Source organism: Hydra viridissima, unplaced genomic scaffold, assembly GCF_058129835.1.
Source record: "Hydra viridissima isolate aposymbiotic clone 2 unplaced genomic scaffold, HvirCarnegie_v1 scaffold_3, whole genome shotgun sequence".
In the NCBI taxonomy this organism is placed as follows: Eukaryota; Metazoa; Cnidaria; class Hydrozoa; order Anthoathecata; family Hydridae; genus Hydra; species Hydra viridissima.
Genome location: NW_028324302.1, coordinates 5,418,996 through 5,489,620, shown reverse-complemented (window position 1 = coordinate 5,489,620; position 70,625 = coordinate 5,418,996). Strand labels below are relative to the sequence as shown.

At 29.7% G+C, this 70,625-nt stretch overlaps 8 protein-coding genes and 1 long non-coding RNA gene across 15 annotated transcripts in view; 5 read left to right on the top strand and 4 right to left on the bottom strand.

The window, feature by feature from the left end:
* The window catches only part of LOC149890729 (transmembrane protein 135-like), an 11,895-nt gene extending 1,335 nt beyond the window's left edge, over positions 1–10,560 (top strand). For 2 of the 3 annotated variants that reach the window (XM_090081162.1, XM_090081163.1), the window contains exons 3-14: positions 1,360–1,486; positions 1,811–1,876; positions 2,656–2,702; positions 2,805–2,846; positions 3,080–3,160; positions 3,338–3,432; positions 4,581–4,660; positions 5,151–5,214; positions 5,470–5,546; positions 5,789–5,887; positions 6,153–6,220; positions 9,518–10,560. In XM_090081162.1, coding sequence (XP_089937288.1) covers positions 1,360–1,486; positions 1,811–1,876; positions 2,656–2,702; positions 2,805–2,846; positions 3,080–3,160; positions 3,338–3,432; positions 4,581–4,660; positions 5,151–5,214; positions 5,470–5,546; positions 5,789–5,887; positions 6,153–6,220; positions 9,518–9,614 — 943 coding nt within the window. In that variant the 3' untranslated portion in view covers positions 9,615–10,560. Of the gene's footprint in view, positions 1–1,358; positions 1,545–1,810; positions 1,877–2,655; positions 2,703–2,804; positions 2,847–3,079; positions 3,161–3,337; positions 3,433–4,580; positions 4,661–5,150; positions 5,215–5,469; positions 5,547–5,788; positions 5,888–6,152; positions 6,221–9,517 lie in introns of those variants that run through there. The other variant, XM_090081164.1, reaches the window with a different exon arrangement.
* A 2,705-nt stretch (positions 10,561–13,265) lies between these two features.
* Positions 13,266–20,631, top strand: LOC145200876 (serine/threonine-protein kinase 40-like). Its single transcript, XM_090081160.1, has 6 exons — positions 13,266–14,633; positions 18,850–18,902; positions 19,396–19,511; positions 19,688–19,832; positions 19,976–20,095; positions 20,173–20,631. Exons 1-6 carry the CDS (start codon positions 14,031–14,033, stop codon positions 20,411–20,413), a joined length of 1,278 nt encoding a protein of 425 aa, XP_089937286.1. The 5' UTR covers positions 13,266–14,030; the 3' UTR covers positions 20,414–20,631.
* Positions 20,632–23,433: 2,802 nt separating this feature from the next.
* On the bottom strand, positions 23,434–26,474 carry LOC149890728 (ornithine aminotransferase, mitochondrial-like). Its single transcript, XM_090081159.1, has 9 exons — positions 26,307–26,474; positions 25,390–26,027; positions 25,186–25,308; positions 25,034–25,083; positions 24,797–24,875; positions 24,644–24,697; positions 24,506–24,565; positions 24,236–24,383; positions 23,434–24,077 (listed from the first exon to the last, which is right to left on the bottom strand). The coding sequence occupies exons 2-9, from the start codon at positions 26,005–26,007 to the stop codon at positions 23,914–23,916; spliced, it is 1,296 nt and encodes a 431-aa protein (XP_089937285.1). The 5' UTR covers positions 26,008–26,027; positions 26,307–26,474; the 3' UTR covers positions 23,434–23,913.
* Positions 26,475–33,658: 7,184 nt separating this feature from the next.
* LOC149890727 (uncharacterized) lies at positions 33,659–36,224 on the top strand. The gene is made up of 2 exons (XM_090081959.1): positions 33,659–35,025; positions 35,101–36,224. The coding sequence occupies exons 1-2, from the start codon at positions 34,176–34,178 to the stop codon at positions 36,222–36,224; spliced, it is 1,974 nt and encodes a 657-aa protein (XP_089938085.1). The 5' UTR covers positions 33,659–34,175.
* A 2,536-nt stretch (positions 36,225–38,760) lies between these two features.
* On the bottom strand, positions 38,761–43,193 carry LOC149890726 (ornithine aminotransferase, mitochondrial-like). The gene is made up of 7 exons (XM_090081957.1): positions 42,837–43,193; positions 39,761–40,383; positions 39,608–39,686; positions 39,454–39,507; positions 39,317–39,376; positions 39,047–39,194; positions 38,761–38,903 (listed from the first exon to the last, which is right to left on the bottom strand). The coding sequence occupies exons 1-7, from the start codon at positions 43,191–43,193 to the stop codon at positions 38,761–38,763; spliced, it is 1,464 nt and encodes a 487-aa protein (XP_089938083.1).
* A 7,073-nt stretch (positions 43,194–50,266) lies between these two features.
* On the top strand, positions 50,267–52,515 carry LOC149890725 (hatching enzyme 1.2-like). Its single transcript, XM_090081175.1, has 7 exons — positions 50,267–50,423; positions 50,882–51,007; positions 51,189–51,306; positions 51,477–51,583; positions 51,877–51,951; positions 52,034–52,252; positions 52,378–52,515. Exons 1-7 carry the CDS (start codon positions 50,351–50,353, stop codon positions 52,497–52,499), a joined length of 840 nt encoding a protein of 279 aa, XP_089937301.1. The 5' UTR covers positions 50,267–50,350; the 3' UTR covers positions 52,500–52,515.
* Positions 52,516–52,757: 242 nt separating this feature from the next.
* LOC145201085 (uncharacterized) lies at positions 52,758–54,103 on the bottom strand. The gene is made up of 2 exons (XR_016450547.1): positions 53,695–54,103; positions 52,758–53,048 (listed from the first exon to the last, which is right to left on the bottom strand). It is a non-coding gene; the product is annotated as an uncharacterized LOC145201085 (long non-coding RNA).
* A 2,030-nt stretch (positions 54,104–56,133) lies between these two features.
* Positions 56,134–62,853, bottom strand: LOC149890724 (uncharacterized). 5 transcript variants are annotated; one of them, XM_090082619.1, is made up of 5 exons: positions 61,389–62,819; positions 58,377–58,622; positions 58,035–58,202; positions 57,400–57,690; positions 56,135–56,975 (listed from the first exon to the last, which is right to left on the bottom strand). In XM_090082619.1, the coding sequence occupies exons 1-5, from the start codon at positions 61,476–61,478 to the stop codon at positions 56,682–56,684; spliced, it is 1,089 nt and encodes a 362-aa protein (XP_089938745.1). In that variant the 5' UTR covers positions 61,479–62,819; the 3' UTR covers positions 56,135–56,681. The 5 variants fall into 5 exon arrangements, with proteins under 5 accessions (XP_089938747.1, XP_089938745.1, XP_089938746.1 ...); XM_090082621.1 differs by lacking the exon at positions 61,389–62,819 and having other exon boundaries at positions 56,134–56,975; positions 58,035–58,185; positions 58,377–58,501; XM_090082620.1 differs by lacking the exon at positions 61,389–62,819 and having other exon boundaries at positions 58,035–58,220; positions 58,377–59,230.
* Positions 62,854–65,206: 2,353 nt separating this feature from the next.
* On the top strand, positions 65,207–67,089 carry LOC145202094 (zinc metalloproteinase nas-4-like). The gene is made up of 7 exons (XM_090083108.1): positions 65,207–65,361; positions 65,436–65,561; positions 65,906–66,023; positions 66,098–66,204; positions 66,290–66,361; positions 66,537–66,755; positions 66,890–67,089. The coding sequence occupies exons 1-7, from the start codon at positions 65,286–65,288 to the stop codon at positions 67,009–67,011; spliced, it is 840 nt and encodes a 279-aa protein (XP_089939234.1). The 5' UTR covers positions 65,207–65,285; the 3' UTR covers positions 67,012–67,089.
* The last annotated feature ends 3,536 nt before the right edge of the window (positions 67,090–70,625 follow it).

The window sequence follows — 70,625 nt, the reverse complement described above, 5'->3', positions numbered from 1 at the left end:
TTTTTTTTCTAATTAAACATTTTGATTTCTATTGGATATTGTAGTTTCTGTAAGAAAACAATAAGACTAATTTGTACTTGGTTTTGTCTATCATGTGCTTAAACAGATTTAATCATCATTTAGATTCAGTTATGGATTTTTCTAAATCCATTACTGATGCACCTATGAATCTTATTATTATGTTTCAAAACATCACAGTATTTATCGGTTCAAAATAATCTAACAACTGTCTTAGTATTTAACTCTGAAACTTTCCATATTTTGTTCTTAAAATTGCTAATAAAAAAAACTATCAACCATAAATTTTCATTATGATTATAAGTAAGGTTGTTATCTTCTTAAGACTATTCTAATTTTGAAATGAAAATCTCTCACACATTTTCCAGCACAGCTAGCATTAGTTATTGTTCACTTGAATTTCCTGTTTACAAATGGCAATAGTCTAAAGTTTACCAGAAAGGGATAATTGTAATTATAGCCTGCTTTGTGTTGATGATGTAGATGTTCAACTTACAAAGATAAATCTTCAAAAAAAATTTATTTTATTTGTTATTAACAGAAAAACAAAACGCTAATGCTTAATATGGTTTGTTGCACCTCAGTCTATGAAGAATGATTATGTTCCTTTAGGAAAGTAAAGTAAAGTTAATTGCTTTTGTCAGCTGTTTTTTGAGCTTTTTCTCTGCAATATGCTGTTGTAAACATCCATGTGAGTTTTATTTACTTTAAATATGTTATCTCCTTCCTTTGTAAAGGTTGGAATGCAAAAGGTGTCACAAGTTAATAGAGTTTTTTTTTTTTTTTTTTTTTTAATTTTTAAGTTATTCATAACCATAGTATTTTACTCAATCTAATTAGTTTTGACTTATTCTGTTATTTGAGTTTCAAACTCTAGGAAGAATACTCTTTGGTAGCACCAAATAATGTAGCTTTTGTGTTGCCATTACCTCAAAAACATGATAGTACAGAAAGAATAAAAAATATAATTTTTTGAAAAAAGATTTGTTTCTTTTGATGAAGTAAACTAAATCAGTATAAATTTGGAGGAATTGGACTTTAACTTATGGAAAGTTTCAATGTTAAATGTAGCTTACAATTAATTATTGTGTTCTAACACTCTGTTAAAATGTTTCCCATTCTGCTTTGGCATACTTTTTAATCTTTATAATAGTCCCATTAAATTATCAGATGATGATAGTTGAGCTCTTACTTTTTATTCTTACTGAATCTTTTTAATAGCATGACAATTTCAATGCTATGATAGTTCTGTTATTAACATTTTTTTTTTTACCTTATCATTCATCTTCAACCAACTGATTTATTATTTTAAATGTCTACTGATTGTCTTTTTTAAATTAGGAAATTACTGGGTTCCTTTAACATACTCTCAATTGGGTTTCTGCCAGGAATTATTAGTTCATATGGTGCAATACTTATTGAAAGGAAATCTCGAAGAGGTGCACTAGCTATATATATGCTCAATCAGGTATATAGTGCCAGCATCTTTTGGTATAAGAAAATTACACTCACAGATGGTATAATGGGTATCTTTCTGCATAAGTTTTCAAACTTTTTTGACAAAATTTTTTTAAAAGTTTTATATTATTTGCTAACATCTTTTTTAAAGAGCTAAATTATAAAATTCTTCTATGTCTTAAGAGAGTGGCTGTGTGTTTTAACTTTTATTAATGCAACAACAAAAAATTTACTTCAAAGTACTCTTGGTTATGTAATAAAAAAATAAAAAAATAAATTTATTTAAGTTTTAAGTGAAAACATTTTCTTTAATAAGAGTTATATTTTGCTTCAGGCAGTGGAAACATGCTATAATATGCTTAAAAGTTCTGGATATGTAAGAGATCTTCCACTTGGAGAGGTTAGTTCAAAGAATTATAATTTTAGTCTATTATTAGATAATATTATAATAATATAATAATATAATAATATTATGATATAATAATAATGGTATTATGATAATATTAATTAATAATATTATTATATAATTATAATATTATGATAATATTATGATGATATTATAGTAATATAATAATATTATGTATTTTATGTAGAATAGTATTGTGCCCCATTTGCTTAATTCTTTTATTATCTTTTTTTTTTTTTTTAACTATTTTGTTTGAACATCAGTTCAGAAAATTTAATTTATCATTTTTGCTATTTTTGGAAGGCATCGTATATCTAAAATGTTTTTAAAATTTCACACAAAATACATTTAACTGAACCTTTTTAATGGCTTGAGCAACAGTGTTATTGCAATTTTTGTTCAGTGATATAAAAGATTCATTACTGTTTTTGCAAACAATATACACAGAAGAACTTTTCTAAATAAAAAACACAAATTTATTTTTACTTTCCAAAAAAATCCTTCAAAGGTATCAATATACACAGATGATCGAGTAACTAATAATATATAGTAATGCAAAATTTTAACACATTTTAATTTTGTCCAAAAGAGTTATTCAATTTTTATTACTTTGATAAAGAACACCATTAAAACACGAGTTTAATCATAGTTCTGTGATATATATTTTTACTTACACTCAACTGACTTTGAAATTATTTATTTTTTGATGCTCCGATTATTTCTATTTTTTTGCTGATATTTATGGAGTAATCAATTTTTATACCTTTGTTTAGGTATTTTTATTTGCTGGATCTCTTTCTGTTACTATGTATTTGTACAGGTTAGTCTTCTATATAATTTTTAATTTGTATAGGTTTTTTTTTTTTTTTTTAATTTTGGTTCCATATTAGTTGAATCTCTGATTAGCTTTACCATTTTTTAGATCAAATAACTTACCAGATGGCTTTGTCAAAGATATTTTGCAGTAGGATATTTTTGACTTTATTAATTTTTCAATTAAAAAATTTTGTAATAATTTCTAAACTTTTCCATTTTAGTAAAGACTGGGTTCATATAAGGATAACAATAAACTCTTACTTTATTAATCTCCTAAGAATGCCATTTTATGTTTTGATTGAATCTTTATTTTTTATTTTTTCATTTCTATAAAAATGGTATAATAACTAATGATGATACTTAAAACCAATTTTACTTTAGAAAACTTCTTGGTGAGAGGAAAACAGATTGTTCAATTATAAGCAGCTCTCCTAAAGCAAATGTTGCTTATATTAAAAAAAGGTTAGCATTTCTAATGTTAAAAAAAAGGTTAGCATTTCTAATGTTAAAAAAAAGGTTAGCATTTCTAATGTTATAAAAACTTTTTTTTGTAAAAGAACAATTTTTTAGTGACTCCATGTGATCAGAAGTCTCTTAAAGTCAATATATTTTTGATTTCTGATTACACACTTTTTTCAGCTGTGAATTGGCAGGTAAAGCTTTCCTTGCAGGATATGGTTTGCAAGCTTCATTTAATCTACTAATGGCTATAACTCAACTATTTAAGAACCCTAGTAAGTATTCTTGGTACTTTTTTTTATGTTTTAAAAACTTTTTGAAATTAGAGCCAAAGTTTTACAATTTTCAAAAGTAGCTTATGAGTAAATTCTTAAATTAGGTATTAATATATGTAACATATGTATTAATATATGTAACATAGTGTATTATAATTTGTAATAAAAATACACAAACTTCAAATTTTTACAAAGGTTTAAATAATTAACTTAAAAACAACCAAAAGACAACCAAAAGGCAACCAATTAATTATGTAAACCAAGATTAAAAAAGACAATAAATCAAATATGATGTGAAACAAGATTAATAAAAAAAAAAAACCAATCAGTTAATCAAAGTTATGCAGAAAGCATTCAGCCAACACTTAGCTAAAATCATCCAAGCAATAGATTTTTAGCATTTCAGTTTTACATCCAGGCTGTTGTTATCTGACTTAAAGTGACACAAAAAAAATGTCCGTGTGGTACCATTTTTTAATATTTATTTTGGTTTGAAAGTTTCCTGTAGTTTCTAACTCTAAAATTAATTAACAATTTAAAAATGTTTAAACATCCAATAACTTTCATAGTTTTCTTATTTTATGACCAAATGTTAAAAAAGTGCATCTAAGTTACAGCTTGCTAATCATTTCAAAGAAGAAATCCAACCCACATAGAACAAATTAGTTTATCTCTTTGACATTTTAACATTTTGTAGAAAGCATCCAAACATCAAAATTTGGCATAATATACATTGATAGATGAAAAGACTTATTTAAAATAATTAATGTAATGAAAAAAAATATTGATATACACATCACACCTCAATATGCTTTTGTAACATCATGTTTTCAAACAACATTTTCTCAGTTTCATTGCTTTGGGACTGGATACTTTGTTAATTTCTACATCCAGTTATGATGTAGATAACCAATCAATTATGATGTTAAATAAGATTAATAAAAAGGGGTAATTTAATTAGGCAAAATATTTTTTGGATGGGATCTGTTTTTTGGACAACAATTATCTCATAAAATAAATATACTTAAAAGTAACAAAAGAAAATGTTTTTCAGATTAGACAGATTTACATAAACAAAATTTTTGCCTAAAGCGGTGCTAAAACTATAGTTTTGACTGTATAAAATCCAATAATACTTCAATTTTTAGGTCGGTTAATCAAAATAATGTTATCTAAAGTAAATTTTCAAGCAGGAGCCTTCCTTGGCAGTTTAGTTGCCTTATACAAGGTTTGTAGTAGATTTTGTTTTGAATTTCATTTGCTGTAATTAACTCTTAAATAACTTCATTTCATATAATAGCTACTATTGTAATATTTACAAAAAAGTGCGTTCAGATTTAAGAAAAAGATAAAAAGACTAATAAAAGTCGTTTTTTTTTTAAAAAAAGATTTTTTGTTATTTTTAGCTACTTATGTTACAATCTGTTTTATTTTCAATTGATCAATTGATTTCATAAGTTGAAAAACCTAAATATCTCTAATTTTTAAGCATTTCAAATATGATTGGTTTAATAAATTTTGAATGAACTGAATTAAGTTTGTTCCAAAAATCTCATGGTTAAAAAAAATTTCGTGATTAAAACCTTTTTCTGTTACTTGTTTTATTTCTAATAAAAGATAATTGTAAATTAGAATATTTTTGCTCATAAAAATGGTTTACAGAAATATTGTTTTTTTTTTAAAGTAAATTTTGTTTATGCTCTTTTTCTCTCATAAAGTTTACAGAGAAAGCTTTGTCTCAATTACAATCAATCAGCACACCTGCTAAATCAGCAATTGCTGGTATAGTGAAACAAAAGTTTGTTTTTTTAACTTTATATTAACTTATATTAACTTTGTCTGTTTTGTAATTTATAGTAGATTTGGATATTTTGTTATTTCTAATAACTAATTTTATTTCTAATAACTAGTTTTATTTCTATTAACACTTTTTATTTCTATTAACTGGTCTTAATTTCTATTAACTGGTCTTAATTTCTATTAACTGTTTAGTTCTTTTTTTGTTTTGTTTTGTATTCCTTAGTAATTTTTTTTTAGGTGGTATAGCTGGGTTTGCTATGCTGTTTCAAAGAAGTTCTTACATAGCTTTATATTTGACAAGCAAGACCATTGAGGTTTGTGGCTTATTACAACAAGTATAGTGTGTTTTTTAAAAGTAGAATGATTTTAAATGTTTATATAAATGTTAATAGTTTTCATCAAAAACAAGTTTTTTTTAACCTCTACTTTGAGGAACAATCTTTGTTTACATTCTATAGTTAACTATAGAATCTAAACAAAGATTTTTTCTAATTTTTTTTGTAAAAGTTTTAAGTAAGTAAAATATAAAGTAAATCATGAATTGAATTATTTTTAGTCTTTCTATATGAATGGAATCAACAAAGGAATCTTTCCCTATATAGAACATTTTGATTCTATATTGTATGCATTAGCTACAGGGTTAATGTTTCATGCAGTATGTATATTATATAATTTTTAAATTGGTTTTTCAGTTAATCTTATCTCAGTCAGCTTTTATGTGAATCTAAGTTGTGTTTGCAGTGTCTATTCACAGTTTTTGTTAAAATTCAGCATACAGCATATTGGCATTCACACATATAGATGCATATGATAGTGTACTTCAAACGTCATAACTAAGTAATGAAAGATAACAGTTTACTAGATCTAATAAACGTGTTTTACACACACAAAAAATAAATTTACTTGTGGTTTTTTTTTAGGCACTTATTCAGCCTTTGTATCTCCGACTAACTTATTTCAAGTTTCTTGTTCGACTTACAAATAACAAGTGAGTGGTTTATTATTTGATAATATGTATAGATTTAATGATATTTCCAGAATCAAACAAATTTAAACAAAATAGTTATATAGATGAGCCACTTACTTGCTAAACCAAATAAAATCAAATAAAACAAAATGAGGAGGAAAATGTTTAAATGATGTGCATTGTTTTTAAAGGGAATTTCAAAAAAGCAAAGTCATTTAATGATATATTCACAATTAAAGGAATTTGAATATTAAATTATTTCAGAATTAAATAAATTTGAATATTAATTTTAAATATAAAAGTAATAAATTTAGCTCTGGCACCCATCCATTCTACTCCTGGTTTCAAAAAAAATTTGTAGAAAAATTCAAAAAGCCATTTTAATTAATTTTAATTAAAGGTCTTGAGCTTCATTTTTTATTTTAGAATTTTGCAACCAGTAAATGACATTTAACTATTTATTCAGACACATATCTTTGTAGTTTTAATGCTTAAGTTGATTACTCATTTGCATTGTTCGCATGATCAGCTTAATCATATCTATTCTAAAATTTCTATATGAGTAAAATTTTAAACCTCAGAAGTCAAAATGTCTTGTCACTACTCATGTCATGTCCAAGTATTGCATCATTGTTTCATGAAAACTTTCAAATGAACTAGTTTCACTTATTTATCACTGGAGCTGGTATGTGCTAGGTTTCATTTAGTATAGTCAGCAAATTGGAGTCAATGGTCATGAATAACCTAAATTCAAGTTGATCCTTGTCTTTTGTCAGCTTTTTGTTGAAATATGTGTATCTCAGTAGTTGTCCCATGAGTCTGAAGTCATTCAATGAGGCCTCAACAGCAAGTGATACAGTCATCCAAACTCTCAGATAAATGGTAACAGAAAAGGTTGCAAGATCACAAATTTCTTTTTCTTTTGAAGCAGTCATCTTGAATTGACTACATGACAACCGCATCTTGATTGCATAAATAATTTAGGACATCCATCATGCCTGGGGGCTTGAAATCTAGTTCCACAAGTAAACTGAAGCAAACTTTAGGATGTCAGAATAAAATGTTCTCACTAAAGTTCCATCAATTCATCTGGCGAAGCTACTAGGAAGCTGTCACAATTCATAAACTGATGGTGGTCTTTGAACCTTTTCAATTGCCAGTGCCAATTTAACTCTTTTCAAATGCACTCTCAATAACTAGCTCCATTCTATGTTGGCAACATGCCAAATAAAAATGTTTGTTCAGTTTTAGCTCAATCAATAAATCATCAGAAGGATGACTTGTATTAGAAGCTGTTTTATTGAAACACAATCCTCCTAATTGATCTTCTACATCCCATTCTTTCAAATACTGAACTAATGCAGATGCTTGTGCTTCACCTCTGATGAAGGTTTTGAAACACTCATCAACTGAATCCAAAACCTGATATAAGGACTGGGAGACAGTCTATATGTTAATCAGATGTCAAAACCTTCATCTGTTTACCATTCCAATCGATAGTTATAGACACATTTGTTGAAAGCTCTAATAATATATTGTGTGATCTGGTGGGTTGATAGCTTGCTCTAGCATGCTGTATTGGTTTCTGATTGATGTTCAACATTCTCACATTGTGTCTAAGGCCAAGGACGCCACTTCACTCATAACAAAGTTGCGTTTTTTTGATGAAGTCTTCAAAAGCAGATGTACATTAATTTTTTTCATTGTTTCTGCTGGGAGTTTTCTTTTCTTCATCTATACCATCTGTTTCACATGCATTACTTGAAACAGATAAAGAATCAGCTTCTAGAAAAACCTGGCTCAAACAAGCTTCCACTTTTTTATGAGATCGTTTGTGATGTTTTTCTGCTTCCTATTTGTCCAGTACTCCAATGGAATCTAGTTGACAATTTTGCCTCTTAAAAAGAAAAATACACTGTCCTCTGGCATTTTAGTCATTGTAAGTGCATCCCAATGGGAAATGTCAAACAAATTATGAAGCTGTTTCAGGAATTCATTCTCCATTTTAAGTCCTGGAGTTATTCTCCTTTTATGCTTCAAAAGGCTTTTCCATTCAGTAAATATTGCTTCCAGCTTCTTGATGCATTTTTTGGCTGTAATCAAAGCAAACACTGATTGGATTCCCTGTTGACTAGCATCTCGAACTGTCATTCTCTACTTTATGGAGATTCAGAAAGTGACCAAATGCTTGACAAATTGATGGTAGCTTCACACCCAGAATCTTATGCTGATATGAACTGATTATGTAAACATTTACTTCTCCTCTGGTTTCCATTTTAAACCTTGAAGCAAAAATATAACTAATCATTATGAACAACATTGATTAATTGATCAGCTCACTGAATATATATATCAGTACAAGTTACACAATTATTGACTAAAAGTTTTTTAATAGTTACTTAGGTAACAAAATTGCAAAATTTTTTAGTAAATTATAATGCTGATTATTACACTAAAGCACACCATTAAACAAATGAAACTAAAACAATCATATTACGTAAAGCGATGTATGGTATGGTATGGTATGGTATGGTATGGTATGGTATGGTATGGTATGGTATGGTATGGTATGGTATGGTATGGTATGTATGTATGTATTTATGTATGTATGTATGTATGTATGTATGTATGTATGTATGTATGTATGTATGTATGTATGTATGTATGTATGTATGTATGTATGTATGTATGTATGTATAAATGTATATGAATAAACCAATAAAGTTTAACTATCTCCTTTTAACTAAATTTTACAGCCATAATACTATTGTTTATAATATTAAAAAGCTTTAATCCGGTTAAACCAGAAAAATGGTACGAATTAAATAATACTTAGATGGCGTTATATGTAATCGAAAGTTTGGTTTTAGTTTTCAAGTAAATTAACTTTTAATCTGGCAAAATAAATTTAAGATAAGTTCTTTTATCGTTTGGGAAGTAATGTAGTGCCAAAGTATTTAACACACGATAATCGAAGCATCATTAAAGAATTTTTTAGGTCTTAATCACATAGCATGTTGAATGCTTGACGATGCTTGATGGTTTTACGCTTGTCTCAGTTGTTGATAAACTTACTCATTATAAAATACTCCATCTAAAAATCTCTGCTAAAATTAGCAGCACGTAGTTTGCATTTGAAAACGATCCTTAAATAACATTTATTAAACTTTGAAATGTCTTTAAAGAAGCTGCTTCCAAAAGCACTCTTATGTGCTGTGTGTGATTTTTAATGTGCTGCTTCTGTTTGTCAAATATTTTAAATTCCCTTTATTATTTCAATATAATTATATGCTTGACTGACTGCCAGAATTATTTTAGATTTGCTGGTATAAATCGTTTCAAAATGGAGCCATTTGGACTCGATAGTTCAAAAATCGATCGAATGGTTGCTGATGGTACCTTTAAATTTAGTTAACACTATTAATGTCGCTATCAATACCGTAAACTTGAGAAAAAGAAAAAATATTCTTCTGCATTTTTTAAAAATACTTTTACTTCGAAAATGAAGTTTTGGGGCTTTTAGCATTTTAAAAGTTTAACGGCTTTTTATAAATTTTCTTATGTTTTAACATTTTAATTTTTAAAATTTAACCTTTTAATTTTTTTTAAAAAGTTTTTTGTTTTTTTAAAAAAGTTTTCTTAAAGGGATTAAAATGAGATCCTACTGCACAACTCCATTATTAATCAACTATACTTCATAAAAGTGAAAGGCAGCTTTAATATTAGATCTTCACTCTCTGCTGAATGCAAACCCTCATCAGTGTCTAAAGTGATTTAGAGAATTTCTGTGGTTTGGGGCTAATAGCTTAGCTTTCTGCCCTTTCCGCAATTCTTACATGAGTGAATCAAAATTTATTATTAGTTTATATTTCTCAGTCATTCACGCTCCTGTTAACTAGGCACTAGATAATCGGTATCGTGTCAGTCGATACCGAGAGGGATGGTTTCGAATAGTGTGGTTTCGCTTACAGGAACAAGATGGTCGATAACGAATCTCGGTTCTCCTCTGGTATCGATACGATAACCAAAATCGAGGTCACGCAATACTGGTATCAAAGGTATCGTCTATATCGGTATCGTTTCGGTACTGATTATATCGTTTGGTATCGCTGTTCGGTTCTTCACGAGAGTTTATATTTTATTTTTATAAGCAATGAGTACTTTGAAATAGTAAGTTTATATAACCACTGAAAGTTATGTAACTCACTCATAGTGTAATTGAAATTCTCAATGATCGTGTAGTATCGTTTGACATACTAATCATTTCATGTTTTATATGGTATCGCAATTTTAATTTAAGGTATAAGACCTACTCGAAAATTTTTAAATTAAAATAACTGTTTTAACAAAACAAAAAAAAACTTTTTATTCTGAGAAAGAGCTTGATAATAACATTTTAAAAATAAAAAATAATTTTATTAGTCGTCATGGTTACCAATTAAAATGGTCAATGTTCAAAAATGTTTGTGCCACCCCGGCCATACTATTTCTTAAATAAAACATTCACAATTGTACCAAATATTTTCAGTAGAAATTTCAATTTAAAAACAGTTACTTATATGGGCGTGAACCAGGATCATATAGGTTACTTTTTTGGTCATCTGCATTTTTCTTTTCTTTTTTTTTTTTTTTTTTTTTTTTTTCATCCACAAATAACTTTTCGTTGCATTTTGATGCTGTCTGCTTTTAATATTCTGCAAAAATTAGATGCTTTTTGTTCACCCTTGGAAAGTATATATTCCAGGAATCATATTTATCTTTTCAAATAAAGGAACAGTTGCTTTTTTTTCCGATATTAAAATATGAAACTCCAACTATGTTCACGAAACATACTTTGTTTTGGTTATGCGCTGCCATATCATCTCATCAAAACTTTTATTTTGGTTCTGGGTCCATGAAAGCATTTTTTTAAAGAGTTCTTCTTGAGATCAATATATATTGGTTTTTAATTGAGTGAACTGAGAGTTGTACCTGATTTGTATGTAGAGGTTTTTTTAAGCTTTGTCCTGTTTATAACGACACCAGCTATTGATACCATCAGGGCAATAAGCATGCCAGCTATTTTCAACTGACTAGGCTACATGAAACAATGTTGCAAGGATGGCTTCACGCATTGAATAAATTATTCTATTATTTTAGAATTCCATTTTTGTGTTGCAGTTAGGGCACCAATTGCATAACATTGAGTTTAATCCTTTTTTTTTTAGAAAAACATTCTAAAAAGATTTAAATCAGATTGTAGACATTTTTTACAACATAATAAATCAATTTTTTCAATTTTTTTTTTTTTTTGAGGATAAATTTAAGAATTTATTAATGAAAAAAATAAATTTTGAGGATAAATTTAAGAAAGTGCTAGAAGAAAGACAGCACAAATAAAAGGAGCTACTGACAAAAATTGAAATATTTAGCAAATTTCTGGTAAAATCTATTTCCATGAAATTTTCTTGATTTTTTACTTTTAGTGCTTTGTTTTGCTCTGCATGATTTACCAACTGTTTAAAAATTTTATTAAATTTAAAATATTATAACGAAATAGCTTGGAATTCTTACTAAAAACTCGTTTCTAAGCGTATTGCTAAGCAGATCAAATTTACCCAGACGTAAGAAACGTTGGTTATCTTAAGAAATAAATTAAGCTTTTAAAAATGGTTTTCAAATTTCGTGTTCCGCGATAAATTTCGTGCCAGATATACATTTAAAAAAAAAAAAAATGTTTTTTAAGAATTTAAGGGGTCTTGCTATGGTATCGCTTCCTTAATTTAATTTCTCATCTAGTATCAATATCCTAGTTAAATCTCGCGTTTTATCGTAGTTCTCGTCTAATATCGTTTTCATTCCGTGTTAATAATCAAAGTAAAATGATGATTATTCATCATGCTTCACACAACATTTGGGATTATTTAAACAAATATATAGGTAAAGTATAGATTGAGTTTACAAAACATCCTAAAAACTTACTTGTATTTTGTTCATAACAAATTTATAGTTTCACATTTTCTTTTTTTCTTTCTTTCTTATTGATATCAAATGTGGATATGCAACCATTCGAAATCATACGGTTCTTTTTATTACCGGTATCGTATTGTATCAAATCGATACTGATGATATCGACATTAGTATATAAGCAATACCACACTATTCGAGACCATCCCTCTCAGTATCGACTTACACGATACTGATTATCTAGATTATTAACTGTAAATGAATCAATACCGATCAATGATATATTATATATACTATATGTCTAACTTCGATCCGAAAAGTGAAGCCGTGGAAGCCATTTCTAATTCGGGTAAAAACATGCATTTTTAACTTTTATTTCGCACTTCGGATATATAGCTTTTGCCCTTATTACAAATGGCGGATTCAATTTTTAAACAAAAAAAGCGGCTTCACTTTTCGTCCAATAAAATCCCGCAAGTTAGACATCTAGTATATATAATATATCATTGATACCGATATGACCGATACCTTTGATACCAGTATCGCGTGATCTCCATATTAATTCGATTACCGATTCGATACCGATTATCTAATACCTGCTGTAAATAGAAACATGGTAGGAACCTTATAATTTCCCTCAGAGCTCTTTTAAAAAAATTGAAGCCAAATAAAAAGAATTGAAAAAGAATAATACATTTTTCATCATTTTTTTCCCGTGAAACTATTTTTTTTGGATGATTCATAATTCTGACATAACTCTTTCATTTTTTAAAACATATTCTTTTATTTGATAAGTTTTTAATACAAAGCTTTTCTTTTCACAAAAAACTACGAAAACTGAGTTTGATGAGTCATGGTTTTATTGGAATATTACTGAAAGTTACTAAGAATTACTGGAATTATTTTTTTAAAAAAATGCTGATAATGCAAAACGAAACTATTCTTCGATGTTTCTTTATAAATTCAATTTTTTCAGACTGAACGAACTAAGTTTAATTAAGAGTGAAAGATAACAGTCAAATGCTCCTTTCAACTCCGTCGCGTTAAAAGTAAATTACTGTGCTGGTAAAAACCAGGATAAATAGTTTTAATAACAATAAAACCGCGTTTATATTCGTGTAAAACTACAGTTATTTTTTTAAGAAAATATGCAAAATACGTTGTTTTTTTTTACTTAGATGTGTACTTAAGAAAAGGAAACTTCATCAGAATAGTGGAGGGTTTTTTTTTTTTTTTAGAATTTTTGGCGGGGTTTTTAGAATCGCCGTATCATTAAAAAAACTATTTTGATTATTGAAATTTCTTCGGTCCACCGTCAAAAATTTGAATTTTAGAAATAAACTGAAGTTTCGTGTTTTTTATGAATGCAAAAAAATACTCAAAATTCGTTAGACCAAATTACTTTTAGTACGTTTACGAACGGTTCGGAAAATAAAAATGGCGGGTTATTCAAATAGAAAACCAGCGTGGTTGAGTTTGTTAAAATATGAAAGTAATTTTTAAGATTAAACACAAAATAGTTTACTTTCAGTAAAGTTTATCTTCTTTTTAAATACTTTTATTTACATTTGTTTCGAGCTGTTATGACATTTTTTTTTTTTTTACTGATGGCAATGAGCGCAACTAAGTTTCTAAGTTCAAATTAAATATTTTATTTAAAAAAAAAAACACCGCGGTGATAATGGCCTTTAACCTCAACAAAAAACGATTGAGTGGTGAAGTTCAAAAAGCTCAAAAGTATGAAACGCACAGGTGGCATTATTTTACAAGATAACGCGACATATTTTCATTGAGGTTACACACCACAATAGACCACAAACAAATAAGCTTTTACGCCAGCATGCTCTGTTTTTCTAACTTGTAACTGGAGTAAAGTGTAAAGAAAATGGAGAAAATCAGATTCAAAATAGAGACCAGTACGCAACCGAAAGAAATTGATTCCCTTAAAAAGGTATGTCAAAAATGTATCAAAAATCGTCGTTCTTTGAAGTGCGCCGGCCCTTATGTTTTAGGGCCTGTTATAGAAATGCAGACTCCAAAATGTATAACGAATTGTCTCGGTAGAAAAATGGGAACCAGCGAATTTTACCTTCTGAAACTATTAAATCTTTTAAACAATCGACACAAAGAAGATACAAATCAAGGGAAAATATTGATTCTTACGGAATTCACTATACTTACAATGCTTCGGGACGAAAAAGGTATACCTCGTGTTCACGGTTTTTTTGAAGAACTAGTAAAGGGAGACATGCCTTCAAAAGAATCGCAAAATTTCAAACTCGATAAATTAGTCGGAGATGTAACGTTTCAAACGCAGCCTATTAGAAGAGTGTGTTTGGTGTTAAATTGCTTTGTGTCGCACATTTATTCTGATAGAGATGATTATATTAATTTGCAAAACTACGTTATAAAATGTAACCGGTTATCGGAGAAAGAAGCCCTGATAATATTTATGGATATTGCTCAAATCGTGCAAAGTTTTCATTCTGTAAGTAATAGTTTGTAACCTGCGCGCATTTTGTCGTCATGCTTACAGCATTGCATCAACGCGCTCTTTAAGTATAGTTCCGATTTTGTAAAACAAGAATTACTGTGCGTGACGTATTACGCCATCATTGCACTGATTCGTTAAAACCAACTCACGATCGGTATAAAAGCTTTATTGGAAATTTACGGAATTTTACCCGATCAGTTTAATTTTCACCTTAAAACCACCTGAAGCGCTGCTTTATCGAGTATATCGTATTTATCGAAATTTCGAAATTTTAAAAATTTAAAACTTTAAAAACTTTTCACTTTCTCATAAATATTAAAAATTTAAGATTTAAAGACTTTGCATAATAACTTAGTTCTGCTAAGAAAGAAGAGTGAATGAAGAAATAATGACATTATTTTTAAAAAATGTTGTCTAGTCTCCAAGTGAAGATAAGTTTGTAACCTTTTCAATTTTCAGTATAAATTATTATAATTATTATAGTTAATACTGTAAAATGGAAAGAGTAACATCATCTAAGTAGATAAGTACATTTATAGAAATTAGTTTTTACTGATAATGTTATTTTTGTTCATTCACCGCTCTTTTTCTTAACGACAGCGTTGTTCGAATAAAATTAAAATATGCAGCATAATAAAAGTTAGCAGCTGTGACTATTAAAAAGAATGCAAAAAAGTCAACACAAAAATGTCAACACAAAGCAGCATTTGTTTTTTTGTTTTTTTTTTTTCTTCAGAGGACCGTTATTATATTTTTAAAATTATAGTTTGACTGATACCTCTGACAAAATAGTTAGAAAACTGATAGCGGGCATAATTACACATAAACGGCAGTTACGCATAATTTGCCGGCACTTAATTTAACATAATTGCTGGCGCCTAAATTAGTAAAGAGCGAATACCACCTGCCGAAATCTTGCACGAAATTTACTCTCGCAGACATTTTATCAGACACTTTCTGCAGACATTCCACCTAAACTCGATTTTTACGTAATTTTAATGAGTGAGGCGAAAAAAAACTCTAATGGACTGGCTGATGCGAAAAGAACTTTAGTAGACGCGCTTTGAATGCGGTAGAAAACAACGCTAAAAAATAAAAATAAATAAAATATTCCTTTCAAAGGTAAAAAACTTTCACCGAAAAATTTTCTTGCAATAAAACAACTTTTTATACCTTTTCTTTTTTAATTAAAAGTAAATTTGTATTTATGTGTATATTGTTTTTAAGTTTTATTTTATAATAATTAATATAACCATTTAAAATTACTAAAGATATTTTTATTCTCTTTCCAACATTAATCTAAAACTAATAAAGAAATGAAAATTCCCTAAGCCATGAAACTTAGGAAGTTCCTTCAAATTAAGTAGCGTTTTGGTGGAAAACAAATTCATAACGGAAAAGAAAAAGTTTATTCTGAAACAGCTGCAACAGTTGCATAGCATTTATTGGCGAGTAAAACGCAACAAGCTCACTTTAAAAAGGTCATTTAGACCATTCGTTAGAAGTTGCGCTTGTTTAACTACTAACGTTAAGTTTTGTCATTCGGCAATATTTTTTTTGTTAAATATATTTACAGAAACTTAACAAATCCGCTTATTTCATTAAACTTCATTTTCTTTAAATTAGAGTTATTTTAAAAATGTATTACCTCGAAACGCGCAAAGCTTGTGGTATTCACTCTTTTTTTTTTTTGAAGTGTCGTGGTGTGACCTAACAAAGTCCTATGCTTTAAGAAAGTTATAATTTAAGAAATGACAAATTTCGTATAAATAAAAAAAACGTTTGCGGAAAATAACTTTGTTTTAACTAGATATCTAGTTAGATAAAATAACTAAATTTTTTCTCTAAATGTTTGTTTTATTTATACGAAATTTGTCATTTTTTAAATTAGGACTTTCTTAAAGCATAGGACTTTGTTAGGTCACACCACGGTGCTTTAGTTTTTTTTTTTAAAAAAAAAAAAAAGTTAAAAACGTTCGTTTTTTAAATCAGTTTTTTAGATTTCAGTTTAAACAAACTGTAAAATAAAACGTTAAGCTCAACAAAAACAACTACATACTGACCTTAGAGAGTCACTAGTCAATCAGTTCTCGAGTATTTCTATATTACAGTGTTGTTGGATTCATCCTGTATACTTGTTGCACAAACTCTTTTGATTAAAATTAAAGCAGCCATTAAATAACAGTGTAGCGACAGCCATACTGCACGTAGGACTGAACTTCACTTTTCAGATTTAAATGTATTTACAGAAATCTTGCTTTAATTACCTAGAACTTGCTTTTATTACTAAAAACTCATTTTACTTAAACTTGAACGAAATACGTTTTGTCTCCGTAAGCCTCTTTTATTAAAAAAAAAAAGAAAAAAGAAAATGAATTAATAAACATCAAAGCCACTTTAAAGCTACAAAAAAAATGGTCAGAGTTGGAGAAGTACCAATACCAATATATTTTTAAAAAGTAATGCGTTTGAAAAAGTTTGAGTCTTTACAAGTTCCGATCTTATCATTTTCTGAAGAAAGCTTCGTCTTTTGAACTTTTGTTTTTCAAGAATAATTTTTCAATTTATTATTTAAATTCTATAAAAATGTAGTTTTTTGGTTCTTCAAAATTATTTTCATAAATGAAAGTTTTTGATATAAAAAGTGAAAGTTTTTCTAAAAATAACAAATTGGACTTTTTTTTAAAAAAACGAAGCTTTAAAAAGAAAACTTTTTAAAAGCGATATTGAGGCTTTTAAAAATTGGACTTTTTGAAAGTCTAAACATTTTGAAAGTCTAAAGAAGTTCGACTTTTTCCTAAAATTCAAAATATCGATTTTTTTTTTTTTAAGTTCTTTAAAAAATGCTCAGATATTCGTCCAAACTATATTTTATGTATTTTTATTTTAAAGTAGTTTCAACTTTTTTTCAACTCTCAAATAGACTTTTCTGCTTATCAAAAGATAAAAAATATCACATTTAGAAAAAGTTAATTTAAAAAAAAAAAACCAAACGCCCTTGCTTGTTTATTTTATTTTTTTTCAAACCTTTGCAAGTTCAAATGACTAATAACATGAGAAAATGTTATGCAAGTGTTTCTATTAATGCGGCTTCCTCAAAGTGGCTTACCATCAGCATAAAATTATATTTGCATTTGCAATAATTTTTTAACTTCAAATTCTACTATAACCCAAATTATGGTCGAATAAAATTTACAGCCTAAACTAAGTTTAGATCCTAAAACACTTATAAAGTTTTTAAAGTCTTTTAACAAAATCTATAAATTTATATTCAAAGATTTATAATACTATTTTTCATAAATATTATTTATCAGCTGACAGTTGCTATATTTATTCTTGTCCAAACTTTTACAACAATTACTTGAAAAAATGAATTCTAAACTCAAAGTTGGCGAAATTGCTCTGTGATTCCCCAAGTTTGTAGACTAATGTTTGAATACCAAAGAAAACGAATACAATTTTTGGACTCTTCGAGGTTCTTGACGATCGAGCTAAAAATAAAAAACGCAAAGCTAAAGGAATTTTAAATTGTGCTGTGATTATATCTTCAAATAAACTGATATGATGTCTGAAAAATTATTTGTAAATAAGTTGTTTTAGCGCTTGGTTGGTAATGCAACGCCAAATTATTCAAAACACGGGTTTCAATGCGTGCACAAAAACTCAGTTTTAGGTTTCGATGCTGCAGAATGCTGCAGCGCACTACGCTACTTATACACTCTTAAGATCTCAATTAATGTCCATGCGCGCAAATTTATAGCTTTTAATAACTTTCAATTACCAAATGCATTAAAAGTAACTTTTATGGTAGGGGACTAACCGAATCTCTTCATTCGCTGTTCTGCAAAAAATTTTATCCTTTTCAAAGGATTTGGACGAACCTGCTCATTTTGGACATTGAAAGTAGTGCAAGAAATGACGTAACGCGTTGCATATAAAACGGGGGAAAGTATTCAGAAAAAAAAGGATCAGAAAATCGTGTTCCATATAAAGAACGACATTTTCCTAATAAGAATTTTATACTTCACAACGCTTTTACTTAAGAAAACAATTAGGTTGACTCTGTTATTCCTGAATAAATAAAAACGCTACGGCAACAGATAGAAACTAATTAAAACATGAATTTTAAATTGTATTTAATTATATACGTTAATATTATTTTAATAAATATTTTTTGTTAACAATATATTAATTATTCTATTTCTTTCAGAAAAATATCGTCCATAGAGATTTGAAGCTATCTAATATTGTGTTGAATAGAAGGTTACTTTTTATACCGTTGCTCCAATAGATTTTCTCCTTCCAATGCTTTACGTTGTAATTTTTTTTATGTAGAAATGATTTATGCAGAGTTTTTCAATTTCACGTTTTTAATTTGTTTTTTTATTCGTTTTTGTTCATTAAAAAAAAATCGTAAGATTTTAGATAATTTGAATTCACCCAGTTACAATGTTTTTTTAGAAAAAACTATTGAAATACAAGCAACGCATACCAAATAAGCTATTGCACGTTGCTTCTTGGCTGGAATTTCACCATCGTGTTTAACGCCGGGTGAAATTCCAGGTCTCTCTCCTTTTTTTTTTTCTTTTTTTTGTCATTTGTGCATCATCTAAACAAGCATTCAGTGATGAATCAATAGTATTTGTGAAATAGACCTTGAAATCTTTAAATAATTGTAATCAGCTGATAATTATAATTAAGAAGGTTTGAAAGTTTCCTTTTTTTAAACAATAACAACGATGACTTTCTTGTTTAGTACTCGTAGGGTAACCATTACGAACTTTGGGTCAGGCAAAATTCTCAATGACGAGCATGAACTGATAACAGATAAAAGTGGCAGCCCTGCTTTTGTGAGTCCTGAAATTTTGAAAGGTATTCATTTTCGCCTTTCCTTTTTTTCTTTTAATTTTTTTTCCTGCGATCTGCTTCCATGAATGGTTTAGTTTACCGTTTCGTCGAAGTCATATGAAACCCTGTTTAAATGTAAACTGTTTTAGTAACTAACATCGCTGCACGTTTTTTTTTAACTTAAATAACTAATATTTCAGGCCAACCGTATTCCGGAAAAGCTGCCGATGTGTGGGCTTTAGGTGTAATTTTTTTCACAATGTTATATGGTCGATTCCCATTCTTCGATGCTGATCCTCAGTTATTATTTCGAAAAATCAAAATCGGTGATTATGTTGTTCCAGTGTATGGATTCTTACTTCGTATTCATTTTATTTCAATTTATCACATGTATTTTATACTTTATGTGCACTTGTAATTTTTAGTGTAAATTATGAGTTTTACATGATTTATCACAGTTAGTAAGTTAGTTTGAACGTTGGTTCTAGTGATGATCGTGTTGCTGACGAAACTGCGCTTATAATTCACAGTATTTTCACTTTGGATCCTATGAAGCGAGTCAATATGCCTCAACTTGTTCAGCAAATTAGATCCACCTATAACAATTGGTATGTAATAACTTGGTTGTTTTAAAATTTGCTGAAATAAACAGTCCTTTAATTTATAACTGGAAAATACGTTTTAGGTATTGCTTGCAAATTACAAATGATGACTTACAAGTTGTACCAAACGTAAACGAAGCAGATGAAAACAATGGGAATTTCAGTTACACCAAAAAAGGTATACTTGATCATTCTTTCCGCGAAGGACGTCGAATACCTATTAAACTGGCACGAAAAAAAGCAGTCCACTGGCGAACCGGTGCCCCGATTTCAGACGGAGCATCATTAAACGACATGAGAATGGAAAGGTCACGGAATGTTTAATAACTTGTTTATACCTCCTAAACTTATGAGTTCCACAAGAATCAGAAGATCCACTAGAGGCTGAATTGAGATAAAATCATAACAATTGCCTTCATTTCTTTTTTTTTCTATATAAATCTCACAGCAATAAACAACTTGTAAAGGAAGCAAGCATGCTTCCAAATGGATTTAAGGTAACAACGATTTCAAGTCACATAATAAATTTTTCGAAGCAGAAATTGTAAAGCAGTTCTATTAAAACTTTCTTTAACGTTTTATTCCGCAGGACTAAGTATTATTATTATTATTATTACTATTATTATTATTATTATTATTATTATTATTATTATTATTATTATTATTATTATTATTATTATTATTATTATTATTATTATTACTATTATTATTATTACTATTATTATTATTATTATTATTACTATTATTATTATTATTACTATTATTATTATTATTATTATTATTATTATTATTATTATTATTATTATTATTATTATTATTATTATTATTATTATTATTACTATTATTATTATTATTACTATTATTATTATTATTATTATTATTATTATTATTATTATTATTATTATTATTATTATTATTATTATTATTATTATTATTATTAACAAGGTGTAAAACTAATATAGTTACAGAAGAATAACAAATAAGAACAACAGATTGATGATATTGAAATGCCATCCTGCTTACCTATCACATAAGGCTGTTCTTGAATTGGAGAAAAATTTTTACTTTTAAGTTCTTGATTATTTTACAAGAGTTGAAGCATAAAAGATAATTATTAAAGTATGTCAATATGAAAAGATAATTATTAAATTATGTCAATATAAAAAGGATTATTTAGGATACAGATGATGACTTAACAGCCATTTTGTGATACTCTTGCGACAACCTGAAGATCTTTTGTAAAAGCATGAGTATGTAAAGCACTAACCAGATATACCTTACAATTTGCGTCCATTTCATCGTGCTCTGTTGCTTACCTGTTTCTTCTACTGACAAATTGATTAGTAAATAATCCAAAAAAAAAAAAATCGTGAAAAACCGCCGTTTATCAGGGATTATCGAGACTGATAAATGTTTAACATGAAAGGTTTGCTGAAATGCCAAAATCTGTTTTTCCTACTTTTTGACAAAATTTATTTTTATTTTTGTTCAAAAGTTTTTAAATAAAATCCTTAAATGTTTAAATTAAAAAAAAACGGAAATTTTTTTTTGTTACCTAAAAGTTTCATGAATTTATCAATTATTTTAATATGTAAGAGATATTAAAATATTTATCATTAAATATTAACTAGTAACTATCATACTAAATAGCATTTTAAATCAAAATTAATAGTACATCAATAAAATTTTCAGTAATGAATATGCCTTAAAAATAGCAGGATAAAACTAATTACTTTGGTTAACTTCAGAAGGCCAAAAAACTATAACATAAAATTTTGTTAGTTCTTCAAAGATCATGCCATTTAATTCTAAAGAATCTTGTCTGTAAATCTTGCTCGTATTCTGAAGTTATCATAGTTTTAAGATTGGTGCAGCACCAATTTTTCGGCGTTTGCCATTGGGTTGCATGCAGATCAAGAAGTACCAAGCTATCTGGGAAATTGATCTCTGCAACTTTGGTCTTTTAATACCTTAAATGAAAGCTCCAACTTAAACCTCAGCATTGCAAGGCGCAGAGAGCCAGGATTGATTTTTTACATATTCAAGTGTATAATGAAATGGATGAGAATAAATTAATGCATCAAGTAAGACTACTTCGTTGCTAATACAGCGTTCTTATGGCATTTTTTCCACTGAAATGAAAATGTTCTAATGGGCTATCTTAGACCATAGAACCAAGATCATAGAGAACATTAGTAGTCAAGGAGAGTTATGCAGAGCTTTTAAAAAACTAATGGAGTTCTCTTCACAATAGCGAGATTGCAAATCATCATTTTCACGGACTACGTTTATTCTAAACTTCAAGTAAATGATGGCTCTAAAACTTGTGATGATATTGAACTAGAGAGAAGAAAAGTTTTTTCCCCATGCAACACGTCGTTATCGCTAGAAACCTCACAAAATCGATCAGATGTTCCACTAAAAAAAGTCATTCTGAGTTTCTTTCTAACGCTTTTTATTTTTCTAGAATCTAAATGGAAAAAAGTTTAAAAAGACCAACTTTTCAACCTAAAGAACAACTGTCTGAGTCTGACATCAAAAAATTAAAAAGTTGTTATGAGAAGAGAGGAAACTTCTGTCTACTGTCAATTCATTTACTTTTCAAACATTACATTGTCTAAAATCGAAACGATCGTTTGAAGCACCATTTCTACATACATACATACATGCATACATGCATACATATATGCATACATATATGTATACATACATACATACATACATACATACATACATACATACATACATACATACATACATACATACATACATACATACATACATACATACATACATACATACATACATACATACATACATACATACATACATGCATGCATGCATGCATCTTGAGACTGACATCAAAAAAATTTAAACTTGAGTTTGGAATTTTTTCATTTTTTTTTCATAGTGATTTCATTTATAAAAGAACTGATCAGTGTTTCAAGAAAATTGTATGTTTAATAGGTATGTTGTTGTAATAGGTTTTTATGAGATGTGAGGAAATACTTGTTGATTTTGATGCGTTTTTGTTTTAGTTAAATCTATCTTTAATTTTATAAACTGATCGTTTATTTATTTATTTTTTTTTGGATTGGTGGATTGGTAAATAAGGAGGTAGGGGTTTTTGGTACATTTTTTCGAACGAGGAATAATTCCAAAAATGTGCATCAAGGCAGCCTTTTTGAGGATTTGAGTCCGATCTATTTGTTCATTTTAAATAATTTGCTCTGCCACAGTTCTACTTCCAACAAATATTTTCATTAAAAAATTACCGCATCTTTAACAAATGACTTGATTAAATTACAAGTTCTAAAAACAGTTTTATAAAAAACAAACTTTTTTTTTCTCCAGATTTCATCTTTTTAAATCAACATACAAAAATAAAACCAAAAAAAAGAAACAAATATTGACATATCATATAGAAACAGTGGTTTGTACATAGTATGTTTGCATACTTGACTTATGCATAAGTTCAAGTGAGGGTTTGCATATAGGTTTAAACTTGTCAACATTTACAAAGAAACACCTTGGCATGAACAAAAAATGTATAATATATATAAACATATATATATATATAATGTATAATAATTATTTTTCTACGAGTAGTAAAATTACATTTCTACAGCATCATAATAAATGATCATACAAATATATACAATAAAATAAATACAATGCGCAATATACACGGCATCCGATGCGAAATGGCAACTTAGATTAGTATTCTCAATTTAACTTGCAAGTGTTTATATAAAAATTGTTGAAAATATTATTAAATTATTTAAAAAAGAAAATTATCTAAAAACACTGTTGACTAAAAAAATTTACGCCAATGAATTAATAGTCTTCACAATAATATCTACTCCTTCTAGCATTTGGACCTCATCAATGATTAATGGAGGTGAGAAACGAATAATATCTCCCCGAGTATGCTTCGTGAGAAGCCCGTTGTCTCTTAACCGTAAACATGCGAAATAAGCATCATAATCTAAATTAAAACACTTGAAATATTAGACAACAGTTTTTGTCAGCTTTTTAGACGAAGTAATAAACCGACACAATTCACTTCGGAAAAATATTAAAGCTATCATTTTTAAAACAAGATATTGCAGATAATAGAACAATGCCCGAGAGTAAAAATATAACCTTCAGTTTTAGGAATAACCACGGCATTTAACAACCCTTTTCCTCTAACCACAGTGGCTATGTTTGGATTAAGTCTGGCCGACAACTCCTTTCTGAATAAATTTCCCATTTTCATTGAATTTTCAGCAAGCCCCTCTTCCATCAAAACCTAACGGTGAAAGTATTTGAAATTTACTCTCAAATATGGTTATAAAAGAAATGTATTAAAAGTATTAATGCGAGAGAAAAAAAGAGATCAACAACAAAATCAAAATAAAACTGAACCCTTACTTCAAGAGATGCAATTGCTATCTTAGAAGCAAGTGCGCTTCCACCAAAGGTCGACCCATGCTGTAACATAAACAGAGTAAATGTAAAATATTCCAAAATAACGAATGATAGTTCAGTTTTATAGTAATATATCTATACCTGTCCCGGGCGAATAGTTAACATGATCTCGTCATCAGCCAACACAGCAGATATCTAGAAACGAATAAACCGTGAAAGTTCGTTTAACATTAAATGCATATTTTGAGATAAGAATAAGTTTTTTTATTTGAGATTCGTTGATAATTAACTGACCGGCATGACCCCTCCAGAAAGCGCCTTTCCCAAAACAACCATATCGGGACGAACATTTTCATAATGAACACAAAGTAACCTAAAAAAAGATTTTTTTTTTTCACAAAATAAAAAACACTGGGTGTATTAACGGCACTAAGATAGTGGTATTGTGAGAAACTAAAAAAGATATTTTAAAAATGTGCGCATGTATATATATGTATGTCTGTAGGTTAAGGGTTAACTTTAGCATCTTACTTTCCTGTTCTTCCCAACCCCGTTTGGACTTCATCTACTATCCACAAAACCTAAAAAAAAAAATCATGTTTTAAAAGTTTTTTATTACATCTATAGACGTTGGGATGTTACTCAACTCTACGAAAGAAAGTCAAAACCTTAACGAATCTTACATTGTACTTGGTACAAAGCTCACGAACTTTAGTCAAGTAACCATCATCAGGAATAATTACTCCAGCTTCTCCTTGAATAGGTTCAACCATATATGCGCAAGTGTACGGATTTTTTAGCTTTTCCTATAGAATAAAAAGTTGATTATCTTCCAATTTTCTTTAGACCTTAGAACCGGAATTCTAAAAATACATATAAAGTTTTACCTCGAGAGCTTTTATATCGTTGAAAGGAACCATGTCAAATCCTGGCATATATGGACCGTAATCGTTTCTGGTATCTGGTTCTGAGGAGATTGAACATGCTGACAGAGTTCGGCCCCAAAAGTTTTTTTCAGCAAAAACTATTCTCGCTTGGTTCTCTGGAATGCCCTTCTTTCTATAACCCCACTTTCGTGCAAGTTTGCATGCAGTTTCTCCTCCTTCTACACCGCTATTCATTGGCAAAATGCGATCATACCCAAACAGTTTAGTTGCGTATTCCTGAAACTCTCCCAAAGCCTCACTGTAAAACGCCCTGGACGTCAAAGTTAGTTTGTCTGCTTGTTTTTTTAACGCATCTATTATTTTAGGGTGGCAATGACCTTGGTTTAAAACCGAGTATCCACTGAGAAAATCGTAATATCGACGACCATCAACATCCCATACATAGACTCCTTTCCCCTGACACAAAGCCACTGGGAGCGGAGCAAAATGGTGCGCCCCAAAATTATCTTCACGTTCAAAAACTGCAATTGTTTTTGCCGAATACGAGCCATACAATCTGGCGCTTTTTTTCATTTTAAGACTGGTCTTGATAGCCTTGCACAATTGCTTTGAAACCATATTTTTAACTTTTTTTTCAACTTAAAAAAGAAAAAATCTCAACTCTTAAAATAAAAAAATCAATAAAAACTTATAGACATTCTCTCGATTTATCCTTAGAAAGTAATTATAGCATGCAGAAATACATAAATACATTTATAAGCAGCATAAACGCAAATTAAAATAATACAAAAACAAGTGATATCCATGTAATAGATATTTAAATAAAACATCTTACATTATTCAACAAAAATCATTTTTTTAGTATCTAATAAGACAAAACATGTTGAATAATAATAATAAAAAAAGTATTAGCTCACCTTTTTATAGTAAAATACCCTCAGACGTTAACCTTCTGTGATAATGTTTTTATGTTTGCCATACGGTGAGATCAAATACACTTTGCATAATCAATTACCGAAGGGAATTTATTTAGAACACCTTGAAACGTCATCATCTCATAAATAAACTGAACAAGTGGTAATAAAAACAAGAAATGATCAACAATTAGCATTGTAAAGTGTTTTAAATGACGTAATAAATTGAGTTTTAAGTTTGAAAACTCATTATAAAGCATATTACTGCTGACAATTTCAGTTTCGTCACAAACTTGTCACAATTTAACCACATGCTTGCAAACCTTATTATAGCATTAAAGACATAAATTACTCATTACCTGTATAAGACCGCATGCCCACCGGCGAGTCACTCCGCAACAACATTAACTTTCTACGTGCTCGCAGGTGGGCACAGATAATATACGTAATAAACAATAAAAAAAAATGCCGGTCCATATGTGAGAAAATACGATTTGGCAATGCGGTCTTCAACGAGTTAAAAAAAGTTACATTCGTTGGGAAACGTGATTTGAATCTGCCAGTGACGTAAAAACATCTAGCATAATAATTTTAATCTGTATTATCTGGACTTAAGATTTTCATTAATCCTATTTCAGTCATTACTTGGAACGTACGTAAAGTTTAAAAGAATGTTATCGTTTGGCTTCCGAATCAAATTTTGCATGTTGATTTTGTTAAAGTTTATTAGCTTTTCAAAAACTTCTCTCTTAACAGAAAATATTTTTTGGAAAAACTGCATTCCAAAATAAGTTTTTTTTAAAAAAGTAAAAGCTATTTTTATAGTGAAATTATCATCTCTTCACGCGAATGTATACAGAGGTTGTTTTAAACGCTCTGATGCATTTTTTTAGGAAATATTCTGATTTTTTAAAAAGATTTGATAAACAAATGATTATTAATAACAACCGAGAAATAGCTGTTTTTAATTAGAAAAAATTTTGAACAAAAATCTGTTCAATGGACACACCTTCTAAACACCTCAGCCTTACTTAACTTCCTATTCAAAAATTCTGACCATCAAAAACGTCACGCATGCGTGATGCAACTTAGGTGGTTTGTTGAGTTGTTAACTGAGTGGGAAATACTTCCACTAGGCTTTAATATTCGCGCATTAATCTATCACCTCCATGTTTCAAAAATATTTATTAAAAAAAAAAATTATTTAAAAGATTGCACCACAATCAATTATGTTTTTGAGCATAACTATTAATTACAAAATTTACGATTTCTATAATCTTTGAATTTGTGAAAGTAGTTTTTCCTGTTTTAAGAATATTATGTTAAGTATTCTGAATTACAAAACGCAAACGCATGAAACTCTCGCCACACCTTAACTAACTGTGGTAAGATATCTGGGTGTATTCTCGAACGACCTTAGACATATTGAGGCTTGTTTCTCAAGGTTTAGCCAGTAAACACAGGACGATAAGTTTTTCCCAGCCGACACAGGGCTATAAATTTTATAATTACGTAAAGTTAGAATAAAATTAAGAAAAACAAAACGAATATCATTTTAAGAATTTGAAATTAAAAATAGAAATTACAATTTCCCGTGTGCATGAAACATACGACTAGTTGTTTTGAGGTTGTTTCAATGTTAGAATTTCTACTGTAACCTTCGCTTAAAAACACTCATGAGCTGCTATCGTTCTATTCATTTATTCAATTATTTGCTTTAAAAACGTTCGTTAATGTCTGCAGTAGTGTTTTCTATTAACAAAATGTAATCAATAAATATATAAAGTATAAACGCAGGTTTATCACAGCGTGACTGGCAGGAATTTGGATGAGGACTAAAAACCTTTTATAAATAAAAATATCCTTAAATATGTAAACCAAGCTATTTACAAACAAACTTTCATGTTTAATAAAAAATCAACATGTATGTATGTATGTATGTATGTATGTATGTATGTATGTATGTATGTATGTATGTATGTATGTATGTATGTATGTATGTATGTATGTATGTATGTATGTATGTATGTATGTATGTATGTATGTATGTATGTATGTATGTATGTATGTATGTATGTATGTATGTATGTATGTATGTATGTATGTATGTATGTATGTATGTATGTATGTATGTATGTATGTATGTATGTATGTATGTATGTATGTATGTATGTATGTATGTATGTATGTATGTATGTATGTATGTATGTATGTATGTATGTATGTATGTATGTATGTATGTATGTATGTATGTATGTATGTATGTATGTATGTATGTATGTATGTATGTATGTATGTATGTATGTATGTATGTATGTATGTATGTATGTATGTATGTATGTATGTATGTATGTATGTATGTATGTATGTATGTATGTATGTATGTATGTATGTATGTATGTATGTATGTATGTATGTATGTATGTATGTATGTATGTATGTATGTATGTATGTATGTATGTATGTATGTATGTATGTATGTATGTATGTATGTATGTATGTATGTATGTATGTATGTATGTATGTATGTATGTATGTATGTATGTATGTATGTATGTATGTATGTATGTATGTATGTATGTATGTATGTATGTATGTATGTATGTATGTATGTATGTATGTATGTATGTATGTATGTATGTATGTATGTATGTATGTATGTATGTATGTATGTATGTATGTATGTATGTATGTATGTATGTATGTATGTATGTATGTATGTATGTATGTATGTATGTATGTATGTATGTATGTATGTATGTATGTATGTATGTATGTATGTATGTATGTATGTATGTATGTATGTATGTATGTATGTATGTATGATCATAAAATCTTGTCAACTAGCGACGTCATAAATTACCTCCTCGGTGCTTTTTTTTAAATTGGTATTGTTTGATATTTAATCTTTCTATTAAAAATTCTTTAAAAATATTTAAGATAAAAAAGCATAACGAATTATTATCGGAACTTAACCAAGTAGTTGGTATTTAAACAAGAAAAAATCTTAGGCACTCTGTTAATCTGTTAGCAAAAAAAAAAAGAATTCTAGGCATACCAAGTATAATATTGGTAAAGTCCTTTTTTTTAAAACACAGCAAGTAAAATTATCACTAGTTGGTATTTCTTGCTGAAATTTAATCTTTTGACAGGTTTTTTCACTTCCCAACACTTTAATGCATACTTTGTAATTCAACATTCCTTCCAACCATACCCCTAGTTTCTAGCTTAAAGCAGTCCCACACCAACATATATTCTTTCGGCATCATTAGAAAGCTGTGGTTTTTCTTTTGGTTGCGAATTAATAAAAAGAGGAGAGTGGGGAGAACAGAGTAACCCCAACGGCTTTTTTTCTTCGAAATTAGATTCAATCACACGCTTTAAAGAAAAGCTAAAGAGCTGCATAAAACTTTGCGACAACGAAGCTCTATTAACTCTACTTTTAGATAAACTATATCGGGTTAACAAAGACAACAATGCTCTGCTTCACCTCCTTTGACCGTTTATTAGGATGGAAATATGAAAGATAAAAAAAAAAAAAAAAGTTGATTGGTGGACAAATATTTTCTAAGATGCTTTTGAGTGTTCCAAAGTGCCATTGACTTACTCAAAAAATGGTGCAATCGACTTCATCCAAATTTTAGGCTTAAAGCTCATACTTACATAAAAATCAAAAAATCTCGACGGAACCATTTTTTGTTTCAGACATTTGATAACGACTGGAGTCAACTGTCTATTTGTATTACACTCCATAGTTGTTATAGTTTATTTTGATCATTTTGTTACTTTTTCTTCTTAAAGAAAAAATGTTAATTTAGAGTTACGTCATTATAAAATGTTAATTTAGAGTTACGTCATTATAAAATGCAACTTTCGATGGCTCAAAATGTTAAAAAGCAATTTTTAAAAAGAGAATTTTTAAAAGGGTGAATTTGGTTTTAAAAATTCGAAATCTATTTTTCAATAATTGCCTTGTTCATCTTTCCTATTTTTATAAATCAAGATCCATAAAGTTATAAGATTAGTACAGTTCAACGACAACAAAAAAGATGCTAGCTTGTAGTCTCTATATATTTTTACATACAAGAGTGTATTGTAGCTATATACTGAAGCAGGTTCATTAGTATAAACATATAAAGTTGTTACAGATACACAGCAGATAAATGGCTTCTTGAAAAATTGTTGTATCTGCTTACGTTGAGCAAATTATCGTCATTTTAATGATGTCAATGTAATGACGCTATCAAACAAATTTTTTTTTTACTTAACTTTGTAACCCCTTGTTAATCTCACTATCACGTGTTACAATTATTTTTTGTTCTGTCTCCAGTTAACCCAATGTTTGTCATCTTGTTCGAATTTGAAAGATAGACAATGTAAGAGCATTTCAAAAAAGCCGACAACCAATTATAAAGCACATTTTGCTGTCAGATTTTAAATATTTCTTAAAAAAAGAAAAATAACTTGTTTTTTTTTTCTTTTTTAAATGACAGGAGTATGAAATTTATGCTTAAATAAACTAAAGATAAACTTCGATATAAACTGTGGTTGTCATGGAGTGTAATACAAATGTTCGTTTCTAGCTATAACTGTCTGTTATTCCTCAAAAAACATATTTCTACAAAGTTTCAATTCCAACTCTAATCTAAATTCCTTTCTGTAAATTGAATATTTCTAAAACAAATATTTTAACTTGATTTTTAGGTTTGGTGTAGACATCGTTAAACTTAACTCGTACATAGAAATCTCAAGGTATAAATGTAACACGTCATCAAATGTTATCTCCTAAATGTCATTCTCAAGCAAAAAGTTACGGAGTGTAGTAGTAAGTTGTTGTAATGCAGGATAGTTATTCTTATGGTGAAGTTTTGCAATGACGAACGCATTTTTTTAAAAAGTTACTTCTTCAGAAACAACAGTGTTATGTCGCAAACAACGGTGTTATGTCGCACACAAACAATTGCTTTTCAAGCCGCTGTTGGTCATTTCTTTAAAAGCCCTTTGTTTTTTCAATAAATTTTAATTAAGTTGATTTAATTAAATATTTTGGTTGGATGTTTTTGTTAACAGGCTTATAAAACTTATATCAAGATATGAAAAATAATCAACAGTAAAATAGCACACTTTAATTTTAAAGTGTTAGCGTCATCAAAGATCTTGTGCCGTAATTTTTCTTTTCTGGAGCTATTTTAGATTTTACATCAACATTAGATCTTAAAGTATTTTTTAAGTTTTTTTACAGTTTACAGCATTTTGAGTTTTTTAGATTTCACTGAAACTTTAAGTTTGTAGGAGTTAAATCTAATTTTATCAACACTATGCAAGTATGCGGAATGAAAATATCCTTTCTTACAAAATCTCAAGTTTGCACATTATTAGTAAACCATAATTTGTTTCAATTATAAATTTCTATATGTGTTTTTGTTAAATAAGCACTCGGTGATTTATGGCCAGCCCGATAAAAGTACTTTCTTATACAGTGCTACTTTTGTTTCGTATTGTCCGTAAGCCACTTTTATTATATATAAAAAAGTGAATTAATAAACATCAAAGCCACTTTAAAGCTGCAAAAAAACGGTCAGAGTTGGAAAAGTACCAATACCTGTATATTTTTTAAAAGTAATGCGTTTAAAAAAGCTTGAGTCTTTCCAAATTCCGATCTTATCATTTTCTAAAGAAAGCTTCGCCATTCGAAGTTTTGTTGCTCAAAGTAGTTATTGTTGCTCAAAGTAGTTATTGTTGCTCAAAGTAGTTATTGTTGCTCAAAGTAGTTATTGTTGCTCAAAGTAGTTATTGTTGCTCAAAGTAGTCATTTTCTAAAGAAAGCTTCGCCATTCGAAGTTTTGTTCTTCAAGAATAAATTCTCAATTTATTATTTGCACTTTCATAAAAATGTAGTTTTTTTGATTCTTCAAAAATATTTTCATAAATGAAAGTTTTTGATAAAACTATAAAAAGTCAAAGTCTTTCTAAAGATAACAATTTGGACTTTTTGAAAGTCTAAACATTTTGAAAGTCTTCGACTTTCTCCTAAAAATATCGAGTTTTTTACAATTTATCACATTTAGAAAAAAATAAAATATAAAAAAAAAACCTAATGCACTAGTTTTTTTATTTTATATTTTTCAACCCTTTGTAAGTTCAAATCACTAATAATATCAAAAAAAGTTATGCAAGTGTTTCTTTCAAAGCGCTTTCCTCAAAGTGCACGGTGCATAGGAACAATGGCTCTAAGACCTTGCAACACATCTCCAGAAATTTTTTTTTTGATTATCATCAGAAAACATTTCTTCACTCAAAAAAATGTAGTGGGGGCCTGGGGAGAAATTACATATTTTTAAAGGAGTGGCCAGGAATTTCGGTGTTCAAGATAGGTAACCAAGAGGCATGGAACATGCTCAATTCTCAGGTCTTTCTCCCCAGACCCCCACTACACTTTTTGAATGAGGAAAAAATTTCTGGGGATGTGTTGCAAGGTCTTAGAGCATGCTCCTATGCACCGTGAATGGCTTACCATCAACATAAATTTTAAAAAGCGTTTGCAATAGTGTTTGAGCTTAAAATTCTACCATAACACAAATTATGGTCGAATAAACTTTACCGCCCTAACTGAGTTTTGATCCTAAAATGCTTATAAAGTTTTTTAACTATACTTTTTCTTGTACAAACATTGACTACAGTTACTTTAAAAAATGCTTTTCAAACTCAACGTTAGCAAGATTGCTCTGCGATTCCCTAAGTTTGCGGACCAATGTATGAATAACAGAGGACAAGAACAAAATTTTTGTGCTCTAAGAAGTTCATGGCCATCGAGCCAAAAATAAAAATATTAAAGCTAAAAGAATTTTAAATTGTGATATGATTACATATTCAAATAAACTGATATGATGTCTGAAAAATTATTTATAAATAAGTTCTTTTGGCGCTTGGCAAGTAATGCAGCGCTAAATTATTCAAAACACGGGTTTCAATGCTAGCATAAAAACTTAGTCATTGGTTTCGATGTTGCAGAATGCCGCAGCGCACTTCAAAACTTGTTCATGAATGTGTATAAACTCATAAAATCTCACATAATGTTCATGCGCGTAAATTTTTTTGTTACATTTTCAATGTTCGTAATGTTAAAAAACAAAACTTTAAAAAATGCTTTTTAAAACTGAGGTATTATTAAGCTAAACAGATATCTTTCAATTACCAAATGCATTAAATGTAACTTTCGTGGTAATGGACTAACCGAAATCTCTTCATTTGACTGTTGCGCAAAAGAATTTATCCTTCCCGAAATTTTTGGACGAACCCGCTCATTTTGGACATTGAAAATAATGCAAGAAATGATGTAACGTATAGTAAAACAGGGTAGAATGAAATAGAGGGCAGAATGAAATAGTTATGACTATGCTTATTCTTTTGTTCTTAATTAATTATTGAATAAACTTTTTGCAAATATTTTTTGATCATGTTGCAGAGGATTTTTTTCTGAATAAGATGATATCAAATTTTAATTTAAAAAAAAAAGTTTTTTTGATAATTTGCTAAGTTTTCGAATGCATGATGATATTTTTTTTCTTTTTTTGAAAAATGGACATAAAACTCTCGGAAATTAAATTTGATACTAGTGAACTTAATATGTTTACTGGTAGAACTTTTTACGCTGGTCAAGAATCTTTTTTCAAAATTAAGTTTGCTATTCAGGGAAAAAAGTTATGAGAAAAAAACGAAAACGGAGACATGTGGGGTTGAATGAAATACGCAAATTGCTCACTTGTTAAATGCGGCTTTTATTAATTAAATCTCAAGTGACCAATTAATGTCTATGAATTTTTTTGTATAAATTTTAAATCAATTCGTGTTAAATCTATTCTAATATAAAATATGCCTCGAAACAAGTTGCTCTCAAAGAAAAAAGGAAAACCATACACCGAAGAGCAAGTTGCGCTTGCAGTGGCTAAAGTACAAAGCGGTGAATTTTCACTTAACAAAACTGCTAAATCATTCAACATACCAGTAGCAACTCTTCACAGGCGTGTCCACGGCATAGGTGAAACAATTGGGAGTGGTTCAAACACGAGATTGTCGCAACAACTTGAATCAACTTTGGTAGATATCCTAATCAAATTATCCGATTGGGGCTTTGGTAGAACTTACAATGACGTCATCACACTTGTTACCGACTATTTGCAACACCAAGGTCAATCTCATTTGTTTCCTAATGGTACACCAGGGAGAGATTGGTATAAGCTTTTCATAAACCGGTGGAGTCATAAGTTAAGCATCAGGGCCATAGGCAATATTTCATCCTTCAGAGCCGCTTCTTGCACACAAGAAATAGTTGCAAAGTATTTCAACACACTGCAAAAAGAATTCAACGAAGCAGGAATCAATGAAAGTACTTCATGTCATTTGTGGAATTTTGATGAAATTGGATTTTCTGGTGATCAAGGTAAGCAACATATAGTTTGCCGGCGTGGTGCAAAACGTCCATTGAAATTGGTTGGCAACAATGAAAAAATCCATTACACAGTTGGAAATTGCATCAATGCTGCTGGTAATCGTCTTGCTCCATATATTATTTTTAAATCAAAAAAACGCCTGTACAGAAATTGGTGCTTAAGTGGTCCAGACGATGCCGTTTACGCCATATCTCCATCCGGATGGATGGAAGATAAGCAATTTATGAATTGGCTCACTGGCGTGTATGTTCCTGCCATTAAAAAAATTCCAGGTAATTAGTTTAATCTTTACTTTAATCAATTAATTACTTAATTAAATAAATCTAGTTATAGTTATCCAATTATAGGCATTCATATTTTAGTCGTAGATGGACATGTGACACATGTCACCTATCGGGTCGTACTTACTTGTATCAAAAACAATATCTTGTTAATTTGCTTACCAGCTCATTCGTCACACATTCTGCAGCCACTAGATGTCGGTGTTTATTGTCATGTCAAAAGAGTTTGGCGCAAATTACTTCAACAATTTTATGCAGAGACAAAGTTCAGTAACTTATCAAAAGAATGTTTTAGCCAACTGCAAGCAAAACTTTTTAGCTCTGGTGAGGTTTTTACGCGCACCCAAATAGTTAGTGGATTTCAGAATACTGGCTTGTTTCCACTCGACATCAGTAAAATCGATCAGTCAAAATTGCAAATTGCTAATACGTTTGAAACACCGTCATCTCAACCTGAGCCTTCATCATCTCAACCACCAGAATCTATGAAAGTACCACAACCACTACTAGCACCAGAAACTACACCATCTCAGCCACTGCTATCTGAATCTATATCAACAACATCTAGCATCAGCATTTGTTGCATAGCATCAGCTTCAAAGTCACCTCCAAAGCCAACTCGCCTGCAAACAACCTTCAATAGTCTAGTAACTCCGGCTATTCAAAAGGAAATTCAAAAAGAGGTTGAAAAACAATTGCAATCGGCCCAATCGCTTGCAGCAGCTTTGCAACAAATGTTTCGTATCCAACACGTTGATACAAAAAAACGAAAAAATGTAGATGTACCAAGGTTCGATGGGGAGTGTCTTAGTAAACCTGAAATACTCGAAAGATTGAAAGATGCTGAGAGCAAAAAAGCAGCAAAGCAAGCTAAAAAACAACGTAAGCTAAGCTTTAATGACGAGCTGCAAATAAATCAAGCAACAACAGCAACTCCAACAACAATAACAGCTGCAAACCAAGTGAAATGTAAAAAGTGCCGTAAAGTTTTAGCCGAAGCTTCAACAAGTCAATACATGGAATGGTATCAATGTGAAAATTCAAAATGCAAGGCTTGGCTTTGTCAAACATGCATACCAAAGCGATATGTAAAAGGCGCTGAGTTTTATTGCACCAAAAAGTGCCGCACAAGTGACAATTCAGTTCAACCTCTAGTACCTCTTTATGACTTAATATCATCACAAAAATAAAGTTTTTTTTATTTGGTTGTTTTTAATTGCTATTATTGGTTGTTTTTTAAATTGTTATTATTGGTTGCTTTTTGTTTTTTTTAATTAAGTGTTGTTTTAATTACATATTGATTTGCGTATTTCATTCTCCCCGAATGTGGGGTAGAATGAAATAAAATTTTTTTTCAATTAAATAAAGTTTCTTAAAAAACTAAAAACTTTTTTTACTTGATTTGTATATATTTAAATACAGCTCAAATTCCTCTACAACTTTAAAAAAAAAAAAATTAAAAACTTTTTTCTCTTAAAAAAAAATTCATTAAAGTTCTTAACTATTTCATTTGACCCCATTTTACTCTATTGCATATAAATTTTTTTTTTTTTCATAATAGTTTTATTTATAAAAGAATTGATCAATGTTTCAAGAAAAAAGTATGTTGTTGTAACATGTTGTTGTAATATGTTGTAATATGTTGTTGTAATATGTTGTAATATGTTGTTATGAGAAGTGATTTCTGCCTACATATTGTGAGGGTGACTTTTTTTTATTCATTTTTTATTTTATTATTCTGATGTTTATTAATTTGTTTTTAGTGTGACGATGAAGGTGAGAAATTAGAGAGGTTTGTTAGGGCTTATTAAACCTGATATTATAGTTCTATCATGCGGTATTTAATAACCTTATTTTGTCGCATTTTGATGTTGATTAACAGTTTTATGTTGGCCAATTTTTTAACCTTTTTCAAATTGTGAACTCTTGGATCTGATTAAAACCATCCCTTTGCTATAACTTTCAGAGTAACAATTGGCGAACCAGGAAAAAAGACCTTTTGAAGTATTGGTTCCTCAAACCCATAGCTGAATCTTCATCTGTTAAAAGAATGTCAATGTGTTCGATCAAATAAAAAGACATTGTTAGATTTTCGCACTTTTAATCAGATTTTCAGTTCTTTGAGGGGTTATTTATTTAGTTTTTATTGCAATGACAATTTTGTTGTTTACCACGGTATTATGCGTCATCGAAGTTCTAAATTTTACTCAACAATCCGAATTTTGTTCTCGATATTTTATTGTGGGCTTACGCGTTATCAAACGGATGTTTCGTTTAAACGTCCGTTTGATAAAAGACTACACACTCGAATGTAATTTTCCAAATACGCTGGTAATTTATCATAAACTCGTCTTTTGAATTTGGAATCTGAAATCTTGAATTAAAAAGAGTTATAGTTCTGAAAGATTGTGAGATTCTCGGAAATTGAAATCATAACGTATTCAAAGGGCAAAGTTTAGTAGATAAGAATGTGATCAGGATAAAAATCATTCTAATTGAGAATTTTTCATTTTTAAATCCAAGTTTCTTTTAGTAATTTTCTATACAAATAACTCTTTGTTTTCTATTAATATAATAAATGTTATACATGCATACATTTTGGTCATACAGCATAGGGCAGTCAGAAAATAGCCGATGGCTGCATGCCATGAGCAACTGTCATTCATGTGATCGTTTTAATGAACACAGATATATTTTTAAGTTAATGTTAAATTTAATTCATTCCGTTTTCTTTATCGATAATTGTAAAAGCCCTCAATATGACTTAGAATTTAATTAATTTTTGTTTGTTTACATATTAGTTGGTTTTGATGTGTTTCTTTTTTTTAAATCAGTGAACTAATTTTTTATTTTATAAACTGAACGTTTAACTTTCTTTTTTTTGGTCGGTGGATTGGTAAAGAAGAACGGTAGGGGTTCTTGGTACATTTATTCGAATGAGGACTCGTTTCAAAAATGTACAATAAGGCAGTTTTGTAGGGGTTTGAGTCCTGTGTCTTTGCTCATTCTAAAGAATTTGCTCTGCCACAGTTAAACTCCCATTAAATATTTTAATTAGAAATAAAAAGCATCGCCAACTTTAACAATTGACATGGATCCAGCAGTAACGGTAAAAACTTTTTCATAAAAAGCTCATTTTTCTGCTTCCAGGTATCATGTTTTAAATTAGCATACAAAAGCAAAGCAAAAAAAAAAAAAACAAATGTTGAAATTTCATATCGAAACAGTGGGTTGTACTGAGTATATTTGCATATTTGACATATGCATAAGTTCAAGTGACGATTTGCATATGGGTTTATTCTTGTCAACATTTAAAAAGAAACACCTTGGTATGAACAAAAAGTGTGCAATATATATAAACATATATAATGTATAATAATAATTTTTCTACGAGTAATAAAATTACATTTTTACAGCATCATAATAAATGATCATACAAATATATACAATAAAATAAATATAATGTGCAATATACACGGCATCCGATGCAAAATGTCAATTTAGATTAATGTTTAAAAATGAAAATTATAAAGCACCGAAGACGGAAGAGATATTATTGTGAAGACTCATGGGCATAAATTAAACATTGCGCCAATGAATTAATAGTCTTAATTTATAAATAAGCAAGTATTTTAATACCATATAGAATAGATAAAACGCATTAGCAGCAGGTATAGTCAATAGAATTTGGCATTTAATGTTTTAGGGCAAAGTTCACAGAGCTTTTTAAACACTAAAATCTACTCCTTCTAGCATTTGGACCTCATCAATGATTAATGGAGGTGAGAAACGAATAAGACCTCTCCGAGTATGCTTCGTGAGAAGCCCGTTGTCTCTTAACCGTAAACATGCGAAATAAGCATCATAATCTAAATTAAAACACTTGAAATATTAGACAACAGTTTTTGTCAGCTTTTTAGACGAAGTAATAAACCGACACAATTCACTTCAGAAAAATATTAAAACAAGATATTGCAGGTAATAGAACAATGCCCGAGAGTAAAAATATAACCTTCAGTTTTAGGAATAACCACGGCCTTTAACAACCCTTTTCCTCTAACCACAGTGGCTATGTTTGGATTAAGTCTGGCCGACAACTCCTTTCTGAATAAATTTCCCATTTTCATTGAACTTTCAGCAAGCCCCTCTTCCATCAAAACCTAACGGTGAAAGTATTTGAAATTTACTCTCAAATATGGTTATAAAAGAAATGTATTAAAAGTATTAATGCGAGAGAAAAAAAGAGATCGACAACAAAATCAAAATAAAACTGAACCCTTACTTCAAGAGATGCAATTGCTATCTTAGAAGCAAGTGTGCTTCCACCAAAGGTCGACCCATGCTATAACATAAACAGGTAAATGTAAAATATTCCAAAATAACGAATGATGTTTCAGTTTTATTATAAAATATCTTTACCTGTCCCGGGCGAATAGTTAACATAATTTCACCATCAGCTAATACAGCAGGTATCTAGAAATGAATAAACCGTGAAAGCTAATTTAAACGTTAAATGCACATTTTGAGATAAGAATAAGTTTTTTTATATGAGATTCGTTGATAATTAACTGACCGGCATGACCCCTCCAGAAAGCACCTTTCCCAAAACAACCTTATCCAGACGAACATTTTCATAATGTACACAAAGTAACCTAAATAAAGGTTTATTTTTTAAAGTATGAAAAATACTGGTTGTATTAATATCCTTTAGACTTCGAAATTCTACAAATGCATATAAAGCTTTACCTCGAGAGCTTTTATATCGTTGAAAGGAACCATGTCAAATCCTGGCATATATGGACCGTAATCGTTTCTGGTATCTGGTTCTAAGGAGATTGAACATGCTGACAGAGTTCGGCCCCAAAAGTTTGATTCAGCAAAAGCTATTCTCGCTTGGTTCTCTGGAATACCCTTCTTTCTATAACCCCACTTTCGTGCAAGTTTGCATGCAGTTTCCCCTCCTTCTACACCGCTATTCATTGGCAAAGTGCGATCATACCCAAACAGTTTAGTTGCGTATTCCTGAAACTCTCCCAAAGCCTCACTGTAAAACGCCCTGGACGTCAAAGTTAGTTTGTCTGCTTGTTTTTTTAACGCATCTATTATTTTAGGGTGGCAATGACCTTGGTTTAGAACAGAGTATCCACAGTGAAAGTTGTAATACCGACGACCATCAACATCCCACACATACACTCCATTTCCCCGACACAACGCCACTGGGAGCGGAGCAAAATGGTGCGCCCAAAAACTATTCTCGCGTTCAAAAACTGCCTTTACTTTTGTCGAATACGAGCCATACAGTCTGGCGCATTTTTTTTTAAGGATGTTCTTGATTGATCGCCGCCATTGCTTTTGAAACCATATTTTTAACTTTTTTGTTCAACTAAAAAAAGAAAGAATCTCAACTCATAATATAGAAAAATCACTAAAAGCTTACAAACATTCTCAAGATTATATGTAATTATTATACTTAGAAAGTAATGGCATGCATGCATAAATATATTTATAAGCAGCATTAACGTAAATTAAAACAATACCTCAACAAGTGATACCCATGTTAAAGATAATTAAATAAAGCGTCTTACATTATTCAATAAAAAAATACATTCATTACATTTTAAGAACTCATGAGACAAAACTTACATTTTTGGGGAACTATAATCATTAAAAAGTATTGGCTCACCTCTTTATGGTAAAATTTCAACTCAGACGTTAACCATAAGTGATTTAGTTTTCATGTTCGTAATGCGATACGATGAGATCAATTTCACGAATATTTCGGCGAATTTATTTATAACACCTTAAAACGTCAACTTTTCACAACTAACTGAACAAGTAGTAATAAAAGCAAGAAATGATTAACAATTAGCATAGTAAAGTGTCTTAAGTGACGTTGAGTTTTAAGTTGAGAACTCGTTATAAAGCATGGTACTACTGGAACTTTCAGTCTCGTCACGAACTTTTCGCAATTTTGCCACATGCTTGCAAACCTTATTATAGCATTATTATAACAAACTTGTCACAATGTAACCACATACTTGCAAAACTCATTATAGCATTAAGTTACATCAATTATTCGTTAAAAAAAAGTTACATAGTTGGGAAACAGGAGCTGAATCTCTCAGTGACAAAAAAATATTCCGCATATTAATTTTAATCTGCATTATCCGGACTTAAGATTATCATTAGTACATTTTAGCCTCTTTGGAGCGTACATAGTGTTTAAAAAAATATTCCGCATATTAATTTTAATCTGCATTATCCGGACTTAAGATTATCATTAGTACATTTTAGCCTCTTTGGAGCGTACATAAAGTTTAAAAAAATATTCCACATATTAATTTTAATCTGCATTATCCGGACTTAAGATTATCATTAGTACATTTTAGCCTCTTCGGAGCGTACATAAAGTTTAAAAAAATGTCACTGTTTGGCTTTCGAATCAAACTTTGCGTTTTGATTTTTTTAAAGTTTATTAGTTTATCCAAAACTTCCATTTAACAGTAAATATTTTTCGGAAAAACTAGATTCCAAAATAAGTTTTTTTAAAAAAGATAATAGCCATTTTTGTAGGTTTTGAGGTTGTTTTAAACGTTCTGATGCATTTCTAAGAAATATTCTGACTTTTTTTAAAAGATGTAATTTTTAATAAATCTTTTTTTAAAAAGTTAATAAAATGACGAATATTAATTGCAGCTGTTTTTTTTTTTTTAAGAACAAGAATCTGTTCAATAAACACTCCTTCTAAACGCCTCAGCTTCACTTGTTACTTAAAAAATTCTCATCATAAAAAAAAAACATCACGCATGCGTGATGCAACTTTGGTGGTTTGTGGCGTAGTTAACTGAGCGGGCAGTATTTTAATTGGAGTTTCGTGAATTCGCCAAATTTTGCATTAATTTATCAGCACCGTGTTTCAAACATACTCGTTAAAAAGCAAAACTAATTTAAAAGACTGCATCACAATTAAGTTTTTGAGCATAACTATTAATTACAAAATTTACGATTTCTATAATCTTTTTATTTGTGAAAAGAGTTTTTCCTGTGTTAAAAATATTATGTTAAGTATTCTGAAATTTTTATTTTTTATTTTTTAATTTTCTTAAATTTTGTTTCATATGAACATGTTAGGATGACATTTGCTGGTGTAAATATTGCTTTATTTTCTTTTGAGACTTACAACGCAAAAGTTAACCCTCAACCAATGTATGTATGTATGTATGTATGTATGTATGTATGTATGTATGTATGTATGTATGTATGTATGTATGTATGTATGTATGTATGTATGTATGTATGTATGTATGTATGTATGTATGTATGTATGTATGTATGTATGTATGTATGTATGTATGTATGTATGTATGTATGTATGTATGTATGTATGTATGTATGTATGTATGTATGTATGTATGTATGTATGTATGTATGTATGTATGTATGTATGTATGTATGTATGTATGCATGCATGCATGCATGCATGCATGCATGCATGCATACATAAACATAAACATAAACATGCTTAAACATTCATAAACATGCATAAACATGCGTAAGTTTACATAAACAAGCATATACTAACATACACAATCATTAACAAACATATGTATATTTTAGGTAATGTATGTTATGTATGCATGTATTCTCAATGACGAGCATGAACTCAAAACAGATAAAAGTGGCAATGACCCTGTGACCCAAATTTTTTAGCTTTTCCTATATAATAAAGAGTTGTTCATTTTCCCTATATATGTCCCTTAGACTTTAGAACCGGTAATCTATAAATATATGTAAGTTTTTACCTCGAGAGCCATTATATAGTTAAAAGGAACCATGTCAAATCCTGGCATACACAAATTGTAATCATTTCTGGTATCTGGTTCTGAGGAGATTAAACATGCTGATAAAGCTCTGACCAAAACGTCTTTTTCTGCAAAAACTATTCTCGCTTGGTTCTCTGGAATACCCATCACTCTATAACCCCACTTTCGTGCAAGTCTACATACAGTTTCCCCTCCTACACTACTATTTATTGGCAAAATACAATCATTTCCAAACAATTTAGTTGCAAATTCCTGAAACTCTCCCAAAACCTCACTGTAAAACCCACTGTACTTCCAAAGAGGTTTGTCTGCATGTTTCTTTAATGCTTCATACATTTCAGGGTGGCATTGAATTTGTTTTTGAACACAGTATCCACTGAGAAAATTGTAATACCGACGACCATCTATATCCCACACATACACACTTTTCCCCTGACACAAAGCCACTGGGAGTGGAGCAAAGTGGTGCGCCCTAAATTCTCAACTCTCAAAATAAAAAAATCACTAAAAACTTATAAACATTCTCACGAGTTATACTTAGAAAGTAATTATAGTATGCATACATATATATATTTATAAGCAGCATTGACGTAAATTAAAGCAATACCACAACAAGTGATATCCATGTAAAAGATAATTAAATAAAACGTCATCATTCAACAAAGAAATACTATTATTACATTTTAAGTCTAAAAAGACAAAACTTTTAATTATGGTGAATAGTAATCAATAAAAAATATTGGCTCACCTCTTTATAGTAAAATAACACTTGAGACGTTAACCTTCAGAGATTTAATTTTCATAATTGTTGTGCGATACGATGAGATCAAATACACTTTGTATAACGAAAAAGCCGAGGCGAACTTATTTATAACACCTTAAAACGTCAACTTTTCACAATTAACTGAAGTGGTAGTAAAACCAAGAAATGATTAAAAATTAGCATAGTAAAGTGTTTTAAATAATGTAAATAAATTGAGTTTTAAGTTGAGAAATCATTATAAAGCATATTACTGCTGACACATTCAGTCTCGTCACGAACTTGTCACAATTTAGCCACATGCTTGCAAAGCTTATTACATCATTAAATACATCAATTATTCATTAAAAAAGTTACATTAGTTGGGAAACATGATCTGAATTTTTCAGTGACGTAAAAATATTTAACATAATAACTTGAATGTGTATTATCCGGACTTAAGATTATCATTAATACTATTTCTAATACTATAACACTATATATACTATAATACTAATACTATAATACTAATAATACTATTTTATTTCAGTAATTGTTTGTAACGCACATAAAGTTTATGAGAATGTCACTGTTTGGCTTTCGAATCAATTTTTGCGTTTAGATTCCGTTAAAGTTTTTTAGTTTATCAAAAATTACTCATTTAGCAGAAATTAAATTTGGGAAAAACTACATTTTAAAATAAGCCTTTTTAAAAAGATGGTAGCCATTTTTAAAAAGATGCCATTTTTTTAGTGAAATTTACACCTCTTCTCGCGAATACCTACAGAGGTTGTTTTAAACGCTCTGATACATTTTTTAGAAATGCTCTGACATTTTTAAAAAGATTTAATAAACAGACGATTGTTAATAACATCTGAGAAAAATGCTGTTTTTAATAGGAACACATTTTTAACAAAGAGTCTGTTCACTGGACACTCCTTCTAAACGCCTCAGCCTTACCTTACTTCCTATTCAAAAATTCTGATCATAAAAAACATCACGCATGCGTCAAGCACTTTAGGTGGTTTTTTGCATAAGTTAACTGAGTGGGCATTATTTTCATTGGCCTTTAATATTCGCCAAAACGTGCATTAATTTATCATCTACATATTTTAAACATATTCATTAAAAACAAGATTTATTTAAAAGATTGCATTACAATCAATTGAGTTTTAAGCATAACTATTAGTTACAAAATTTAAGATTTCTATACTCTTTTTCTTTGGGAAAAAAGTTTATCCTGTTTTAAGAATATTATAATAAGTATTCTGAATTACAAAACGCAAACGCATGAAACTCTCGCCACACCTTAACTAGCTGTGGTAAGATATCTGGGTGTATTCTCAAAAGGGTGTAAGGGTGTATCCTCGAAAGAGGTTAGACATTTTGAAGTTAATTTCTTGAGGTTCAACCAGCCGACAAAGGACCATAAAACTTAAAATACGTAAAGTAAGATTAAAAATAAGAAAAAGAAAAAGAAATACTACTTTTAGAATTTGAAATTAAAAATAAGAATTAGGGGAAAATCTCAATGAATGGGACAGTTTTTGCAAAATGCTTTTTAAACGTAGATAAAGGTGTTTAATATATATATTTAAATATGTTTGATAACCATCGACTCTTGCTCAATGATTTAGTAAAACAAAAAAATTGGATTTGCATTTGGCTATTGGAAAAAAGAGAGTTTTATTGGAGCATGACACTTGTCCCATTCATTAATTATGTCTCATTGAATGGGACAAACATAAAAGAATTAAAAATAAACGTATTTGATTCAATTATTTTTTAAATTAGTTTATTAATTGTAAATGTAGTTAAATATATAGATACATACATAAAGACCACGCAAAAAATATTTTTAACTTTAAACATTTTAACTCTAATTAAATTTCAATCAAAGCAGAACTTTCTCATTTTAGAATATTATATTTAGTTATTTTTATTTAAGTAAAATATTGCAGTATAAAAGTGTGTATATAATACCCATTACCCATGGGGATAAAAATAAGGGACTGCAGCATCCCTCTGCTGAGCGGTAAGTAATACTTTGTTAAATTCATTCAATAGGTAGTATTTTGTCCCATTCAATATGCGCATCACTTTATCCAAAAATGATTAGTCATACCAAAAACACCATTAATTAAACTTGAATGTTTTACTCACTGTAGAACTAGAGACTGCTATCTATTTAAGCATGAAATTTTATTTTCCATAACTTAAAAAATTGCTGCAAAATCAGAAAAAAAAAACGCTTTTAAAAATTACTTTTTACATTCGAAAACACAATAACATCCATTGTCATTCGGTCATAGCAATAGGATGGATGAGTCGGTTAGTTGAGTTCTTGCTTCTATCACTCTTTGTTACAGGAATTTGAATATCCTTACATCGATGCTTGTATAAGAATCTGAGTTTGTCCCATTCAATAATTGTCCCATTCAATTCTTGGTAATTATTTGAGGAAATTAAATTCACTATTTGCTCCTCCGTTTTATCATACAGCATTTAGTTGTCCGTAAAAGATGTCCGTAAAATGTCGTGCGGACGATGCATGCCCATTGGGAATAACGTTTGTAAATATCGGTGGTGGTGCTTTCTATTAACTAAATATCATCAATAACAATATAAAGATATGAAATATAAAGTTATAAAATAAATTTTATGTATGTATGTATGTATGTATGTATGTATGTATGTATGTATGTATGTATGTATGTATGTATGTATGTATGTATGTATGTATGTATGTATGTATGTATGTATGTATGTATGTATGTATGTATGTATGTATGTATGTATGTATGTATGTATGTATGTATGTATGTATGTATGTATGTATGTATGTATGTATGTATGTATGTATGTATGTATGTATGTATGTATGTATGTATGTATGTATGTATGTATGTATGTATGTATGTATGTATGTATGTATGTATGTATGTATGTATGTATGTATGTATGTATGTATGTATGTATGTATGTATGTATGTATGTATGTATGTTATATGTATATGTTGTGTTTTGTATGTATAGTATGTATGTATGTATGTATGTATGTATGTATGTATGTATGTATAATAAAATATGTTTTATAACACAATGTAGTACCTGAATGAAATTATCTCTTCTTGCAAAATCTTAAGTTGCACATTATTAGTAAACTTTAATATACTTTATTTATTTCTTATACGTAAAGTGTTTTGGTTAAATAAGCACTTGATGACTCATGATGACCAGCACAAAAATAGTTCATTTTTATACAGAGTTACTTTCGTTTCAACGCGTGTGACGTTTTTTCACACCGCGGGATTTAAATGACATTAGTATGAAGTTTTCAAAAGCCCGCGCGATGGTTCATGCAGCGACAATCGATAACAATGCGCAGACAAATATAAATTTTTACCTTAAAAATGTCTGACTGAAAACTTTTTTCGAGAGAGTTACCTTACATCTTTGTTTGAACATTCCAATATTTTGTAAACTGTCACTTTTCGATATTTTATTTTTAAAATTAACTAGGCAAAACACATGAATTCAAAAGAGTAAAAACTAATAAAATAGTTTTTTGTATTATCAGTTTTACGAGCCCAGTATGTACCTGTCGAAAATCGGCTCATTATGTAAAGCTTTATCAGTAAATCGAATTACATTTGAGGATGAAACAGATTAGTATCCCCCTAGTTCAATCACAACTTGCTCCTTTTTCAATAATTGGGCTGCCATCATTTAAAGTTCCCCTCAACTCTCTTTAAAATGTTTCACTCGTCCTCCGGAGTATAAAAGAAAAATATTCTTCCTCCCCCATCCCGTTTGCATCGATGCTTCTTTGAAATTTATTACCTAAACGTAGAATGAAGAATAAGCTCAAATAAAAATTAGAATCAGAAAAAACTTGATGCGTTTTTAGTTCAGAAAGAGAAGTTACCTGCTGACTAATTTAACAATAAATATCTTGACCTACCCCTACACCCCCACCCCCTTCCATATGTTAAAGAATGTTTGTCCTCATCCCAAGATTTACTGACTCCAGTCAGCTCCCTATTCCCATGTTTAAGTATAATAAGGTTAGCTAACCAAAAAAAAAAAAAAACAGCAGCCCAAAGTGCTCAAAAGAGTCAGTTGACAAAGTTACCCAGTTGATCAAAATAGAGCCCAACAGGTAACTTGGGTTCAAATTGTATAATTTACTTGTGGGAACATGAAGAACACTGAAGAACATTAAGAATGTTAAATTTAAGGCTTCTCATTAAACAAAATACATTCAAAACAATGATGGTAATCAAAGGAAACAAACAAAGAAAACCTTATAAAAAAGTATTTCTTATTAACAGACAAAAGCTGACTTAAAAAAAGTATTATGACACTTAAGCTGCATTACTTGCTGTTTCATAAACTGAAGTTATATCGTAGAATTTTACTTTCTTGTGAATATTTGCAGATCGTATGAATCTTTTGATGGTAATCATCACGACAATTCACAAGATTTGATTATTCACAGGATTCTATTAATAAGCTTACTAACTAATTCTTAGTTAAAAAATGTTATTTTGTTTGCTAAATCAGTTGCTCTCTTCAATTCAATAACAAAGCTGTAAACCCCCTTATTTTATTGATAGTTGGTATCTCGATGAAATGTATGTATATATGGTCTCGATAGCCTTTTACCATAAACTCTTAAGCTACTTCTCAAATTAGAAAGTTTGTCACGTTCAACAGTACTGCTAACAAACAGTTCACATCGAAGAACATCTCTCAGAGTTAGATGGTCTGACTCTAAAAACTTGCTGGAAAAAATAAATTTAGTTAATTTGCAGGAAGCTTTGATTTTATTCAGTTTGCCAATGTTAATGATGATAAAAAAAAAAAAAAAAAAAAACTTGATGAATTTATGAATAAAATCTTTTTATCGAGATTTTTTATTTTCGTGTTTCTCAAAGTGATTCTAACTTTATTAAGATGATTAAACAACAATAATGTATAATTTTCTTTGTAAAAACCATAAGATGCTTGCTTCAAAGTAGATATTCTTGATGCATCTGATTTCATAACTTGATATAAGATTACAAATAGCTTCCTTTTTTTATTAACAGATCCACCCGGTCTGATTGGATTACTCAAGTTTTTTATGTGAAAATTCTTATAAATATTCATCAAAGTGTAATAGATTAATAGTTATAAAATTTCCTTAAATGGATCAGCTTTTATGCTTAAGAAGTCAAGTTATGGGGTATTTGGGGCAAGCAATCGATCTAGAATATATTTAGAATAACAAAAGCAATATGAAAATTTTTCGCAACTATGCGTAAATATTATTTTGCATTATAAAAAAAAAAATAAATTTAAAGTTTAAAAATTATAAGCTGAAATTTAAAATTTTTCAAAAATCATTCACATATGGTCTAAAACATATGAAGAATACTCAGCGGAATCTCGATTCGAAATATTGTTGAAAATGACTCACCATAAGTGTTACTGTATAATATAATACTCGTCAGAAAACTCCAACCTTAACTTCGGCGACATATATTATACCGATTAGTCGTTAGAGGGAAAAGTCGGTAAATAACTTTAACCATAGTCACAAGAATATATTGAATATATAATGTCTTCTTGTGACTATGCTGAAGTTGACGCTTTTTTTAGTTGTGTTAGTGGATTACACCTAAAGTAAATATATAAAAAATTTTTAAACATGTTCACGTTTTTTTAGGTGTGACAAAATCCGTCATACACTATCGCGTCGTAAAAATTTTGAGAATTATTTGAAAGGTATCTTGAGTTACCGAAAAGTATCAATCTTTATGAATTTTAATTTGGATCATTAAAAATTCATGAAGTTACGGAAGCCGTAAATTTCTAAAAATGCCGTGAATTTCCGTGTTTCTTTTTTTTAATGAGACAATTATAAAATAAACTCATAAACATAATAGTTCCACAGCTAAAAAAATTTAAATAAAGTAAGCTAATCGATTTCATTTAAGGAAAATAACGTTACTTTTCGGCTAACCGAGTCGAAAGTAGGGTGACTAAACTTACACATTAAAACCAGACATGCCTCAAATAACTCGAGCATCGGCATATAATTTTTTCGTTAAAAACAAATAAAAACGAATGAAGTATGTTTCTGCTAACAAACTTATCGATGTTTACAAAACTTATTGATTCAGAAAGATTTTATTTGAATTCACCAAAGAATTTGCATAGATTGTACGCAATATTGTACATGTACATACTTGAGTTTCATTTAATTAATATGTTTTGCTGATTAAATCACGAGAAGAAAAAATTCTCTGATAGTAATAAAATACAAAACTTCTTAAAATTTTTTACAGAAATAATAACATTAAAATAGATTCAAAGAGAACCAAAACAGGCCAAAACACTAACAGCACTCTAAAATATGAATATTAAGGACACAAATGCAAGGAAATTAAATCTGGGTTCTGACTGAAGTTAAATTAAAGTTAAAGAGAGTTAAATCTTCTAATCTAATTATTCCGAAAATGTTAAACTCTAAATGAACAATTTCTCTAAATGAACTTTTCTTTGTCGTTCTAAAATTGAATATTTGAATATTTGATTATTTGAAGTTCGTAAATAAACCCACTTTCACCCTTTTAAATTAAGCAAAATGTTTTGTCAGCTTTGAACCAAGTTATATATTGACGCAACTGTGTTGATTTCCTCTCAATTCTATAAAAGGTTTTCATACTGAAGAAAAGCACAAGTTTCTGATAATATATTTAAAAAAATGCAGTTTTTGACAATTTTGATGGCCTTTTGCATTAGCTATGCTGCATCAGAATGGGTTTCTGAGATGGAAGGTTAGTGTTTTATGTCCTTTGCCTTTTCTATAACTTCCACCCCTGATTTTTGCCGTTCTTAGCTCTATTACCTTCCTTCTAAACTCCCCACAGTACGCATTATAGTTGATGTATTGGTGTAACTTGATGTTGGTGTAATTATTATTGTAAATATTAAATACTTATTGGTGTAATTTTACGCTTATGTTAAATAACTATGAGTTTATGAGTGTGCATATGTGTAAATAAATTTTTATACAGTTTCTACCAAGCGAAGCAATTTGCATGCAACGTAATGATTACTTATAAAACTAACATATGCCTAATAACCCGGGTATATTTTTTACTTAAGGGCTAAGGTATGTGAAAAAAGTAGAAAGGCTAAGGTATGTGAAACAGCTTTAAAAGTAAAAACATCAGCCGGGATTTAACTTTCTTGCTTAACAGCTAACTAAACCTCATATATTTCTTTAAACTAGATCCCAAACTGTTTCAAGGAGATATACAATTAGATCCTGACGAGAGAGCTGGACCAAATGGTTACGCAAGCATTGTAGGAGGACGTTGGCCAAACAATATTGTACCTTACGACCTGAGCAAGATGAGTAAGAATGAGTTTTCTGAATGAAACGAACTTCTAGTTTAAACAACTATTAAACTAAATATTTTCAAATATATGTATCAAATGTATACACACAAACACGCACACACACACACACACACACACACACACACACACACATATATATAAACCACATGTTTTGACGCCTTAGAATAAATATTTAGATAGTGACACCCATCAAAGTATTCTAAACGCCATAGCAGATTACCACAAATATACATGTTTAAAGTTTGTAAAAAGAACAAATGAAGCTACTTACCTCAGTTTCTTTGTTGGAGGAGGGTAAGAACCTGTTTAAGTAATTAATAAAAAATGAAAATGTCATGATTTATTTTTATAATTAAGAAAAAATACTTAAATAGAATTTTTTGAGCATCGTTTTCTTAACAAAAACACAAAAAACATTCTTTTAAACAAATTCATTTCTATGTCCTTACACAATATTTTTCTAGATGTTCCTCTCCAGTTGGTTACAGACAAGGAAGAGTGAACAATATTTCTTTAGGTAGAGGTTGCTTAGGACACGGAACAATTCTACACGAAATAGGACACAGTATTGGTAAATCAACAGTTTTTTATTGTTTTTTTATTGTGCTGCTTTCGATACTTTCTCTCCTAAAAATTTTCAAATTTTTTTTTTTTTCATATTGTGTTTGTTTGCTACTAAGTTACAGTTTCTTAGTTACAAAACATGATTTCCTTTTTGGGAAAATCTTGATTTTTTAAATTTCAAAAGTTTAACGAATAAAGGTTTCATGCGAAAAAAGGTATTTATGAGCTGTATAAGTAAAAACTGAAGAATATTATGATTATTATGAGCGTAAAATGAAGTAGAGGATTATGACACTTTAGGTCTTTATCATGAACAAAGTAGGCCGGACCGTGACAGCCATGTAACAATAAATTGGAACAACATTGACTCTAGTAAGTTTTCACATTAGCGTTTATTTTGAATTTTTTACTTTTATTAGACGCAATAAGTTGATGTTTTTTTTACTTTAATTTGGTATGCGATTCAACTTTGATAAGCAATCTCAAAGTTCGGTAAACAGCTTGGGAACTCCTTATGATTACGAATCAATGATGCACTACGGTGAGACTGCATTTGGTGGGGGTCGAGTGACCATAACTACAATAGACCGCTCTAAGCAGAAAGTAATAGGAAATAGAAGAGGATTTAGTCAAATAGATATTCGACAGATTAATGCAATGTACAATTGTGGAGGAGGTAATGGATGACGATTGATGATAAATGATTTTCTATAAAATACATTTGAAGTATTTTTAATGATTATAATTTTAGAGCTTAGTTTTATTTTTTGTTGTTTCATACAGTATTTTTTAAACATTTAGGGCCTGTTGCATGCGATGATAACAACACACGTTGTAAAGAATGGGCTGAACGAGGCGAGTGCACAAAAAATCCACCGTATATGCTTCAGAATTGTAAAAAATCTTGTAACGTCTGCAAATAAATTGTTGTAAATTCAAGCAGTTAACATAATTGCGGGGCATGGTGCAGCGGAATTGCGGGGCATGATGTAGCGGAATTTCATATTTCAACTGCGATTAATGGTGAATAAATAGCGTTAGATGCATCAGTTGGTGATGGAGACTAAAAAGCTCACAATTACAAACCCATTCTCTCCAACTGGAAGGGGTAGCGGAGGGAAGGGGGTAGGCATAAATATAGAGCAAACATGGGAGTAAACAGGACACAAAAACATCGCACATCAACAAGACACTTAAAAAAAGTCTTTTCACTTTTTTACAGTCAAAATGTACTTTACCATATTGTAAATTAATTCTGTACATATTTTATTCATAAAGTTCATACATTTATCATCATTGTATTTACGACCATCTTACATTATTGAGATAGGGACAAAAAACGAAAATGTTGGTTCGGGGCTCGATTGCATTTACCAACCAATAGGTCATTACATTTCCTAAGCGACAAATGAAAGCAGCATTTCCATTTATGGCGACGGGTGTCGGGCATGGGCCGTCTATACGTCGCTGTTCTGCAACAATTAAAAAAAAAAAAAGACTTAAAAAAAAAAAAAAAAAAGGACAAAAAAGTAACAAAAAAATAAAATAAAAAAAACTTTTTGCAATTTAATTTTTTTTTTTTTTGCTTCGGCATTAGCAAACTTCCATTTTAGTTTTTGACAATAAAAATGAAATTTTTCAAAGTTGTTTGTTTGCAGGTATAAAATCGGTGGTTTTTAAAGACAAAGTTTAAAGGATTTAATTGAAGATATGTTAGTGAGTTGTAAAAAAAAGTTATTAAGAGCTTTTTAATAGTATGTACAAATATATGGTACGTTGTACATTCAATTAAAAATTTGAACTTATTCCTTTATATTCGTTTACACCCGTTAATAATCGTTATTACTCGTTATTTTTGATTAATAACGAAAAAGCCAAATGTCAAAGCTTTTTTTACAACAAAAATCAAATTTCATTTTTCTTGCACTAATTTTACGGATTCTGGTATTTAAATAACAAACGAGAGGTCTTTTATTTGACTTGATGATTCTGATTATGTTCAGTACAAGGATCCGCCTGCAGCATAGGTATTTCTTTGTTGCAGATGCTATTTTGTACCGTTTTCATTTTCAATATTATCTATTTTTGAAATCTACAATAAATAAAATTAAAAAAAACCTCTTAGCGAATAGACTTGCTCTTTTCCACCAACACATATTATTGCATTAGCTCCTTCATTTCGTAAATAACCCAAATTAAATTTGCATTGTGGTAGTGACGCGTTTATCAGTTGCAAAAGTGCAGCGCAAAAAATGATTGAAAACATTTTAAGAAACGGACTGATGGCAGCTTTAAAAGTAGTATATTTATATGCAATTTTAAAGCCAGAAAATTGGTTTAAAACAAATGTATCTTAGCAACAATGTTAGTTTTAACAAATGCGTAGCGTTTTTGTGGCGACACGTCAGTTTAATTTCTAAACAGCCCATTTGATCCCATATAATTGGTCTAAATTAATTTCTTCTTGATATTTATTAGCTAAGCTTTGAGTAAATTACAACGGGTGCTAAATATTTTTACGCCAATAATTAATAAAAGATTTTAATAACGATTACGATAAAAAAGGCCATGATAATAATCAAACAGTTGTGAAAAAAAACGAAATGATTTTTCTTTTTTTATCTTATTAGAGGCAAAATTTAAGCACCAGCATGCGAAGATTGTTATCAGAACTCATCGATTTGTTTAAAACATACGAAACAATTGCGCTATTTCCATTGAAGCTTTTCTGGCTATTTCTATGGAGTTACCGCCTTTAAACCTGTGTTTCCCAATGTTTTCCCAACTCTAGGTCTATGATACACAGGGAACAATATAATTGTTAAGAGGGGGAATTCTGAAATGGATTTGTCCAGAGTTTAAGCGCACGGCGACTAGCAGTTTTTTCAGTGGGAATGTTACTTAGAGGCTGCATTGCATATCACCATTCTAATTTCAGTCAAAAGAATGATGTGCGATGATGATTTGAAACATTCCGTTAAAAAGATTCTTACAATATAGTTTTTGTTCTAAAGCATAGAACTTTTCGGTGACGAAAAATATTTCACGATTGATCAAGGTAATGCCGAAGTCTTGATACCAGGGTAATTATATCAACCTAATTTGCTGTTTTTGCTGAAGTTTTGTAAGAGCTTTGTAGACTTTTAACTTCTTTAGGTTTTTCTTCCTCTTCTTCATCTTCACTAATTTCTGGCTAAAAGCATATATATATTTATATATATATATATATATATATATATATATATATATATATATATATATATATATATATATATATATATATATATATATATACTTGTTCTCAGAAATTAGCATCTGAACTCTTTCAGCATTACCATATTTTTTCTTTTACCTTTAAACTGTTTAATTAAACGCTCCAGATATTCTGATTACTTCTCTTGTGGGAAACAAGAGAAGTAATCAGAATTCCCGTGTGGATCAAGTTTAACATTTCAGACCTTTTTGTTCCCACTTTTAAACTTTAAATTAAAACTATTTTTGTCAACTTCGTTGTCGAACTATATTATTTTTGATCTTTTTACACAGCTGTAACCACAATTTTGTTATTGGGAAGCCCTGGGGTTTCTTTGACTAAGAAAGGGGGGGGGGGAGGGGGTCAAGAACAAATTTGAAAATAATTAACTTAAAAAACAAAACAAAATAAATTAGTTTTCAAGGAAACTTATTGCAGAATCTAGAGAAGTTATTTAAAATGTATATTTAATGACCATCAAACATCATATCTTTCAAAATATCTAAAAATTATATGTAAAAAGTTCAACTGTAAAATGCAATGACTGAGTCAAACAATGTTTATCCTGACAAAATAGTTAACTGAACTGACCAAAAAGATTTATTTGTGTTTGACATTTATTAATAAATTCATTTACGATCTAGGCCAAATCAATTCTATCAACTGCTTCCTTGTGAGTATGAAGAGCAAGCATGTTGTTCAGACGGGAATCTGTTGTTGTCGATCGAAGATAGGTTTTAAGTCTTTTCAAAGCGGAGAAAGACCTTTTACTAAGAGAATTAGTAGCTGGCATGACGAGAATTAGCTTTGTAATATTTACAACTTCTGTAAGTAAAACCATTTTGGAGTGATCCAAACTCTTGAGAAACGAGATGAGTATCTTAGATAGTGAAGATCTTAGATATCTTATATAGTGAACTTTTTGATGTTGTAATCAAGTAATTTTGCAATGCTTGGGAGAAGGGCATTTTGTATTTTAGCTAAAGATTGGTTAATATTTTGGCTGTAAAAGCGACAAACTGATTGCGAATGATTTTCCCAGCTTTCGCTTTTTATAGATTTGAAGATACACACTAAAAAATTATGCTGTTATATTTAACAAAAATATAACAGCATTGGGACACGATATAACAGCATTAATGGCGTTATCTTGTATTGTTATGGTGTTATTATGCTGTTTTTTTTTTCACTTATGTTGTTATATTTTTATAAATAACAGCAAAAATAACAGTAAAATGCTGTTATTTAAATATAAATAACAGCAAAATGCTGTTATATCGTTATCCAATGGCGTTATATTTGGTGTTATATTCAAAAACCAAGCTAACGGCATAATATGCCGTTATATATTTTTTTACACGTTTTGTCTTTATCCATGGATAAAAACAAAGCGTGTAAAAAAATTACTTGCAAGTAAGATAAAAAACTAATCATTAATACATTATCTATATATAATATAATTAATAGCAGTTATTTGATCTATTAAACAATATGAGTTCTTTCAATGCAATTATTACTAGTAAGGCATAATATATATCTTATAAAATATTTTTAATATATCCAATGACATTTTGATATAATTGTAAAAAAGACACCATAAATATTCCTTGTAAAAATAATTTTAGATCAATGAACTTCTAATAAATCTGTTTATTTTAAGTAACCGCTTAAACCAAGGATTAGGTGTCATATTTTTAATGACGTGTCAATTATCAAAAATTTATAAAATCAGTTTATTATTTTTGTAATTTCAAAAAAAAGCTTTATATCCCTTAATCGTTAGGCATAAAAAAGTTAAATATAAAATGAAATATTTTATAAAAAATTTAAAGAATTACTTAATTAAAAAAAGTTAACTGTTTATACATGTAATATAAGAGTAAGTCTTCTTTGATTTTTTTTCGAAACATTCATTTAGTAACATTTCTTGGAAAAGGCCCATTAGTTGTGAAAAAGAAGACGGATAAGAGAGGTCTAACAAGTAGTAAATGCAAACAATAACGCATAAAACTTCTTTAATCGTCCGTATATCTGTGTTGATCATTTCGCATCCTGATCTACTACGAACGCCATATTGTGTTGCGTTATAAAGCACTTGCGGACCATACTTTGCAGGTATCTTCAACTCATCGAGCAGATCGTCAGACTTAATGAAATATATTCAAACTTTAATTATAAAAATTTCTACAAATATAATTTAATAGGTATTTTCCAAATAGTTTAAAAGATTTCGTTGTAACAGATTAAAATTTATAAAATCTTTTCTTATAACACCAGATTTCATTTTAATTTTTTCAGCTACTATTTCATGAATTTTATTCTTTCAGCTTTTAATCTATTTTTGCATTTTAATTAAGGTATTGTATAATTATTTTAATTTCTTTTATAATAAGTTTATACTGAAATGAAATAAATATTTATGCAAATATTATTCCCAAATAAATATTTGTAATAAACAAATAAATTCTACATTAAGTAGATTATTTAACACAAAAATAATGTAGACATTTTCATAAATTCATTATTTGAAATTATTAAACAGAATTCATAAAATATTTCATTTTACTTACTTCAGATTTCTTAAACAAGACATCCTTTGCTTTTTTTGAACCTATTTTACATTGTAAATCAAGCAAACTTTCAAGGTGATTCGAAGATCCTGCAAATGCTTTATTAACAAAAATTGTACATGCTTCTTCAATAAAACTATACTGTGGGTAAAGGCGCTTAAACTCAGCAATTATTAAACATGGAGCCAGTGACAATCGAAGCGGGAGTTTTTCATATATTTTTGGTTTAAAAAGATTTCTATTCGAAATTGCAAGAACATTGATAGATGGTTTTGTTTTTGTTATTTCATTCTAAAAAATATAAAAATAAAAATATTGTAAATTCAAAAATAAGCAATGGTGCACATAATCAATTAACCAACCAAAAATTGTTTATCATAAAATCGTTTAAAATAACATGATATGGCGCATGGTGCTAAGGTGGGTATAACACATGTTATAAAATTACTTGATATATTATACATTAAACAATTTTTTAAAGTATTTTTGATTGTGAAAAAGTATTAATTAGTAAAAAAAATATATAATAGTTACTAATTATATAATATTTACTAATTCAGTAAAATATTTCAAGTATTGATTATCATATTGCTGTTCCAATTAAGTTAGCATAATAAATAAATTAAAAATATAACCTCAACTTCAAGAAGAAGCTGATCTTCTGAAAGTACTGGTTCAGCTTTGGATATTGAATCCATAATATATGGAGACTTTTTAGGTTTTGAAACCTGTTGAAATTGTCTAATTGCTTTTCCATTTGGATGACTTTTAGACCAACGTTGTTGCCTAATTATGTTTGATACCTGGGTTAGAAGTGAATCCTAGGAGAATTTATTTTTCAAAACTATATCATTTAAGGGTACATAAACAAATACTTATTTCATACAACAGCAACAAAACATGTATGTGTCATAAACACACCTAAAAAAATATAGCAGTGCCATGAGATTGTAAATAATTTTTAAAACAATTCTTACCCAGTGTTCCAAGCAGTTTGGAAAATTAAAACGAAGTGTTGACTTAAGTTTAGAAAAAAACTCTCTCCGAACCCATGCATCATTGTCTGAAGGAAGGGCAACATGACAATACTGAAGAATGCTACTTTTTAACTCCTTTTTCAAAATATCATTTGTTGAGACATTGTTTAAGAAGTTCAAAGATGATGTACTAAAAAAAGTCCTCAGGTGAGCAACTTCATCTGAATCAAAAGGAACTGTTGAAATCTGAAAAAACATTAACACAATAAAATGTTTGACATAATAAATATTACAGCAAAGTGTGTGATATATTAGCTAAATCATAGTGGGGCGATTGTTTAAATGGTTTTTGAGACTTAGAATTTAGGGTGTTTCATGGTGGCATATTAAAAATCAGAGCTTATTATAAGCAACATACATTAAATAATATTACATTGTTTACAATAAGGTTTAGATAAATTTTTTAATATAAATTTTATATAATTTGTAATTAAATGTCACAACTATTTATATTGTGTATAAAAGAATCATGTTAGAAAATGTTCATATCTTTTTAAGAACATTATTTGTGATTTTTATTGCAACATATTTATTGTGTTGTTGTGTCATGTCAAAATGCCAACATTTATGAAAGTTTAATAGCCAAAAAATAAAATAGAATGCAAGAGTTATACAATAGATTTCAGTATTTCAAACCAAATTTTCTGAACATACAAAAAAGGATATAATATATGTTAAAATCTGAATTTCCTTTGAATCTTTATTCAAACAATATTTTCACATTTTAAATGTGTTTCTGCTGTAAAAATAAAAAATATAATAAAATTAACAAATTTTTATTATGTACTTTAAAATATAAACTTATAAACATATATTAAAAAAACTTAGATTTGGCACTGCTAAAGGAAAAATACTGATTCTGCCATTCACAGAACTTGAAGAATTAGAATATTGTATGACGCACCAAGGAAATATCAAAGTATCTGGATAAATAAGAACTTGTTCAGAAGATTCACAACATATCAAATATGCTGAGTGCGCTTGTACTATAAGTTTAGAGCATTTAAAAGCACGCTTGTCATTTTTTGATGATATTGAAAGGATTTTGTAGAATATCAACTTTTCTTCATGTAGGCATGAAATGATATCATTAATCTTGTAAATTATGCCATTTACTTTAGCAGAAATAATAGAGCCTTTTTTGAACTTCAACTCATCCACTTGTCCATATACATCACCACGTCTTTCTCCAGCTGCATTAAAAAAATTGCTTGTGGTATTAACAACCATCATTTTACATGCTGAAAAGGGAATGTTCTTGAAATTAAAGTGTCGAAAATTCTTCACAACCTGATGTTTTCTTTCATAAGCCATACACATATGTTCCCGTAGAGCCCCAAACCGTTCAGCTTGAGCAGGGTAGTGAATAAGAAAGTGTAACTTCGGAATGAATTTATCAGGATACAAATACAAAAATAAGCAATGATGATCTTGAATTAACGCTTTTAAATCAGATAAAAAAAGGGGGGGGTAACAACAGGAGACAAGCACAGCTGAAGCACCTGAATAATTTTTGACAAACAAATGAAATGAACATCTGTTTGACCCATGCGTTCTAAGACAAAAAAATGATATCACACGAGAAAGGGTCAATGTTTGGCCACTGCCAAAACTACCATGAATCTTTATTGAGGAATGAATCATATTAGGCTTTTCAATACCATTACCATAGCTAAACCGCTGCAGCCAATCATTTATTTCTTGCAAAGTAAAAAAATTGTTCTGAATGGCGTACAACAAAAATAACTCTAACTGAAGTGGAATGAGACCTTCTAACAAATCATGCATAGGATCAAATAAAAGCTGTTTTGTCACATCAAATCCTGGAATGTTTGACAGTATACTTTTTGAAACAACGCCGTAGTATTTGGACCATTTTAACTTATCAGCTTTGCTTAAACCAGAGTTTAGTTCATTTAAACGTATCATATGTTCAGGAGCATTGCGAATACTGCATTCTTCATGGTTAGAAAAATCTTTCATTTGTTGTCTGGTTGAGTTACAACTTCTGCAACAACGCAATGCCTTTTCACTAAAACCTTCTTTAAAACCTCCTATTGCATTTGCAGAAAGAGAGTCTCCTGAGAAGTATACTACTTCAACTGTAATTTTTTTGGGAACACCCTTAACTTTAATTACCATTCCATTTTTCAGCTGGCTTATCGAAGAAATAAAATCACTGAAAAGATTACTGTAAAAATTTTTATCTTTTACCCATTTAGTTAAAGTAAAAATTAACGGAAAGATAGTAGACATTCTACCGCGATACAATGAAGGGATATTTAAAATTTGAAAGTAAAATACAAACATTTTTTGCTTTTTACGCGCCTTTCCTAAAGGATTTGTTATTCCAAGGTCATCACAATATATTCCAATTTTCATGTGGTTTGTGTCCCCATTCACTGCTGTAAAGTTACTAATTTCTTGAGATTGTAATAGGAAAGACAATATTTCAATGAAAGGAATAAAACAACCTTGGTTATTCAGAGCAATCACTTTTGCGGTTGGAATCTGTAAATAATTCTTGTAATACTTTTCCCATAAATATTGTGTTGACAGTTTATCACAAGTTGCTTTTAAAGCCTCTATGTCAACATTCAATACAGAAAGCATTTCCTTTAAATTACTGAAAATTATGTTTAAAACATTTTGAGCACATCTGTGCTTTCCTTGTAAATGTAATGCCAAAGCTCCTAAATAATCTTCGTTAATTTTTGTAGTACCAATTTCAACCACAAACTCGTTTTCTACTTCATTTTCAGTAGTACAGGTATTGACCTGGTTAATGGAACATTTTTTGGAATGTTTCAGGAATCCTGAAAGACTTTTAAAATTTGACAAACAAATTTCACAAAAAACGGCTGCTTGGTTGCCATGCAGTTTTAAGTGATGAAGCATAAAACTATAAGTTGTAGTTTTACAATAACAAACAGAACAGTTATAGTTTATTACCTTTCGTGGTGTCGGGGGTGTTTTCAGATCTGATGAAGATAGTTGTCTCACTGGAGGCTGAACAACATTTACACTACATTCTTCAGCCATATATTGTTTTTCAGAAATCAGATTTATATTCTTTGATGGTACCACAAAATCTACATAATCATTTAAAATGGATGAAAATTGGCATAATGGTGATGATTGAGCTGTGTCAGTTTTATTTAAATTAGATAAAAGACCAACTTATTGAGTGTTGGAAATATCAACAAGTTGTGGAGCTTGAATCGTAAGCTCTAAATTTTGTTCATTGAGAAGAGCAGCAAAACTACTAGCAGTTACTTTACAACCGTTCCACTTGATTTCTTCAATCATGGGCAAATTAAAGGTTTCACGAGCTAAAACATAAAATAGTGTAAATATAACTTGATATTATTGAAAATTGTCTTTTACATATCTACTAATTCAAATTATCATACTAAAAAAGGAGTGACAAATTTTTTGGTGCTATAATTTTATTTTAACAGTTTGAAAAAAGTAACAAAGTATTTTTAGATTTTGATTTGAGATGATACTACGATTAGGACATTTGACTTTATAATAACATGTTAACATGTTATTATAAAAGCAAGTAAAGTTTCCTAGTGCTACTATAAAATTATTTCGAATCAAAATTTAACATAACATATAATATAAAATTAGCATGTTATTTAGTTATATTAAGATGCATGAGCATTTTCTAATGATAATTTTCAATTTAAATTAAAAATCGTTAATGATACGGTGAATTAAAATGATAAAATTTTTAGTCTAAATAAAATAAAATATACCTACCAGATGCACAAAATTCTAAAAAATTACTGGCAATAACTATTTCAGCATTTTCTTTAAAATTAACTTTAATTGCTTTCATTTTTATTTACTTTTTACTTTTATCAGCTCGTGCTAACGCTTTAGAAACTAATTTGGCAGTTTCAAAACATCTTATTTAAATATGCCAAAATGTGGCAACATTGCAGTGATATTTTGCTGATATATTTGCTGTCACGTGTGTGACATTAAATATAACAGCAAGTATAAATGCAAAACTATCAGTAAAAATAACAGCAAAAATCTTTAAATATAACACCATAACATAACAGCATAATATAACAGCAAATATAACACCATTATAACGCCAAAATTGTTTGGTCTCCAATTATATCTTTGGATCCGTGAATATAACAGCATTAATAACGGCATTATAGAATCTGCGTACATAAATGCTGTTATAATGCCGTTAGTTTTTTTAGTGTGTAGATATAAGTCTTTTAATCAGGTTGATCAAATCTCTGTTTGATAATAAGATCGAAAGCTTCAAAATAAAATTGCCAGTAACGCTCTATTTTGGTGAATCATGGAAGAGATAAGTTTTTTGTGGGTTGAGGGTTTTAAGTAAATAATAAACACTTTTTGTTCAACAGCTTTATCACAGTTGCTACTCAAGAAATAGGACCAGACGTAGCAGCAGCTCCGTCGTAACACGTCAGAACACGTTTTAACACGTCATAACACTGACCACGTGCATTTTCCTTAACATTTCCAAGTTTATATTTATTCAAAAAAATGCTAAAGAATATAAAGACCTTCAATATATTTTATGATGGGTTTCTTATGAAAAAAAAAAATTAATATTTTTTTGGAAGTGCCTTGGCTCCGCCTCCGCCCTCACTCCGGTGGTTACGGCTCTGTTTTAAGTTACGCAACCTTTCTAAAATTTAGTCCGCTTATTGCTGCCTTACTATTGACAACAAACTAACTTTTTCGTTTTAGAAAACTACAAGGCTCCCAGGTCCCCCTCATATGATGTTCCGTAAGTATTATTTAAGGGGGTTTCATGGGGTTTTCACGCCAGTTGCTCATTGTAGCTTAGCTAATTGATGTGCACTAATTAGTGATTTTTTTACATTGAGAAATTGATCTCTGTTTTCTGCAACAAAAGTTAGTAGAAACCTTTGCTAAGATTCTTTTTTTTGTTAAAATGCCATGATAATCCTAGATTAACTTTATTCTTCTTTCCGTACATCATTAACAAATTTATCATCATTGATTTTCTTCTAACATCTTCATACCAAAAATGTGTAAAATGCATTGTCTCATACAGTTTTTCATCTTCCATGTCTTAGGATATTGATCAAGGAAGTCTTTATCAATTTTATCAAATATCGATTTTTTAAAATTTTAAAAATTTTTTCGATTTTGTTTGTTATGAAATCCTCAATTGAGATGCTTTTTATGTTTTTACTTTTTGTTAAACTAAGTGATAAGGCATCTCTATTGGGTTTCCTGAGTGCAAGCACCAGCTTTTTTTTTATCTTTTTCTTTGATATCATCACTAAAAAAAGAAAAATATATTTTTATTTAAGTATAGTCTCAATAACGTTGCACCTCTTTTGATGCTGTCTCTGATGCTGGTAAAGCAACACGCAGACGCAATGAATTATTGTCTTATATAGATTAGGATATCAAACAAACTAATTCCTCCCCAGTGCAATTTGATTTCTAAACCATACTAATGTAACCTTAACTATCATTTTGTCACCGCTCACAAAGAGAATTTAAATTCATTTTCAGTTTTTGGAAAATAGTTTTGTCTATTAATATTCCTTTCATTCGTTGCAAACCGTTTGAAAAAAATGAAATCGAGCCTTAAGTTGCTTTGATTTAGTGTTTTTAAACATCTGCTGTAACTACTTCTGAAAATAATGGCGGCAAGGGTCTTCCTAATTTTTCTTCAACTATAATAAATGCTCCACGAGTATTTCCCCCACTACTAGGAAGTTGTGTCAAAATACACACCACAACGTTTGCAAGTAAAATCTACATCTTCACTATTCTTCATCTTTATCTGCATCTTCCCATCCTGTAAAAGAATTATTAATATACTAACATATTATTAATAAAACCTTTTGCCAGTCTTTTCAAAACATTATCATTATTATTATTAGTACGGAAGTGATTACTGAAAAAATAATATGTATTTTTTTTTTTTTGTGGATAAATATGGCTGAAACGCATTTGCACTTTTCAAAAAGTGGTGTCAAAAAGTTAGTTCTTTTTGAAGTTTCTTTTAATAATTCTATTAATATTCTCATCTTATGTTGAAAAATTAGAACATGAGATTTCACTCAACTTACATTTTAAAACTCAAAAACCCAAACTTACAGTTTTTAAAAAAATTTGCTCATAAAGTTTGACTCGATTCTTCTCAAATGTCAGCAAATTTTAAGCAAATTAAATCCATTAAAAAAAGTGAAATCTTATTCGGTACACCCAACGAACAAAGAAAATTTCATTTGGGTTATGTTGAAGAAGGTTTAAGATTTAGTTTCTTGTACCCAGTTGTATTGGCAAAAGGTTGATGTTTGAATTAGAAGTCTGAAAAATAGGATCCCCTGAAGTTTGTATTTTTTTGAAAATCAAACACTGTTTAATTTAAGAAATCTTTTCGATAACATTTTTTTAGTTATTTAGCTTTTTATTTAATCTAAGTTTTCTTTTCTAGTTTCATTTATTTTCTCAGAACCAGCATTCAAGATGTAGATGTTAAAAGGTTTTCAGACAATTTTAATTAAAAGGATAAAAAATTGAAGTATTCGAAAATGAGTAATACTTAACACCATTAGCGCTCACAAATTTACTGACCTAAATGCAGATTGGTGATTACTGAAAAAAAAGTGTATGGTTATTTTGTAGGCACGCAGTATATCTGCTTATTTGAGGCTAAATGCTTTTGAGAGTGGCGCAATAAAAATTCCCAAAGCTGTATAAATAAACGAATCTTGTTTGAACCACCTGTATTTATCTTTATTTGGCACTATTTATTAAGTTGAGCCATAAAAGTTGAGCCTTTGAAAGAGGTAACATTCTGCTATTATGAAGCTATTAGCAACTATTTTGTTGGTTGCTGGTTTAGCCGTAGTCTCATCGAAATGGGTACCGAAAATGGAAAGTAAGTTCTAAAATTGTTCTTTATCAATTAGAAAGTTTAAAGAAAAAGATATTTATAATGCAAATTTGTTTCAGATAAAAAATTATTCGAGGGAGATATAAAACTGGATCCTGACGAGTCCGTATCAACAAATGCTTTTGCAAGTAGCATCGGGCGTCTTTGGCCAAATAAAGTCATACCGTTCGAATTTATGGGGTTAAGTAAGAAGCCTCTATCTTTCTTGTTATAATTTCGCATTTTATAAACGTTTAAAACAATAAAATAAAACCATATTATTTGAGTATATTTACAAGCATCTTTCAAGCACTTTACCTTACAAGTATTATACATTTTACAATCATTTGTTCAAAATAATCTCAATAAGCCTTGATTCACGAATAAGGTTTAAATCTAAATATTTTTTTAATGTAATTTAAATAAAGTTTGTAAAATATAAATATATTTAAGCATTTTATAAATAACAAAGTCTAAATTTAACTCAGCTAATAAGTTCCTATAACTTTTCATCTAATCATAATTTTACTGAAGTTTTGTTTTAAAATAGGTGCAAAAGAAAAGCAGAGTATATACCAAGCTATAAACGAGTATCACAAGCACACGTGTTTAAAGTTTGTTGAAAGAACCAAGGAATTCCCATATGTGTATTTCTACTCAAGTGGCGGGTATGTAGATTTCCCCTACAAATATTAGTAGAATCGTGTTAATAATTAAAATAGTTTCATATTTTTTATCGCAGCTGTTCCTCACCAGTTGGCTTCAGGTCCAATAGACTCAATGATATTTCGTTGGGTGACGGCTGTTATGGCATCGGAACAATCATGCATGAAATCGGACATACCATCGGTCATTTGATTTTTGTTATTGTATTTATTTATTCCTAATTTAAAAACGATTTTTGACCAAAAATTTTTATATCTTTGTTTTTAAGGTCTTTTTCATGAACAGAGCCGACCCGATCGAGACAATTACATTAAAATAAACTGGAATAATATTGCACCAGGTAAATGAATAACAGTGTTATAATTAGAGCCATATGTTAAAAAATCCATCAAAAAACAGGATTCAATATATATATATATATATATATATATATATATATATATATATATATATATATATATATATATATATATATATACATACATACATATATATTTTTCTTTTTTTTAATAAAGGAAGTGATTTTAACTTTAAAATACAAACTACCGACAATGTGGATAGCTTAGGAACTCCTTATGACTATGCATCAATAATGCACTACGGAGCCACAGCATTCGGGGGTGATAAGACGACTATTACTACAGTAGATAAGACAATGCAAAACGTTATTGGTAACAGAAACGGTTTCAGTGATATTGATATTAAACAAATCAACCTCTTGTACAACTGCCCAGGTAATAACTTGTACAACTACACCCAGGTAATAACTTATACAACTGCCCAGGTAATTTCTAGAGAATAAAAGAAGAGATTTTTATAACTATTAGAAAAATATCTTCAATGTTTTTTGTTAAAAATCCATTTTTAGGTTACTCAAAATGCCAGGACTATAACGATAACTGTAAGAAGAAAGCCGATGCTGGAGAGTGCGTAAAAAACTCAGATTACATGTCGATTTACTGTGCCAAATCATGCAAAAAATGCAATTGATAGCTTCATCTTAAAAATGTTGTTAAACCTTGTGAAGTAAATAATAAACTTAAATTTAGAAAAAAATTTTGAGAAACACTTTAACTTATTTTTATTTTAAACGTGTTTTTAGTGAAGTAATATGGTGCCTAAATTTGAAGAGGTTAAAAATGTCGAAGAGTAAACTTTAAGTAAACTTAAAAAATGAATTACCGTTAAAAAATAAAAAATATATCACAAGTTGAATTTTTAAATATTCAGGGGCGGGTTTAGGGTTAGGCCTGTTAGGCGCGTCGACTAACATCTTTTTTGGTAAACACTTTTTAATTAAAAAGCTTTCTAATTTAATAAAAATACATTTTTCAATTTTATTTGGGGATTTTTTGGTGTAAATTAGCGATATCTAAGGAATTTTTATAAGTATAAAGTCCCCTTGCTCGTTTTTTAGAGAGAGACTAAAGCTTGGCAGATTGAGCAGGTCCAATGGTCGATGTCCGTTTTAGCGTCCGTAATGAAACATCGTTTGAGCCTTTTTGTAAGAGTTTGTAAACAAGTGGTTTCTTTTAAAAAATTTTGAACCCGAGGGGGCAACTTAAATTTGTCCCCTCAACAAACGAGAAGGCAAATTTAAGTTGCCCCCTCGTTTGAAGGGGGCTCCCTCCCCCGCCCCTCTCTATACCTAGAAGCGTTAACATTTCTTGACTAACTTCTTTAAAAAGCTAAACCCGCGCCTGATATTTGCAACTGTAGCAACACCATATTATGGTGGGTTACGTTCCCGTTCCCCATTCACGCATTTTAAAAAATTCTTCATAAGCTGTTTAAAAACTTTGTAAAAATCAAGAACTACACACACATACACACACACATATACATATATGAAATAGATATATCTCAATCTGTTTTCGATTTCTGACCATATTGAATAAACCAAATAAAACATAAACAACCATTATTGTTAAAAATAAAATTATGTGACTACTAGAATTAGCGGATTCTGGCGCATTGATACTTTTCTATACTTAAGGAATTGAAGATGTCATAGTTTTTTTAATATGTGTAATCGTGTTGTGAGTTATATTTAATGAATTTGAAGAAGTGGTAGTGTTTTTTTTTGCATGAAGAAATGATAGTAGTGTATGATTATGGTATTAAGCGATGAATATGAGTTTTTTTTAATGGGATGAATATTGAAGCTTTATGGTTGATAGTGGTGTATGGGTTGATCATAGCCGAAGAGTTTATCATAGTCCATAAAATTAAAACAAGGTTTTAGTTTGTAGTGTCCAATGGCTAGCGTGTGAATGCCGTCTTGCAAGATGTGTCTTTTGTCGTCGTTAGCGCTGAGTGCGACTTTGTTGATTTCTTCGGTGTAGATATTGTGAAGATGAGATCGTATGACGTTCATGGTGGCGAGCTTTTCTGTCTTGTTCATTAAGCAGTCGTAATAGTCTTGATGAGTGATGTGTTTTTCAACGACTTTATTTTTAAACCCTTTACATTTTTTGCGTTCTTTTTCATTAAAGAGCTTATAGGAGTAGAGTTTAGGTCTAAGTCCTACAAACTCTTTAATTTGTTTGCCAGCAACCTCGTCCTTGAACATTCCGATAACTTTTTTGTTTAAACCAACCTTGAACCCAACGTTTTGAATGGCGGAATGATCTTTAGGAAAGTCGTTCGTGTCAAATTTGTTTTCTACATCGTCGGCAATGTCTTGATAAAAATCATCCGTTTTGATTTCGTAAATGAGAGAGTCAGTGTCAGTCATGAGTAATTTAGCGCAATCTCCGTATTTAGGCTTCATGTAGTCATAGTGGTGTTCAAACATGAGTGTTTTGCTGATGTCTAGAACGCTCAATCCTAAGTAAACAGGCTTGTTGTAAAAGAGTTTTATTTTCTTCATGTGGACTGCGATGAGTTTTTCATCAAAAATGGTATTTTTCTCATAATTAGGTAGTTTGGATAATTTTAAGACTTCTTTTCTAGTGGTGACAAGCTTAATATCAACATGCTTTCGAATATTCTCCATGGTTTTTCCAAAGACAGAGTTGTTCATGAGCTTAAAAAATTCTTTTTCAAAGTCGTTTTTAGCGACTTTTCTTTTATTGGTGTTGAGGTCAATGTATTGTTTCATGAAGGGTTCTTCTTCAAAGGTGATTCCTCGATGAATTTTGGTGATGACTAAACCCAATCGTTCATAGAGTTTTAGGTTTTCGTGATGAACGACGTATTTATCCTTGTTGTTTAAATTGGGAACGAGCTTGGCTACTTTTCCAATAATCATTTTTTCAGGAGCCAAAGGATAGTCATTGTGTTCATCGTGAAGGTGTGTAGGGTAGTCTAAATCAACTTCGAGAATACAAGACATGGATTTCCAATTGGAGAGTTCATCCTCAGCCATCCATCTGAATCCTCTAACGGGAAGAGGTTTGCACATAGCCCATCCATATAAATTGTTAGCGTCTAAGTACTGAATGAATGTAGATGGTTTTGAAGGATCATAATCACTCATGTATTTGTTATTAGCAGTTCCATATCGGTTTGAGATCATGCATATTCCACCGCGTATTCCTTTTTGGATCATGTTGAGCATGTCATTATCGGTTAACAAATCCAATTTAATTTTAGTTTCCTTTAACATGGCGTCCCAAGCCAAACCAGGAGAGGTGTAATACCAAAGAGGGTCTAGACCGTAATTTTCTATGCAAGTGTCTCTGAAATTTTCAAAGACATCAGCTAAAATGAGCACGTCTGAGATGTTGTACAGCTCGTGATAATCTTTAAACGTTTTGCATCCAAATACGTTCCAAACGTTTTGCACATGCGCGTAGTCTTCATCGCTGATGTGTTTATCGTCTAGTTTAGAGTAAAAGGCTTCTTTGGGTGGCAACTGTGTTTCAGAGAATTTTTTAATGGAGTCCACCCATTTGTAAGGGTAAATGCCTTTTCTTAATAGCAAATCTCGTTTTGCTCCGCTGTGGAATGAATTTAAGCTTTTGCACATGATGTCTCCTTTTTTAGATCTTCTATGAGCGCAATCTTCACAATTGTCTTTACATTTGCATTTTTTACCTTTCTTAACCATACAGTCCTTTTTGCATGTTTTTAATCTAATTTTGAGCACTCCTCACACAAATCTTTAACAAGGTTGTCAGTTAAATCTTTTAAAGGGCTTGACATGAACCTGTAGCTGTCAACGAACCGTAAATCTCTATACACTATTTCTGGTTTACCTTTCTTATCAATAGAATTTCTCACTTTGATGCTTTTTGAGAAGCTGATGTATTTTTCTTCGTTATTAGGTATACAAGTGATCTTTCCACCTAATCTCTTGATGAACAAATGGCTGTCATAGCCAGACAAGTTATGAAAGACAACGGGAATAAATTTTGGAATTTTATAATCCAAGTTGCATTTCTTATGAGCAGCACCACGGTACTTTCCAGTCAAATGGCAGTGATCCCATACTTTATCACAGTTAAGATCTTTTTTGCAAATGTGACATTGGGTAGCAGCCTCAAAATTCTTTTCATCCTCATCAGTCTCTATTCTCTTATTTTTCCATTGTTCTTGCCGTGAATAACTATCGTAAATGGTTTCGTCGTAGCATTTGATATAATAGACGATGGAGCTTG

Excerpts from the sequence above, each read along its gene's own strand:
- LOC145200876 (XM_090081160.1), top strand. The coding sequence starts at position 14,031 with ATGGAGAAAATCAGATTCAAAATAGAGACCAGTACGCAACCGAAAGAA. Across the intron at positions 18,903-19,395 it reads AATATTGTGTTGAATAGAAG|TACTCGTAGGGTAACCATTA; the intron begins GTTACTTTTTAT and ends TTTCTTGTTTAG. Across the intron at positions 19,512-19,687 it reads GAGTCCTGAAATTTTGAAAG|GCCAACCGTATTCCGGAAAA; the intron begins GTATTCATTTTC and ends CTAATATTTCAG.
- LOC149890728 (XM_090081159.1), bottom strand. The coding sequence starts at position 26,007 with ATGGTTTCAAAGCAATTGTGCAAGGCTATCAAGACCAGTCTTAAAATG. Across the intron at positions 25,084-25,185 it reads AGCTTTGTACCAAGTACAAT|GTTTTGTGGATAGTAGATGA; the intron begins GTAAGATTCGTT and ends TTTTTTTTTTAG. Across the intron at positions 24,078-24,235 it reads GGTTATTCCTAAAACTGAAG|ATTATGATGCTTATTTCGCA; the intron begins GTTATATTTTTA and ends GTTTTAATTTAG.
- LOC149890727 (XM_090081959.1), top strand. The coding sequence starts at position 34,176 with ATGCCTCGAAACAAGTTGCTCTCAAAGAAAAAAGGAAAACCATACACC. Across the intron at positions 35,026-35,100 it reads TGCCATTAAAAAAATTCCAG|GCATTCATATTTTAGTCGTA; the intron begins GTAATTAGTTTA and ends ATCCAATTATAG.
- LOC149890726 (XM_090081957.1), bottom strand. The coding sequence starts at position 43,193 with ATGTATGAAGCATTAAAGAAACATGCAGACAAACCTCTTTGGAAGTAC. Across the intron at positions 40,384-42,836 it reads ACTATATAATGGCTCTCGAG|CAATGGCGGCGATCAATCAA; the intron begins GTAAAAACTTAC and ends TGGTTTCAAAAG. Across the intron at positions 38,904-39,046 it reads GGTTATTCCTAAAACTGAAG|ATTATGATGCTTATTTCGCA; the intron begins GTTATATTTTTA and ends GTTTTAATTTAG.
- LOC149890725 (XM_090081175.1), top strand. The coding sequence starts at position 50,351 with ATGCAGTTTTTGACAATTTTGATGGCCTTTTGCATTAGCTATGCTGCA. Across the intron at positions 51,584-51,876 it reads CGAAATAGGACACAGTATTG|GTCTTTATCATGAACAAAGT; the intron begins GTAAATCAACAG and ends ATGACACTTTAG. Across the intron at positions 52,253-52,377 it reads AATGTACAATTGTGGAGGAG|GGCCTGTTGCATGCGATGAT; the intron begins GTAATGGATGAC and ends TTAAACATTTAG.
- LOC149890724 (XM_090082617.1), bottom strand. The coding sequence starts at position 61,478 with ATGGCTGAAGAATGTAGTGTAAATGTTGTTCAGCCTCCAGTGAGACAA.
- LOC145202094 (XM_090083108.1), top strand. The coding sequence starts at position 65,286 with ATGAAGCTATTAGCAACTATTTTGTTGGTTGCTGGTTTAGCCGTAGTC. Across the intron at positions 66,024-66,097 it reads TATTTCTACTCAAGTGGCGG|CTGTTCCTCACCAGTTGGCT; the intron begins GTATGTAGATTT and ends TTTTTATCGCAG. Across the intron at positions 66,362-66,536 it reads CTGGAATAATATTGCACCAG|GAAGTGATTTTAACTTTAAA; the intron begins GTAAATGAATAA and ends TTTTTAATAAAG.